Source organism: Ambystoma mexicanum, chromosome 12, assembly GCF_040938575.1.
Source record: "Ambystoma mexicanum isolate Mex_15411 chromosome 12, UKY_AmexF1_1, whole genome shotgun sequence".
In the NCBI taxonomy this organism is placed as follows: Eukaryota; Metazoa; Chordata; class Amphibia; order Caudata; family Ambystomatidae; genus Ambystoma; species Ambystoma mexicanum.
Window position 1 is genome coordinate 703,947,124 of NC_090936.1, and position 72,089 is coordinate 704,019,212.

Consider the following 72,089-nt stretch of genomic DNA (forward strand, 5'->3'; position numbering starts at 1 on the left):
TGCCTTTGCCTGTCCCATAGACCCTTCACATGGTCCCTGTCCTCTCTCCTTGCTCCTCTTCCACCATCAATGGTGGGACCCGTTGGGGTGTACTCCTGGCCTCCTTCCAATCCTCAGAGGCCACAATTGATGTGCATGGTAATGGGAGCATCTCAGTCCAAGGCCCTTAGGCCAACCTCATTCTCCTTGAGAAATGCTAGCCACATCTCATCAACTTCCTTACCTCTCCTGCTGTCCCCCCTCCTCTCTCCTCATCAATCCTGCACTGCCTCCCTGCACCCTCCCATGATCCTTCTCCGCCTCCCACTCCAACTCCTACACATGCTGCACCTCTGATCTCTAGCACTCCCCGTAAGTCCTCCAAGGCTGTCAACCTCCTCCACAATTACACTCCTTTCACTGCGGCTGCATCAGGCATTCCTCCGATATCTGTCACTTACATGAGGTTATGCACCTTGACATCCTTGGTCTCATGGAAACATGTCTGACGGCCAGCTCTGTCTGCATCCTTCACACACTCCTACCTGATGTTCAGGAGACCCTCTCCTTTGCCCGCCACTACTGTGCAGGGGGGGTGTGCCCTTGGCTTCCCTGAGGGTATTCCTGCCACTGTCACTCCTACTTAGACCTACTCCACTCTGGAATGGCTTGTGTGACGTCTCTCTCTACCACACCTTGACATTCACAAACTGTGCGTACTGTGTCTGGGAAAACTGGTCAAATGTACTACTTCCTTTCTGAGTGTCCTCACCTCTCCTCCTCACTCATGTCCCCAGACACAGAAATCCTCTTCCTTGTTGCTGTACGCATCCACCTGCATGCTTGTTGACCCCCCCACGTGACCTTTCTGTGACCTCAGCAACTCCCTCTCACCCTCTAGACTCCCGTCTGTCCCTACTCATTCTGCAGGGCACACTCTTGATGCTCTGATCTCATCTGACTTTCCCCTCTCCGTCCATCTCTGCACTCCTCTCTCCTGGAGTGATCACATTCTCCTCTCCTCCCAGCTCACCCTCACCACACCACAGGCAAAGCCACCCTCACCACTGTCACACACCTTCTTGGTATTCCAACCCATGAAGTGTGTGTCAGTCGAGGCTCATGCTGCCAAAATCTCCCCCCCATCCAGCTCCCCCTTAGGCTCACTCCCATCCTGACAGGGCCCACTCCATGCTCCACTCTATGTCAGGTACACTGGATGTCTTTGCCACGGTCATGACCACCTGTCTGAAGCCCCATGCCAATGCAGAGTCCTGGCATGACTCGGATCATGTGAACCCAGACCACAGGTGCCGGGTGGCAGAGAGCGAATGTCCCGCATCATGCTCATCCTCTGGCAAACTGGCCTGCCACATGCTCCAAAGGCAATAGCGCCTCACCCTTTTCACCAAGATGAGATCCCCAATCCAAGGGCACATATCTGCGGCATTTGACAACTCTGCAGGACAGATAGAAATCTGCAAGGACCTTGCCGAGCCAGATGCAGTGTGTACCTCCCCTGTCCTCTCCGAGCCCACAGCACTGCATGATTGTCTCTGTACCCCTATAGGCCACCCCCCCCAGCACTTGTCTGCGCCTAACACCATCTGCCCTTGACGTTAAGTCCTACTTACCTTGTACAGCACTTCCAGCCGCCACTTCCCCTTGCACATCATTGTGCCACCCACCCCTGCACTTGCGTGACATGAATGACACCAGCACCAGTAGGATTGTTGACTGGCATCCCCTACTGCCCCACCACCCCTCAGTGCTCCGCTGTACCTTCATACATTTCTGGACCGGTGCTTCACGAATGCTATATGATTCCTTTACAGGTGATGGGGAGGTGGAATCTCATTGTTTACTGCATTTTGTTGATGTAGACAAGGCACTGTGCATCGTGGCCAATTTGGACTAGCAGATCCATGTACAACATGTCAACTTATTGATGTGATGATGCAATGTCAGGACCAGAGTGGTAGAAATCCAAAAAAGTTGCCCTCCTCTCCCTCTTCACTTGGTGGCTATGTCACATGCCATGTGTGTGATGGCATGTGCCTTTGACATGGCAATCACTGGCCAATGTGTGATGGCAGTGTTAGGCAGCATGGTGAGCAGGCGTTGCTCTCCAATCTGTACATTGTATGCCCTGAGCCTCCCCTACAGACCCAGTGATGGTGAATGCATAGGAGGTCTCCCAGTCATGTGGGACATGTGTCGTAGAACTACTGCCTCTGTTGTTCATCAGCCCTTGTTGCATGCCATGGTGCTAATGCCTGTTTCCATTTTTCTCTTTCATGTCTTTGCAGGGGACGAAGCACTTGTTGATGCTGGGGATGTGGTGGTTGAGCCGTCCCAGGAGGGCAACCCGGGCCGACCTTCCACAAGTGAGGGACGTGGTGTGTTTGTGGGTGAAAACCCACAAGTGCTGCAGGTCGTGCTGTCGAGGGGTGTCTCTGGGGGTTCCTCCCCCGAGCAGTATTCAGGTGTAGACTCGGAGGATGACACCTATGTGCAGTCGCAGGTGAGTGTTCTTGGGAGAGAATCTCCTCTGTCCGACCCACCTGCAGCCGGGCCATTGCCCTCAATGGGGATGTCAGTGTCGGCAGCTCAGCCTCCGGTGGTTACGGATGCAGGGCCACACCACACAATCTCTGATCCTGTTCCTGGGGCTGCAGATCAGAGAGGGAATGCAGTCCTGCAGCCTGAGGCCTTGCCGGCACAGCAAGGCGCAGTCCGCCTTGCCCCAGGCAGGTGTGGTGCCCGTCAACGTGGTGGCCGTATGCCACCTGGCAATACCACTTGGGAGCAATCCATCTACGGTATGGCCAACCAACAGGCAGCATCATCCGAGATGATTGCACAGGCCATGGATAGGGTGGCCACTTCCATTGTCCCCCCAGAAAGGCTGATGGAGCGACTGGAGCAGGCTACAGAGTCCATCAGCCAGGCACACAGGGAGGATATGTTGGCGTCCAACAAGGACAGGCGGGCGGCACTGGCGACTCTGCGGGAATCACTTTCCATGGAGTCCCAGCGCCACAGGGAAGGCCTGAGGGAAGAATTCCGTCACCTCAGGTCGACCCTGTTAGAGCTTGAGGCTTCATCCCATAGAAGGACAGAGGAGCAGCTGGAGCGTCTGACACGGACGCTCTCGGCCGAGATGCAGGCAACTCGTGCGGAGGTCAGGTCATCCCGGGAGTTACTGCATGGGGACCTCCGCATGATTATAACCCAGAACCAGAACTACCAGACCCGCCTGCTTGCAGCCATGGAGGAGCAAACTCGTGCTTTGCGTGGGCTGCCTCCCATTGTCACACCATCTTCTGAGGCAGCTCCCCCACCTCCTGAGTCAGCTGCAGGGTCTGGCCAGAGCGATAGCGACTCATCTCCCACAACAGAGTAGCCGTGTGGGCCACGAGCCTATGGGGTGTTTTAGTTTCCCATGATCCACACAGGTGGATTGTGGCGTGCATCCTGTCCTCGGACCTCATAGGTGCCCCCCCCCCCCCCGCCGGCCCTTTCATGGCCATTTTTTCTCAATTTTCTTTTTTCTTTTCCAAGAGTGTTGCCTTGTGTGGGTACCTGGGCATACACTGTATTGTGGCTGGGCACATGCAGGCTTGTCCTGAGTTTGGTTTAGATGCTTGGGTAGCAGACATCCACACCCCTCCTGCTTCCGTTTCCATGGGCTTGCAAAGGGTGTGCCCAAGTGACAGCAAATTACACGGTGACATTGGACTCCCATGAGCTGTTGGCCAGTCCATAGTCAATACTGTGTAGACATTCATAGTGTACATTGTTGTTGCACCTAACTATGCATGATGGTTTGATATGTGCCTCTACTTACATATGTTGCTCATGTTTTGCAGGTATTTCACACAGTTCTTCACACGGGCATACTCTCTGGAGTCAGACTACATGTCGGTAGATGTGCACTGACACTTTTGCGTGGCGCCATCACTGTACATCTGGACGGTGAGGACATACCAGCAGAATCAGGTAATGAGACTACCATTGATTACATGCATTGTGTCTTGTTTGGGTGGGCTTCAGGGTGGGTTGGTGTGTAATTTGATTGAAATTACTCTTACACAGGTGTGTACTAGTGGCTCCAGCGCGGTTAGCTGTTCAAGTGCGGCTATGTTCCATTTGGGGCACTGCTATTTGTGACACCGGTGTCATGTTGTGATGGCCAGTTTGTTTGCTCTCACATACCATGACATGGTGTCCTCAGTGGCGGGACTGTGAAGGGAATGGGTGACATGGCAATGTTGTCATGTAGTGAATCGCCTGTGGCAATGCATATTTGATTGATGGAGTTGTGTCTTCTCGTTGTGATGCATTGCTGGTGTATGTGTAGGTAGGGGTGCACACATAGTGACACTTCCATGTTAACAATCTCAGGCTGATGTGTATCTGACAGTTTATTGTCGAGTAATTTTGTGACATTGTCAGGTAGTGTCATCATTGATTGTCAGATGGTATGTGCCAGAGCAGTGTGCACTAGCCAGCACTGTGATTCCTAGGTGAAGAAGTTGGCCACCAGTTGCGTACGGGCTGCCACCCCCCGTGCCCTTTCCCCTCCCATGCGCAGCGGGCGTGCATGTGGTTGTGGATGTGGGGGCACCACCATGTCCACGGGCAGGCCCCGGCGTGTTGCAACGTTGTGCAGGACACATGCTGCCACTATGATCCTGCACACTATTCGGGGAGCATATAACAGCTGCCCGCCAGAACGGTCAAGGGAGCGAAAGCGTGACTTCAGCACTCCGAATGTGCGCTCCACTATGCCCCGTGTTGCAATGTGGGCTGTGTTGTACCTTACCTCGGGTGGCGTGGTGGGGTTCCGGATTGGGGTCATCATGTGGGGGCTGATAGGGTAGGCACTGTCCCCTGCGGAGGTGGTGGTAGTGGTGTTGTGTCATGACCCAGTATCTGACATGCATGCATGTGCAGTGGCATTCATGCTCACCAAGCAGCCATGTATCTCCATGCTGGCCAGCCTCCAGGTCCCGGCATAGTGTAGACATTCTGTAGATGAAGCTGTCGTGGGTGGACCCGGGATAGTTGGCATATACTGATGTGATTATTCCCTTGGCATTGCATACAACTTGCACGTTGATGGAATGCCAGTGCTTGCGGTTTCTATAGATGTGCTCTGTTGCCCTGGGTGGACGTAGAGCCACATGTGTGCAGTCAATTGCACCAAGCACTTTGGGGAATTGAGCCACACCATAGAATTCCTGGATGCACGTCCGCCTTTCTGCATGAGTCCTGGGGAGATATATGTGCCTGCGGACTGATGGCCGTGCAGTGATGATGTTCAAGACCTGGTGTAGGCAGCGTGACTGCGTGGCCTGTGACACACCACCCACTATGGCACTTGTCCGCTGAAAGGATCCAGTGGCCAAGAAGTGCAGTACATTCAGGACCTTCTGCAGGGGGCTGAGTGCTTGGGAGCACAGGGTGGGTGATGTGAGGTCATCCTCCCACTCACTGACCAGGTCCAGTATGATGTGTGCTGGAAACCTGTACCTCCCATACACCTGGTCATCAGGCATCCCGAATAGGCTGGTTCTGGGTGTGAATATTCTGGCCCTGACTCTCCTCCTCCTCCTCCTTTGGTAGCCCACTGCCACTGCTGCTAGGAACGGTATGTTCATCCTGGCATCTGGCTTGTTTATTGATAAGTGCGCAAATTAATGCCTTGCGCGTGTTCTAGGCGAGCGTGTGACCCTCGCACCCCTGGAATCTAGTTCCCACTCCAATAGCGTGTGGAAATTCCCACGCAGCAGGCATACAGGTGCGCTGACGTACTTGCGTGTGTAAGTGCCCGCGCACCCCTGTAATACACGTACATAGGCCAATGGCGTGTACGCGCACTTTTGGCCAATTACACGCGATGTAATACACATACATTGGCCAATCGCGTGTACGCGCACTTTTGGCCAATTACACGCGATGTAATACACGTACATTGGCCAATCGCGTGTACGCGCACTTTTGGCCAATTACACGCGATGACACTCTGACGTGCAGTATTTCCACGTGTGCTCCGTCATCACGTGCTGAGTGGGGAACGCCCGTGCGGATCACGTCAGACGCGCTTACGCGGTGAGGGACTCTGGTCCAATAGAATCGCGTATGCGTGCTGATGCACTTACGCGCTAAGGCCCTTTCCTCGGATTTCACGCTGACGTGCAGGAATTTCACGTGCCAAATCACTCCGTATCAAGCTGGCCACCCGAAAACACACGGAACACCACGCTCCTGCCCAGAAGGCCGAGTTACTGCCCCCCCAGTGCCCTGAGCAGCCTCCCACGTGCTATCTGCTGCTGCCTGCCTGCCTGCCTGCTGCCACCGTGCCCTGCCATTTGGTGCCTGCACATCAGCCATCTGCAGGGGTCCAGTTGCTGTGTCCACCCCTGCTGGAACTGAAGACTCCCAACTGGGATTACATCGCTCCACAGCCCAGCCCCAGGACCCAGTTGCCCACCCACACCTGCCTCTGGGGTTGCCATGTCGGGCACTTCGACATCTGGCACCAGTGGCAACCCCAGGCCAGAGGGGCAGAGGGGCACCAGCTTCACTGCCACCGAAGTTGGTGTCCTGGTGGAGCATGTCCTGGGGCAGTATGATGCCCTCTTTGGATCGTCCCGCGCCAGCAAGGAAGGACGGGAGAGGATCTGGGCCGACTGTGTGGTTGCCATCAACGCGGAGGGGGTGGCAACCCGCAACGTCCAGAAGATCAAGAAGCGCTGGGAGGACTTGAGGTCCAGGACCCTTGTGAAGGCCCGGCGCCTCGTGGAGGGGGGCCGGGGCCGCATGAGTTCCATCCAGAAGAGGGTCCTGGAACGCGTACGCCCAGCGCTCCACGCCCAGGTCCTTGAGAGGGAGGCCCGTCTGGAGTTGAGCGGTAAGTGTGCAAGCATTACTGTGTGAGACAGGGCATGTTGCGGTGTGCTGGTTCTATGATACTTGCCTGTATGTGTGCCATGGGCCATGTATGCATGTATGTGTGCAGGGACATCATGGTAATGCATGTGCGACCAGTGATGTGTGACCCACATGGTTGTTGCATGTGTTGAAATGTGGCATGGGGAGCCCTATGCAGATTTAGGACATGAGAGCATGCCAGTCTCTGTACCTGGACATGGATGGGGGTGAAGGATGGGTGCTGATGCCAGGTACATATATGGTAGCCATGTCTGTGTGCCTGACCTGCGTGTCTGTGACTTGTGCATGCCATGGATGCATGACACATGTGTGTGACAATGCACAGATTCTGTGACGCACCCAACTAACCCTTGTTTCGCCTGTGTTCGTTGTGTTTGGGGCCAGATGGATGTGACTGAGGTGAAGTGTGTGCATGTGATATGCATGAGCCATGATGCATGTGAGTCACATATCATTGAATGTTTCAAGAGTCAATTGGACATGCATGGAAATGTGCATGGCATGCACCATGCCTGTTACTGTGTGTGTTTTGCCTGGACTGACCCATGTGTTGTGGAGGGACATGATGGAAGTGTACTTTGACAGGGGTGCTCATCTGCTATTGCTTCCTGTCTAGGGGACCATTTTACAGTAGCCTGATGCTTGTGTCCTTTGTCTCCCTCTACGCAGCGGCTAGTGAAGAAGAGGGCGGAGACGGCGCTGTGGAGCAAGGCGGCGGGGATGCCCCCACGGCTGCAGCGGAAGGGGTGGGTGAGCCCCCACAGGGGCCTGCTACGGCGGGAGACGGTGAGGAGCCATCCAGGTTGGTGGTTTGCACAGAGGAGGAGGAGGCCGACACTGGTGCACACATGGGGCCTGGTGGGAGCATCCCTGCTGGTGCAAGTGGTGCAGTCCAGGGCCAGGGGCAGGAGGCAGCACAGGTCACCGTGGAGGTGCCTGTGCATGTCGCTGTCCCTGACCCTGTGAGTGCACCACCATGCACCAGCAGGGATGCCCCGTCCCAGGCCCGTCCGCAGGTAGTGGGGATGTCCATGTCAACTGACTCCCCTCCACCTGCGGCCGTGGGAACCCCTGGCCGCGTGGAGCAGGTCCTGATTGGGGTCGCGATGCGCACGGCTGTGATTCGTGATGACGTGCGTGCTTCCCGGGAGGAGCACGCACGTCATCACGAAGTGCACCGTGCCGACGTGGCCCAATTGGGATCGGCCATGTTCGGGGGGTTCCTGCATGTGTTGGCCAATCTGACGGCCCTCTCCTCCTCTGTGCAGGCTATCCAACGGTCGTTCTCCTTGCCGTCTTCCGGCCCAGATGCCACCATGGCCCCCTGTGGACCTGCCCCGACCAATGCAGCCAGCTCGGTGGGGATCCCATCCCTGCCACAGTTGGGAGTCGGAGGTCCAGCAGGGGTGGACGACACAGCAAGTGGACCCCAGCAGATGGAAGATGTGCCGGCATCATCGGGCAGGGCACGTGCACGACGGCGTCGGTGGTTACCATCAGCCTGGATGCCGTCGTGCTGGCAGAGGCAGTGGCGTCGGAGGCAGCAGCGGGCTCGACGTGGGAGCCATCATGGCTCAGGGCCATCAAGATCAGAGGGGCAGGCATCGGCCGGAGGGCAGGGCAACCCTGGCATGGCGGTGTGTTCCGTGTGGGAGGAGTTTGGCCAGCGGATAGGTGCGGAGCGGCAGCGGGCGGAAGAGGAGCGGCTCGCCATGGCCAGGGCGGAGATCTCCATGCATCGGGCATTGGGGCGGGCTGAGTGCCTCGAGGAGGCTCGCAGGGATTTTGGTGAGCACATGGGGTTGTCCCTGCGAGACCTCGGGGCCAGGACAGAGTCCCGCCTCCAGGACATTGACATGGAGTTCGAGGATGCCCTGGCCAGCATCACCAAGTGAGCCGCAGGACTAGCCCGCTGCCTTTGTATATAGTTTTTTAGTTAGTTAGTGCTAGGTTTCCTTTATTTATTTTTATTATTTTGGACCGCTCGGACAATGGCCACTTTTTTGTACATATTTATTTTATTAGTTAGTATTAGGTTTCATTTGTGCTGTTGGGCTCATGGACCCTGGAACATTCCTGTATATATTGATATATTTTGGGAGATACATTTTTTAATTTTTTTATTGTTTACACCATGACGTAATGGTTTTTCTTTGATTTCCTACTACATGGTTTTGCTTTGGACAAATTATATTGATTTTTTAATCCTTTGTTTTTTGGTTTATCATTTTTGTTCTCGGACATGGACCTTTTATTTACTTTGCCACATAGTTGTATGTTTTATTGGTTTACTTGATTTGTGTTTTTAATACATTTTTATATTATCTTACACTTGTGTTATTTTCTCTTTGGTTTCTTACATGTCATGATATGGGTTTTGACATTCACTTGCACCCATTGTGTATGTGTGTGTGACAGACATGTGTTCTTTTGCATACTTGCCTTTGGGGTTGTGTCATGTGATTGCATTCACTATGTGGGTGCATGCAATCCTTGCCTGGGTGTTTGTGCTGGGTATGCTGGCCATTACTGCCATGATTGTGTATCGTCAGGACCTGGGGCCAGGGGGACATGGGTGGGGGCCTGCTGGCAGGTTCCCCACAGTGCTGGGGGTGGTGGGAGACATGGGTGGGGGCCTGGTGGAGGGTGTCCCTGGTGGATGGGGGGTGGGGGTGGTGGGAGACATGGGTTGGACATGGGTGGGGGCCTGCTGGCAGGTTCCCCACAGTGCTGGGGGTGGTGGGAGACATGGGTGGGGGCCTGGTGGAGGGTGTCCCTGGTGGATGGGGGGTGGGGGTGGTGGGAGACATGGGTTGGACATGGGTGGGGGCCTGCTGGCAGGTTCCCCACAGTGCTGGGGGTGGGGGTGGTGGGAGACATGGGTTGGACATGGGTGGGGGCCTGCTGGCAGGTTCCCCACAGTGCTGGGGGTGGTGGGAGACATGGGTGGGGGCCTGGTGGAGGGTGTCCCTGGTGGATGGGGGGTGGGGGTGGGGGTGGTGGGAGACATGGGTGGGGGCCTGGTGGAGGGTGTCCCTGGTGGATGGGGGGTGGGGGTGGTGGGAGACATGAGCAGGTGTGCAGGGTAGTTCCCTGTGGTGTGTGCTGCCTGCAGGGGCCGTGGAGGGTGTACAGGTAATGCCTGGGAGCACACAGCCATATCGCGTGTGGGACTTCCCGCGCACCCCTGAAATCCACGTACCCGGCCATATCGCGTGTGGGACTTCCCGCGCACCCCTGAAATCCACGTACCCTGCCATATCGCGTGTGGTACTTCCCGCGCACCCCTGAAATCCACGTACCCTGCCATATCGCGTGTGGGACTTCCCGCGCACCCCTGAAATCCACGTACCCTGCCATATCGCGTGTGGTACTTCCCGCGCACCCCTGAAATCCACGTACCCTGCCATATCGCGTGTGGAACTTCCCGCGCACCCCTGCAATCCACGTACCCGGCCATATCGCGTGTGGAACTTCCCGCGCACCCCTGAAATCCACGTACACGGCCATATCGCGTGTGGAACTTCCCGCGCACCCCTGAAATCCACGTACCCGGCCATATCGCGTGTGGAACTTCCCGCGCACCCCTGCAATCCACGTACCCTGACTAATCGCGTGTGGAACTTCCCGCGCACCCCTGAAATCCACGTACCCGGCCATATCGCGTGTGGAACTTCCCGCGCACCCCTGCAATCCACGTACCCGGCCATATCGCGTGTGGTACTTCCCGCGCACCCCTGAAATCCACGTACCCTGACTAATCGCGTGTGGAACTTCCCACGCACCCCTGCAATCCACGTACCCGGCCATATCGCGTGTGGAACTTCCCACGCACCCCTGAAATCCACGTACACGGCCATATCGCGTGTGGAACTTCCCGCGCACCCCTGAAATCCACGTACCCGGCCATATCGCGTGTGGAACTTCCCGCGCACCCCTGAAATCCACGTACACGGCCATATCGCGTGTGGAACTTCCCGCGCACCCCTGAAATCCACGTACACGGCCATATCGCGTGTGGAACTTCCCGCGCACCCCTGAAATCCACGTACCCGGCCATATCGCGTGTGGGACTTCCCGCGCACCCCTGAAATCCACGTACACGGCCATATCGCGTGTGGAACTTCCGGCGCACCCCTGAAATCCACGTACCCGGCCATATCGCGTGTGGAACTTCCCGCGCACCCCTGAAATCAACGTACCCGGCCATATCGCGTGTGGGACTTCCCGCGCACCCCTGAAATCCACGTACCCTGCCATATCGCGTGTGGTACTTCCCGCGCACCCCTGAAATCCACGTACCCTGCCATATCGCGTGTGGTACTTCCCGCGCACCCCTGAAATCCACGTACCCTGCCATATCGCGTGTGGAACTTCCCGCGCACCCCTGCAATCCACGTACCCGGCCATATCGCGTGTGGTACTTCCCGCGCACCCCTGAAATCCACGTACCCTGACTAATCGCGTGTGGAACTTCCCGCGCACCCCTGCAATCCACGTACCCGGCCATATCGCGTGTGGAACTTCCCGCGCACCCCTGAAATCCACGTACACGGCCATATCGCGTGTGGAACTTCCCGCGCACCCCTGAAATCCACGTACCCGGCCATATCGCGTGTGGAACTTCCCGCGCACCCCTGCAATCCACGTACCCGGCCATATCGCGTGTGGAACTTCCCGCGCACCCCTGCAATCCACGTACCCGGCCATATCGCGTGTGGAACTTCCCGCGCACCCCTGAAATCCACGTACCCGGCCATATCGCGTGTGGAACTTCCCGCGCACCCCTGAAATCCACGTACCCGGCCATATCGCGTGTGGAACTTCCCGCGCACCCCTGCAATCCACGTACCCTGACTAATCGCGTGTGGTACTTCCCGCGCACCCCTGTAATCCACGTACCCGGCCATATCGCGTGTGCAACTTCCCGCGCACCCCGGTATGCACGCACACGTTTATTTTTTCTCTCAGCGCGTGTCTGTGTTTGTGGGTACCCCTTTGTACGTCATTTGTCCTGGAGGGCCACAGTATTGGACATTGATCATGTCTGTATATAGGTGCTATTTGTTGGCGCACCTTTTAGCGCACATTTCTTGCAGGCGCAGAGACGCTACCGCCTGCTTTCTTGTGGCGGTCGTGTTTGTGCCTGTTTGTGCCTGTGCGCTGCTTTGAGCGTGCGCTTTTTTGCCCTATTCTATTCCATGAATACGTGTTGTATGCGAGCGTGTGGGCGTTCCGCGCACTTGCCTCCTATACTTTCCCCGTGCCGCCCACATTCTTCCCCATTCCGAGTGTTGTGCCCCATTTTATTCCCCATTCCGAGTGTCCCGCCCTGTGTTCCGCCTACTTTAGAGCTGTGCGCTGCGCTCGGAGTGATAGCGCAGTGGCCGTGGCGCACGACGTTGGTTGACCTGTGCGCCGGCCTGCGCCGCGCGCTTTTTCGGCGCACGTCCTCTGCTTTTCTTGCGCACGGACTTCCATGAATCGACGTGCGCTGGTTTCCCTGCGCTTTTCGCTAATTTTCGGCGCAGCGCACGTATTGGCCCCTCTGCGCCGGGATTTTCGGCGCACATTTATTCCATGAATCGGCCTCTGTATGTTTTCCAATATAATAATCACATTAAAAAAAGCAGAAAGAAATGTGAATATATTGCTGTCACTGGAACCTGTTCAACGTGGCTTGCCAGACATGTACGTTGTTACAACGAGTATGGTGAGACTACCCTACATCATACCATTACACAGATAGGATCGGGGACAGTATAGAAAACAGGACAAGGACAATGGTCAAAGTGATTTCAGTCTCCCCTGGGAAGCATGGACAAGTTAAACGAGTGAGGTTAATAGGGTAGGAATTATAAATTATATGCAGACAACTACCATGGTGGATAATCAAGAGGGCCCTTAAAGGAGGGTAACAGGCTCACAATGCACACTGAGGTCAAAATGTGTACCAAAGTCACCACACCTAGGGTAGTTATATCACCACTGAAATAAACAAGCACAGAATCCCTCGTCCTAGGGACTACCTCCCTGACAAATTCACTCTATTCCTTCTTCTGTCCATTGGTTTTTTTCGTGTTGATTGCTGCATCGCAGATGCTGGCATCCAGAATGTTTATGCTTCTAGTTGACATAGGTCAGCTCTTTTCTATGATAAACCACAGTGTACCAAATAGGGGGAGAAGATATCTTGAAATGATCTAGTACAGTGTAATTCAAACTGTGGGACGTGACCTCCTGGGGGGCAATGGCCTCATGTCCAGAAGGTCGCACACCCATAGACTGAAAAATAATTGTCTTCTTCTTTTTGTTCATTCTAGATTCTAGACTCAAAAAAATTATAATAATTGGGGCAGAACTTAGGCCCATCAGGAGACGGGGGAGCAGTAGATTGGAAATGTGATATCACATCAAAAACCTGTCACTGTGATTAGGTATTTTAGCAACTCTTATTAGCTAACTTACAGGGTTACACCTGGAAGACTATGTGCCTGATGCGAGCACAACGTCATTACATTTTTCCCAACGTTTCCCCAGAACTGACAACAGAAGCAATGATACTCCACAGAGACACAGTGTAACTGGAAAGCAGGGGAAACACTAAAGTTCATGCACGCCCCTGGTAGTGGCCCGGTTTCACAGGCATTTGCAGTAGATTTGCATCTTCTCTACTGAGCATGCATGATTATATCTACCAGTGCACCCGTTTTTTTTCTCTGTTCCTCATTTGAGCAGGGACCGAGAGATTAGGGGAATGTTGCTTCACCAAAAACCTCCACATCAGAGGTACGACCATGTTCCACATGAGGCCAATTCTGGCCTTGGGAGTCATTATCATACTGGATCCCCATGGCCTTGACACAGGTCGTGCCAGAGGGACACCTACTTACCCAGAGCCCTCTGCATCCCCAAGCTATGTCCTCGACAAGTCCAGCTGGTGCTGCAGTAGCTGGTGTTCATTCAAGACACACAGCTGATCAGCAGAGAACGAGGTTTGCAGCCTCCTCCCATGGAAGAGATGGCCGTAGGTCAGCGAAACTAACATGAGGATTATGTTTTTCCCCTTATTTTACCAGACTGCAATACTCTGTCAGACTGTATCCTTGTATTGCAATACAAATAAGTGGTCTTTTCATGTTGCAAAAACTAAAAACACAGAGTGGTGTTTGCCCGATTCATCAATGATGACTTTGCTCTGATGGAGTGAATTATCTGTGATTGTCAGGAACTTTGAAATGCCTGGCCTCCAGCCACCATCTCAGCCACTCACAGAAGATGGAAGCACTTGGATACCCAGTGTACATGCACTACACACACTGTAAATTACAAACAGAGATATATTTGCAAACCGATTCTCAATAAGATGTGGCTGAGACTCGGACTGACTCCTGCAGTATTATGGCTAGCATGCATACAGCAACCTGCAATATCCTGATTTTCCAAATCCTACAAAATATTTGTGGCTGTTTAAAAAGTATATTCAATACTGTTTTCTCTGGGTAAAAGGAATATCGTACCCTCTGCACTCGTGACATACTGAAACATTCCATTCAGCCTCTTTAAGTTTTAATAATATTGGGAATTGTTTCTTAGCATACTCTGTGTTAGGGCATTCTCAGTTTTTAGAACATAATTGGACCATAGAGATATGCAGCAGTTGTCACTAATGTCCAGTAAAAAATGCCATGCCTCACCCCTGTGCGCCCCAGTGCCAATTGCAAACTGTTTGCCTTTTTACCCAATCCTTTTTAAAAACTGTGCTCTAAAATGCAGCATTTTCGACCATTATTGAAGAAACGTTCACAGGAGAACCCCCTAGTAAAACCGCCCTTGATTGGTTCGGCCTCCCTCGCTATGTTTGGTCGTTACGATATATCGGGGGGAAATATTTATGCCCCTACACTTACAAAATTCACCAGCTACCACTGTTTCGGGAACTGTGCTGGCAGGCAGGTGGGGGGATATCTCAGATACTGTGGTAGGAGCAGGATCGGGGAACCGTGGAATAGTGGTGGGAGCAGGATAGGGATATCCCCGGGACTTTGGTGGGAGCATGGTGGGGGAGAGCCCAGGGTCTGTGGTGGGGTGGGGAGAGCACAGGGATTGGGCTAGGAGTGGGATGAAGGAGTCCAGAGACTGTGGTAGGAGCAAGTGGGGGAGCCCAGGGAGTATACTGGGAGCAGGGTGCAGTGACAGTGCATGGTAGTTCATAGTTAATTGGATTTACGGTTCATTTGGCATTTTCTGGGGGGCCCGGCATGCCCACATTTTGCGCAGGGGGGCCCAGGCCAAAAAAGTTTGAAGACCACTCATCCAGAAGGAGACAAAATAAATACATAATTCTAATGTTACTTCACATCAGAGGTTCAAGTGGAAGGAAGAGTAAAAAGGTAAGATTGGCACAGCAATTTCTGAGCACTATGATATTCTCATTCCTTGGCTGCCTGCCTCATAGCCTCTGCATCTGAGTAATGTGTGGTTAGGTAGACAGTAATGGAGCAATGAAGTGAGTAGGGCGAAAGATCCCCCTCACTCATTTTACATTAAGATGAATGCCCAGGACTCATGTGCATGTTTGTTAAGGAACAGAAGGGGTAAAGGGTATGAGCCCACGCACAACCTCTTCTTCAGCTCAGTTTTGCAACCATGCTCTACGATATCCCTGTAAACGCGGTTTCTAAGTCCCCACCACTCCTATTCCAAATGCAAAGACATAATACCACATTAAGTACAACAGCAAAATGGGTGGGGATTTCAAAAGCATGCTGGACAGTGGAGCACATAGCAGATACAGTCCGGGTGTGGTGTGTCTCACCACCTTACTGCCAGAGAGATAACATGCTGGCTGTGACGTTTATAAAAGCATCAAGTGTTCATTAGTAAACATTCAGCTCAGCCTATCACCCCCCAAGCCATACATCCTGGGGCAGCTTTTAGAAAACTCAAGAAAATAAGCTGTGCTACTCTAGTGACCACATCCAAACTCCTGTATTCAGTGTTTAGTATTTTAGCTATTCACAACAATGTGACAGCTTACATCAACACTGCCTGAAAATTGATAATTCTTGAGTTTGGTGGGAATAGTAATTAGAAAGTGTGGTGCTGGTGCACAAAATTGCCTGAGTGTGCACAACTTGCTATCCTCCCAGTGAGGACTACGTCTTGGTGAGTAATTGAAAAGCTCATGTCCCCAGCAACTTCTAGGGACCCCCAATGTGCCACAGAATGGGGTTCCTATGGAAGTGTGTTCTAAAAATCCATTGCACGGATACTCATTGAGGCTGCCGTCCATCTCGTCTGAATCGGGTTTCAGTGTTTGGGAATACCATTGTTACTGTGCTGAGACCCTTTACACATGTCACCCGATACACATAGAGGGTCATTACGAGATGGGCGATAGCCATGGTGCTATTAGCACCATGGTTGCCTCCCATACCGTGAACGAGTCTGGTCTTGTTCAATGGGGACTTACCGGTGTAGTCCGACCCTGGTGGGACCGGTAAATCCCCATTGAACAAACCATTCCCCATTCCCATTTGAGCCCCCACAGGGCTTAATGGGAATGCAGAGGGTGCTAATAACGGGCTCGTGACTTGCAAGCCCGTTATTAGAGGCCTGGTCCCTTAGCGGGACCCGTAAGGGACGGGTGGTCAGACCACATGTTCCTTACGGTCCCCGCCAAAGAGACCTTGGAATAGGGCGGTAAGGGATTACCGGCACCGGTCTTGTTACCGGTGCCCAGTATCCCTTACCGCCCACCTCGTAATGAGGCCCATAGTCTGTATCTCACCACAGACAAAAGAGATTATCAAAATAAAAGAAAAATCATGTAAAACAGCAAAATAAGTAAACACTCAGAATAAAATGTTTTCAGGCGGGCAATAAAATATGGGCTTAATTCATTAGAAGAAAAATAAATATGTGGTTTAGGCATAATACAATTAGAAACATTTTATTAAGAGTATTTACAGGGCTGGTGCTCGAGAGTTCAGGGTTGAGCCAGGCATCAAAGTGAATTAACTAGCCAATGGCAGCCATTAGTTCAGGAGAACAAAGTTACCATCCGACCTATCTATACACTGTCATTTCTACAGGAAAACATGTGTGGCCCAGCATTGAAAGAGGGACAGTTATTCTGAAAACAGGCCAAGGTCTGAAGGTGTCTAACGGTGACACTTTGTGGTAACTGCATAAGCCGCGAATGTCAGATGTGGACTGTTGGCGATTTCTCAGTTCTACTCTGCAATGGCTGTTCTACACCATCTACACCATCTACAGTTCTATACTTGAATCTGAATCATAGGTGGATTTGTCTTACCCTGGATCCTAACTCCCACCTTTAACAACATGCATGTGATCCTAACTCCCACCTTTAACAACATGCATGTGTGCTTAAGATACACGGAGACAATTGTCTCATAAAATGTTGTATGGTTTGGAGGAAATATAAAATCATGAAAGCTCCCAGGCCTTCATCCAGATACAACACATGGAAAGATCACAACTTAATACTTTATTCAATCACTCTATTTTGGAATATTGTGCCAGTTCTCACCAACTTCTGATGGTGGACATTGTCGCTAGAGTGATACAATTAAGAACCTAAATTCACTTTCGACAGGTGAGACGCCTGTCTCTCCCCTTGATGCTCTACAATATCTGTAAAGATCAGGATGGTAAGCAGCGTCTAAATGAAAGTGTCATTTTCGATGACCCCTCCAGATCAAGCTCACCTCACAGGGAGGCTGGCACGGAACAAAATTCAATTAACCATTATCAATTTGGAAAATGCTTGATTTAAACCCTCATCAGTGAGAATGTAGTTTTTGCACTGGAATGTTCTGCAAACACAGTTGGTATGCTCCTTTTCATCAACCAAGTGTCCTCAAAGATACTTCCTTGCAGGTGACAATATTGATCCACAATAAATAATCTAAATATGAGGACTATTCTTCATATGGTCTGTTAAGTAAGATACCCCATTCTTATTGTTGTTGTGGCAATTCATTTCTTTTTCATTTGTCCAGTTGTACAAGGGAAAAGGCAGAGACTGTACGGTTTCTAAACAGTGCAGTGTTAAATGCCTGTGACAGTTACTACAATGGCTCTTATTATGAAGAGGCAGAGCCAAGAGATCTGAATTACCAGCGCCAGCGCCTGATTGTGTTTTTCTTCATTGGAGCAACGTGTTTCCTAAAAATATGTGGAAGTGCAGAAAAGGCTCCAGAAGGATGCAACAAGGTTTTAGTGGTGTTCTTCCCGGAAATATATTTCAAAATAAAGGGTTAAATGATGCATTTTACAACACATTTATTGCAAAACGTCATGTAAACAGCCATGCAATTTACAATCGGTTTAAGACAACACAGCACATGAAACGATCCAATAAAGTACACATTTTCCCACAATAAATGCCGATATTTTCAAAAATGTATGTCATTGCTGCATTGCCATATTGTGTGCAATTATTCTGTCGGTGTAACATAACTCTGACATTGTGATATTGCTGTGCCCAATAATGTCAGTTTTGCCACTGTTAAAATCCACTTATTTTCTTTGTCAACATATTCCAGTATTAACATTGTAAGAAGACAAGGCCTTGCTGGTTGTGCCTACATATGGTGGTATTGCCATGTTAAAACACTGTTACATTTCATGTGCCCATATAATGACCAATCTGTTCCTGGGGAGTATAAAAAAAGAACAATGGAACCCTTCTCTGTGCGCTCTGTTTCCTTTTGTATTTTGCTTGGTTGAATTGGTAATCCAGTTGGCCTTTCTTAGTTTAAAGTTATACAAGACACCTTTTGTCGGTTTGCAGTGACTTTATTATCAAACTGTGCTTTTAATTTCAGCCATATCAATAACCCTCTACACGTGTTTCACTGTCATTGTCTTTCTGACAGATCCTCAGGAGGGATAGGCCTGTGTTAGGCTTTGGTTTACAAACAGCTGAAGAAAACTATAAGAAATAATAAGCATGTTTTTTTTTTTAACTTTATTTATTATTGCACACAGGAATAGCACATACATATATATATTCCCAATTTCTATTAGTACATAGTACACAATTACTCTCAATCTGAGTCTGGGTTTTCGATTTCAGCTTTATCTAATAGATACTGTTTGTATCTGGTCCATATATTTCTAGGTCCGGAAGAGGGCAGCATTGAGTCTAATATATAGCGCTTCCGTGTTGTTCGTCCATAGCATATCTCTGTCCCAGTCCGCCTTGGCTGGCAGAGTTGCACTCTTCCACTTCATTAATATTGCTCTTTTGGCTATCAACAGGCCTAAATTCAAGAGTTTTCGCCAGGTCGGGTCCAATTTTTTCCACCACGCCCAACAGGCACAATCGTGGTGTCCACTCCACAGGCTGATCTGCCATTTCATCTAGAGCTTTACAAACCTCTGCCCAGTAGTCTCTCAGCTTTATGCATGCCCAGAGCATATGATATATATTTGCGTCTACAGTGTGACACCTCGGACAGGTTCACGGTGTGGCGGGGTAGATTTGTTTAAGCCTTACAGGGGTATAGTGTGTCCTGTGTACTTTTTTGTAATGTATTAGTTTGTATCTAGCGTTACATGATATTTGTTTGGTCAAAGCACATATCTGGGTCCATTCGTGGTCTTCTATTTGTTGCCCCAGGTCCTGTTCCCACTTGTTTTTGGCCGTGTGGTTTCCTGCTGGGCGCGTCTGAGCTATAATTTTATACAGTGCAGAGGCTGTGATTTTCTGTGTCCCCCCTCCTGTAAACATATACCCAAACCCCATGTTTATCTCCGGTTCTTCTGGAAAGGTGGGACACGCATTTTGTATGGTATCTTTTATACACATATATTGTATATTTTAAAAGATTGTACTTGCTTTCTCTTGTCTAACATTTACTAAACGTTATTTTCAAAGAAACACATTCGTTATGACTTGTTAGATGGATAGAGTCGCCCATTTGGAGCAAGGACTAGCAAATAAGAATAAATTGTGTACTTAACCCATGTGTTTTAGCTGTCTTTGTGGCTTCAAGTGAGGTAGATAGATCTTACTTGAGAGTTTGTTTCCTCTCCCTATCAATAACTGGTCAAAGTAATATCTGCTTCCAGTTTATTTATATGCCTAGATGGAAAGCAGATTGTTTTGTAAAAAATATTTTTGCTTAGACTTTCATGTTTTTTAATTAGGTTTCCATGAAGGAAAATGGATATGTTACTTCAAAGATTACATTCCAAAATTTAGCTTTCCTAGTTTTGGAGTTCCCGAAGTTTTAAGTTCCTGGGGATAGTGGGAACGTCACAGAGGTCTGACGCTGAGACCCTGTCTCCTATGCAACGTTTCCCAGTGATTGAAATGCGATAGCCTGAGGGAAGCCCACAAAGGGGGTGGATACCTGAGTAGACATGATGGATCAAGGGGTGTCTTGGATGGGGACTGCACTTTTTTTTTATTATTTGTGTTTAATCCAGTTTGTATTTTTACAAAAGGAAATTTTTTTTGAGCCGAGTTTTTCTTTCAAACTTTTAAACTTTTTAAAGTCCGGATATCATTTTCATAGACTGTTCGAGGATCTTTACTAGTGCGATTTGCCAGGTTGTTCTGTCTCCGGCGATCATTCTGAACCACCCTTTCTGTCTGCACTTTTGTCTCTGCAATAACAAATAAGAAGAGTGTTTACCCTTGTTCTATGGGTCTCAATATCCTTGTGCTACTTAATGATACCCGAAGTGATGCAGTGGAGCTCCCACGGGTTTGGGTGCTTCTATCATCTTCCAGCTACGAGCTGCAGCAGGTGGAATCTCTCTCGCAGCATCAGAGCTCTTGCCTTGGTTTGAGGCACTGCTCCCCCTGTTCCTGGCACGTGCTAGTTGTAGGCAGTCCACATTCAGCGGCTGCTAAACCCACTCAGGCAATGTGGCAATCATCATTAAACGTGTAGTTTAATCAATGTAAAAGCCTATACACTATCTGTAGCTGTTCCAGCTGACATCCCCAGAAAATGTCCATATTGTATTATCCACTGACTTAAGCATCCAATTGACAGTATTTCAGAAGTCAAGTGCATGCAGTATTCAACCTATCTCTTTTCCTCTCTTAAGGGTAAAGGTGCAGTCCAGGCGATTCCACGGGTCGATGAACTCTGGAGAAAAGTCCAGGTAAGTAGCATTCGAGACAAGGTTCACTTGTTCCAACTTGGGGGCTGTGATGCCCTGAATGATTCTCTCTTCATTTCCAGATGCACTCAGTGAAATTCACCATGAACCTCCCACAGGTAGGCTGATTGGAAAAACTGCTCCGATGGGAATAACTGACCCTCTGCGTGTGAATGTGGTCACTGTTTGCGGGTGAACCTGGAGTGCGTATGTGAGGTGGCAGACTCCCGGTAACGGTCATGACAGCCCATACTGTCATTATGTCATGCCACTGGTAGAAATAATGTTTATGTTGACGGTTGTGGCAATATGTCAAAATAACCGCCTAAGAGCACCCTCATGTTTTATTTGCTGGTAGCTTAATTCCACTGCTATAATAAAGCATACACATGCTGCCATTGAAGACATGTGAGTATTACCAATTTAGTGTTGGATCACTCTGTAAATTGCATTAATGCAGTATACACTCTTCTATAACTTAACTTGTTTACCAGAAGCAGAATTATCAACATTTCAACAGACCCTAGTCCCCCTGAATAGATAGAAAAAACATTATGTAGACAAGGTCGTCTGGTTTGAACTGCACATGCCTGTATATGGTTTTGTTTATTATTGAGGTAGTGACAGAATCCCGAATTAGATGTTGTCAAAAGAGCACTATAAAAGAAGAAACATGGACAGTAACTAAGTCTGCTCTATAAACGCCATGCATTACGCTTTGCCCGAAGGAGTCCTCGTTTTTCACAGTTACAGTGCAGGTATGAGTTGTGTGAATTGTAATATTTATTAACAAGAGAAATCACATGTTGTTTTAGGAAATGAAGCATTGTGATTATTTGTAAGGCAATAAAGAGTACAGAAGCATGGAGGTGGGTACACGTATTTTACAAACCCAATTACACATTTTCCATTGCAGGAAGACTATTCTATTGTCTCATTATTTCTGAAAAAGCACCCACTGTAAAACATAGTTTCCAGTTTCTTCTGGGAAGGCTTTTAGACGTGCAAATGCCAGTTATGCCACTCTTAAAAATAATGTCTTTGTTGGCTGTGGCAGTATGGCAGCATCCAAACTTAAGAACCATTATCTCCTTTTCATTTGTCAATGAATTAGTTGAAAAATTATGTTTTCTGAAGAAAAGAAATCTGCTGCACTTCCCCGACCGCCCCCCAATCATCTTCAGGGCCGCCCACACATTCGTACTCCAATCACCATGCACATGTACACACTCTGGCATGCATACATATTCATAGACACAGACACACACACACACACACATCCTCAAACAACATTTGTTTTACTTAACTGCAACCATTAACCCAGCAACACACCTGCACTCCATTATTCAGCAGAATTGCCCACCCGGTTCGCACACTGCCAGGAAGCAAGACGATGGGGGAGCTGTCCATCAAAGCCCGAGTCCTAGTTCATGCAGCACGGCTGTGAGCATCATCCTTTGAATGCCCCTGGCAGATGAATAGGGACGGATGCGGGGGAATGCTCCCTGTGTCCTAATGGCCTGCATTACCCCAGTCAACATGCTGAATGGATTATACTAGTCTGGGGGCGCAAAACACTCAGGCTTTGTACGGCCCATTGGGGATGTACTTCCGTTGGTACATGCAAATAAGCAAAATGTGTCCTACTTAAAAGTGCTCTCCCAGCTGCTCACTGCAGCTGATGGAGTGTTTGGGTTCATCTTGGCTTGCTACCCTGTCCTCCCTCTGCCTCTCACAGAGCGAACAATTGTGCCTCTCATGTTTCCATCTTACATTCTTCCTTTCCATCCTCCCCATCACTTTCATTCTCCCATCCCCAACACACTAATCCGTTATCTTCTAGTCTTTCCTATTCTGGTACTGCTACTTTTGTAACCTGCACTCATCCTACTCTGATCATTTTTCCATGTTTCCCATCCCTCAAGTCAATCCTTCTCTTTTTCCTTAATCTCTCTATTCAATCTCTCTTTCTAGTCTACATCTTTTTCCATGGCCTCTAGGCTTGCTATTATCCACCTCATTTCAAATAACACCTTTCTCTGACTAATCTTCCACCCTTTCTTCCTTCAAAGACCAGCACTCTCTTTCTCACATTTAGCAGTCTTGCTATCATCATCATCACACTTATGAAACTGGTCTTCTCTTCATTACTAATTTACTGCTTTCTGCCTATCACTCTAGACAATTATCTGTTATGATTTTTCTTGGCTTGTCAGCTGCTTTTGATACTGTAGATAGGCTTGGACTGGTCCATCAGGCAATAAGTTGACAACACAATTGCAGTCCCAATGACCTAGTGTGGGCCAGTTCTTTGTGCAAAGAGAGCCAGTACTTGGGCCAAAGTGGGAATGGAACATTGTATGAGTTACTTCACTATGAAGTGTTGGGAAGGGGACAGCCCTGTCCAAACCCCCTACATGATTTTGAGTAAGGTGAGATGCATTTGAAGCACTATGATGGGACTGGGGACAGGGGGGACGGTGAGAAGAACACCTGCCAGAATATAACCAAATATAGTCTATCCACATAGTACAGCATAGGGCGTGAGCAGCATTGCTATTTTTGCATAGATATTAGTAACCATAGGTAGAAGGGAAGGCCTTCGCGGAAAATGTGGTATTGTGTGCACTAGGCCCAAATTCCGAGACAAGGGAAATCTTCAGCCATGCCCAAGCTCCCAAGAGGATGGCCCACACCCCCAATCGCCACAACCACTATTCATTGTTCTAATAGTGGTGCAAAGATGTTAGAGAGGAATGTGCCCCATCAAGGCCTTCTAGGGCACATTCCCTAGAAGGCCTTGATCGCAGACTGGCATCTCATGTGCACATTATCTCACACTGGCCAAAGCATGACCTGGACCATCCGCAGGCGACCACGAGTTATAGCCCATATAACTGACTAAACCTTAAGATCCCTGAATTCCATGGCACCAGGTGCCCCTTGACCACCTAAGCCCAATGTGACAAGTCTTTAAATGTTCAAAATGGATGGACAGGGCATTGTGTGATTTGGATTGTGAGGTACTGGTAGGGATACATTATAGTTTAAAATAAGGGAGTACGTGAAATGTGTGTGCAAAGGTTAGAGTTCCCCAGAACCTCCTTTGTCCCTGTCTTAAGGCCTGTGAAGTGCACAGTATGAGTGATAAAGTAGTCGTATGGTAGGAGAATAATGAATGTGTTCTTTGACCTTCCATGTGAGAAGAAGACGATCACTGCAGCTCCCACGTGATGGAAGACAGATGGATTGGGCTGGAACCAATGGCCTGGCATCCCTTATGGGACAAGCGGATCCTGCATAGACGCAAACCAATCAGCCACACAGTATTTTACCCTGTGTATTGCGTCATGTGTGACACTGTTTTTCCTTATACGCTTCTGCTTGTACTACTTTTCGGCAGAACTTTCTTAGCAGCAGAGTTCCTCGCTGTTGCTCTCATATGCATGTGAGATTAAAACTTGTTATTCTTACAAGATCGACTTGGCCTTTCTATCATAGCAGGTTGTATTCTCTCTGGTGTGAGAGTTCAGGTACTTGCCTTCAGAAGCTAGCTGTTTTGACCAGTGTTCATGAACACATATTCTTTAAAATGCACAATTTCCAAAACATTATACCAACAAACTCCCTCTTGAGTATTACTCAAACAGTCTTTCACAAAAGTAATGATCTTCCATTTGCAATGGTGGGTCACTTTATCACCGGTTCCCAAGCCAATTGTTTGCCCCAATCCGACCCTAACTGTAGATCATTTCACTCTTCTTTCTTTTCACTTGGGTTTTCTGCCTCTGTCTTGCAGTGGTTCTGCCATCTATCTTCACAACAATATCTAGTCTAGCTCCTCGGATATCAAATGTTCTCCCTCCCTGCCTCTTCACTTTGGCATTTTCCAGGAATCTGTGCTTGTTCCTCTTCCATTTTATATTTACAAAATCTATCTATTGACTCTCATTGATTCTTCCAATCTCTCCTGTCTCTTTTATGATGATGTTCCACAGATTTTATTTCTTCCTTTCTCACTCTCTTCATGCAAATCGGTCACTCTGCATACTTGATTTCACTTTCTGGATGCTTTCCCATGTTCTCTATCTAAGTTCTTCCAAAGTTTAGGTTCTCATTTTCCTTCTATGGGCCTCATTACGAGTATGGAGGTAGCTATGCCACTATAAGCGGCATGGCTACACCCATACCGGGTACCGGATCTGGGTTCCTGGAATGGGTAAATAGCAGGCCATTCCAACCTTGGAGGGCCCAGTATTTCCCCATTCCAGGAACCCGGACCCGGTACATCCCCATTCCCATTTAAGCCCATAGGGCTCAATGGGAATGGGGCGGATGCTAACAACGGGCCTGTTAATGACGGGCCCGTTGTTATCATCCTGGTCTGATCCTGGTCTGATAGCGGTCCCGCTAAGGATGCCTGGTTTTACCAGACGTCCTTAGCGGGACCCACGAGCAGACCTCGTAATGAGGCGGTAGAGGGTTAACGGCACCAGCAGCTCTACCGGGCACAGTTAACCATCTATGGCCTTCCTCATAATGAGGCCCTATGTCTTTCCCCTTCCTCCTTGCCTTTAACCATTTCTGCACACCAACCAGTGTCACTTTTGCTATTGCCCTTTCTTTTTCACTCCATATCTCTGATTCAGCTCACACCTGTCAATTTCATATCAGCAATATTGGTAAAAGGTCCCCTCACTAAGGTTCTTATCTCACCTATAGTTGTCTCCAATTTCCTTTATTCATCTGTCCTCTTAGTTGTACTCCATTCTTCTAATCTTGCACCTCTTGCTGTCTTTAATTCTTCTGTTTGACTTTTTTCTGTTCTCCATTCTCCTTCCTCCACCACTCCCTTACTCCTCTAGATCTCTTGGCTCCTCTTCCACCATTGCCTCTAAATCAATTTCCTATGCATTTTCTTTAGATGCATCAATGTCCTCTCTCCACCCTATCCTTTCCACCTACGTCTACCAACCTTCACACCCACTTCACTTCCAGTATGTCTTTCTTCGCTCTGTTCCTAAGCCCTCTTGTGCCAAACTGTGTTTCCTTTCTTCCTCTCTCCTTACTTATCAACTCTGGAACATTCTGCAGATTACTGTTGGGTGCTCCCATTCCTGTGCAATGTTCTATACATTTCTTAACCCTCACTTTTCTTGGCCTTTTCTGATTGTCGGTCCCCTTTGATCATTTACTACTTCCTCATTTATCAGTGATTTCTTTCCACTATTTTGAATTATTTTATGTATTGTGCAGTACTTTAGCAGACGTACTATACACATTCCAATAAAATAGAAAAATTCAAGCATGTAAAAGTCTCCCTATGAATTGCATCCCAAACATAGCATTGACATATACATTACTATTTACTATGACCGCACCTCCACAGGTAAAAATAATAACCTGCATGTAATCATAATGCAGTATCATACAGGCACTCATGTTTAAAATCATTTACTGAAAATTTTCAAGCACGAGATGACATTTGGTCTCACCGTGCAAAGTACAAATAGACCAACAACCGAAACAGTACTTGCTGCTCGATCTATATCAAAAAGGAAATCCCAAAAATGTGCCTTCAAAACACACCATCAGAGAGTCAACATTCAACACACACCATAGACAATGAAGCCTTATCTGTCAGTATAAAGTCCAGTAGCAATACACCATTCCAAGAAACAATAACAAAACATGTTCCGTTATGGAGTTCTCACTAATTTGATAAAAATAAATCACATTAATATTAAAACACGTAATTTATAGCACATTCAAACTGAAAATAAAACTGTATATTCTAATGTTAAAGAGAAAGAACATATTTTAAAAATTACTTAAAAGAACCTGAACAAATACATTGAATCTTGTGCCATGTGAACGTGGACTATTTCTGGAAATTGTGTGGGGGCAATTGATTTCATACTAGCGAAACAATGTTTCGACCATCAAGAAGTCTACTGCCTGGAACAAAACAAATTCAAATGGAATGTATGTTGACAGCCTGGTTAGGAGGACGTTAGGAGGACGTCAAAGGACACGTTATGAAAAAAGAAACTTCCCTTTCAAAACCTTCTCTAGCAAAAATGTACCTCAATGCTCTTCTCTACCAGACAACTGTCAGGAAAAAGGGCTGGTGCAAGAAAGGAGTGTGCAAAAGGCGATAGAGGTCTGTGGAATTCAAGAGTTCAACTCTAAACTACATTTCCCAGCATGCTTTAGGGAAAATTGTAGTTGCGGTCGTGCGGCCATTGACACAGCTGGTAAGGATTAACAAACGTTTGTAAGGAGTTACAGAGCCACGGCAGGTGTGGCTTATTTTGTGTATTGAAGCAGGAGCAGGCGAAGCTACGACACCGGCAGCAGCATGTGAAAACTCTCTACGGGAACACGGACTACAGGCGGCTGCAGAACCCATTTTAGAAGCTGAAGACTGCTACGTCCAGGAAGGCTTGCAGGTCTCCCGGACTTGAGTTAAGTAAAGGGCGAGTGGCGGCTGGCAGAATCACGCTCTTATGGGTGTTATTGGCTGTGTGTGGAAACGGCCCGCTTACCGCTCGGACATAAAATAGTTTGTCCTTGTTTCTAGTATCCTGCTGCCTTTAAAATCCAGTGCTAGAAGTTTGTTTGCTCGCAAAAGTTCATTGGTCAATGCGGGTGGAACAGCCATTACTGCATTGTATAACAACAAGTCACATTCTAAAATCATAAGGGGCATATGTTATTTGTTATTATGTTGCTGCAAAATATGTTCCATGTTTCATGTTACGTGTTCATATTCATTGTTTTTTTCTGTAAGCCCACGGGCCATGTGTTTTGTTGAATTCCTTGTGGGATTTTCTCCCAAGTATGATATGTGCAGAGTATCATCTATGTCTCTGTGTTTCTGAGGTCGTAGGGACAAGTCTAAGACTATGTTAGATGCACGTATTAAGGTGTTTCAAAGCTCAGGTCTATATTCTGCGTATGGTATGCTGGATACAGGTGTAACGTGTTCAGAGGAAAAGTAGGTAGGGTTTTTTCCCGTTGTTTCCCTTCCTATCCAACATAGGTTTTCCTAATCCTCTTACCGGTGTTCCTAATTTCCCCCACCCTATCCACAACCTCTTCCTAACTCCTCTTCCCCCCATTGGCTGCCAAGTGGTGTCCTGTTTATTCTATCAGGTACCTGGGCCAACCACGGGTGGAGGGTCGACTTCATTCGGCTTCTGTGGTTCGGGAGAGAGTGTTGAATTCTCTTCCCTTGTAAGGAGTATTATTGACATAATAAGCCACCCCCATATTGGGATACTGTAGGGTATTTTGTGGAGATTTGGGGCCTGACGGTATTTTATTACCGCCGAAAAATAACTTAGCAATAATCACTCTTTGTATTCAGATTTGGCCATGTGCAACAATAATACAATGGACATGCATTATTTCAGCACCCAGACCTGCATATTTGGTATATGTGGTTGGTGGTATTTTGGTGAGCATAATTCCCTTGTTTTATTTGTGGCCCCAATGTCCAGAATCCCTTATCTTTGCTTAGATTTTTCGTGTGATCACTAGAGAGACCTCAGACCTGCATTCTAGGAATACCACATTTTCAGTGATAGTGTTGGTGTGCCACCATGGGCGAACTCACTGACTTATTTACGACAGAGAGCTATATGTGGTAGTCTTGTGGTAATTTCCACTACCTTATATACGGTAGGGAGCTATGTTCAGAGAGTCTCTCTTCCCGTTGGCTCATGTACCTCCAACAAGCTATGCTACAGTCACTCACAATTATTCATACTGATTCTGACATGCACACATCTGTCTTAAAATGACCATTGCACTGTTTAAAAATCTCCCCACATCATCGGCATTGTAATGGTAAATAGAAAATAAAACACCCGTCTGTTTTCAAATATTTTCTGTATTATAAAAGCTGCATTTAGACACGATCTCATTCTTTACAGAAATAAATAAAATGGTACAGTCAAAGCATTGTCTATGACACACTGCAAAGAGCGTGGCGGAGAACAGAACTCAAATTGCAACATTGGTATTTGATTAAGACACGCACAGGAATCCTACACTGACTGCATATTACCGTACACACTCAGCTCCCACACTTCTCATTACCTTATCTTTTTAGTTGTTCTCTTTGTGAATGTGGCTCTCTTGGATTAACTCCAGCAAAAAGGAACGCTTGCCTTCTCAAGCCGGGGTCATTGCCTGGAATTCTCAGCTTTTTCAGATAGGAATGCCTCAGCCAGTGGAAAGGTTTTTCTTTCAGCTCTCCCCAATCTCGACTGCAGCAGGACACAGGAATCTGCATTCAGTCAGGACCCCACAGCCAGGTCTTCTCCCCAGTAGTGCAGAAAGATGTCTGCCTGTCTTTTTCCCTGATACTGCCCACTAAAACTTTCCTCTCAGCCCTCTGTATGACGTGTCCCAATGAAATCCATCATCTCTCATCCTCCTACTCTTCAACAATAGCTTCGCTTATACATTTGCAATTGTTGCAAATCTGACTTCCTTCTTCCTGCAGTTACTGTGCACAAAAACACGGAGAATCAGGCAGAGAAGAGAAGAGAAAAAAAATCTGCACACACATTTAAATGGTTTTCAGAGTATGCCTAATTCTGCAGTGGAGAACACATTTTATTAGTGGGTTATATTAAATAAGGTTTTATTAGTCAGGTTAATGGTTAATAGGTTAGCTGTTAATTTTCAAATGTGTCTCTCGCACCATAGGCATTTCAGGTGAAAAATAGTGTGCATTTTTAAATGAGCACGTGTGCTTTTAACTGTAAAAATAGATTTGCATCTTATATGTTAAAATCGTTTTTGACTGAATAGCCTGTCTTTCCTTGTTAATCTGGTAACCCATATAGCAATGCACCGCACCCTTGTGGTGGTGCTGCAAAAAAAATGTGCTACTTGTGCAGTATTACTGTACTCTGTACTGTAACACGCCAAATATCCTTACATATACCCTCCTTTTGTTTTTAGAACTTGGCTATAATCCAAGCCAATTCCTAAAAACAACTTGTTCTATTTTTTTTACAATATAGCAATCCAACAAAATGAATATTCATGTGCATCAATGAAAATTTGCAATCAACATTTCATCTGAGTCTTTCCTATTTTTATGTCAACCTCAGTTACACCTATGATGGGCACCTCCTCCCCATTAAAATTATGCACTGGGCCTTGATTTGCCTTCACTGTGATCTGACTCTGTGGAGGCCTCCCTTCATTGATACTCTTTACCAGCTCCTTGGACATAATTGTGGCCTGTGCGCCAGTGTCAATCATAGCGAAGGTGTGGCATTTTTCTTCTACAGTGATGGGTGCATAATATCTGTCCTCAACTTCCTCTAATACACATAAGAAATGTGAATTCTTACTGATTTCAGGGCTCACCTTTCTCAGGTCTTTTTCACTTTTGGCTAAGCACATTGGTAAATGAAAAGACATTTTTCCCTCCTTTTTACCCATTTCTGTGCGAGATATTTTATTCATTTCTCCATGATCAGAAGTTTTTTGGAGTGTGGCCACTGTTCGCCCATCCATCTGGGTAACATCAGAGACCACATTACAACCTTCCAACTGAACATGTGTAACAACATCATTCAGCAATTTGTCATTTTTTAATTCTGTGCATTTGTGATCATTTAGTGTAATACCAGCCCTTGCAGCCTCTTCAAGAATATGTGGCTCAAAGAATTCTTCAGGTGATTGACTTGTACCCTCCTTGTGAGTATTTCCTTTTTCTGTCTGTGTTTGGTCATTGTTTTGCTTGCCCAGGGAAGGAGCTATGGCATCCCCACTTACTCCCTGTTCACTGGTATTCCCCATGCATGAGTCATTTTTCTTAAATCTGTCCCTTTGTTCTTTTGGAATTCCTAAGTTAAACCGTACCTCTTTTTTAGAAGTATTTGCACTTTCTATCACAATTTCATTTACTGGTACTTTCATTTTTAATCCATTAGTCACCTCAGAGTTGTCATGCAAAATTATATCAGAGCAATCTGTCATTTTGGCACTGCGATTATCATGAGTACTTAGTCACTTTTCGGAAGCCCCCCGGTCATTGCTATGGCCATCAGCCCCCTCTTTGGAAGGTTGTTTTTGCGCTGTATAGAGCTTTCCTATTTGCTCAGCTAACATTTTCACTTGGGCCTCAAGGCACTGGAACCTTTCCATCTCTCTAGGATCCTCTTTCTGTGGCCTAGGTCGATATTGGTTGTTTTCCCCCTGATTGGATCTATTCTGATACCTCTCAGGTGATTGATACCGGTTGGGATGGTTTCTGAACTCTTGATTCATTTGTGGAGGGGAGCGGGTTGCACCCATCCTTTGATTATAGTCCCTTGGTGGGGAATCATCGTACTGGCGTGGACTGTAGTTCACGTTTTGCCTCATGTCCTGTCTCTCAGATTGTGGGTACTGGCCCCTATGTTGATTTCCATTATCAGTAAATCGATCCACATATCGGGGCCTATCCCGATTACCATATATCATGGTGTTGGGATCAAACCTACTCTGTGTCCCCAATGACTGGTAGGGACCATCATTTCTTTGATCTTGATTTTGTCTCTGGTTATTGTTCATACCTGCCATATCAGACCGGTATCTTACCCGGGGTCTATCCCCTAAGTACCTAGGGCTGATGTAGCTCTCTCTATTACTAGGATCATGTGTTTGGAACATTGGTACAGGCAATGGCGATCTTTGTTGATTACCCCTTTGTTCAGGTGTCACATTATTTTTACCTTGACTTTGAGCAGACTCAAGGGACATTTTGGCTGACCTGATTTCCATTACTGTGGCTGAGGGTTCTTTAGATTTAGGCCTAGTATCTTTCATTTTATCACTTTCTCTACCCTGACAATAGAGTACCTCATATAGCTTAGTGCTTTGATGTACAATCCATTCAAGGGACTTGTCACGGTCAAATTCACGGACCAATTGGGATATGATGTCTTTCTGTAGCCCATAGAAGTATGCGGTTTTAAACTCATTGGAATTTGAGTCAAAAGATACATCAAAGCGAGAGAATGCTCTTTTTAAGTCTTGTAAAAATTGGCGAGGGGATGTATTAGGTCCAGCAGTAATAGTGTACGCGACTTTCTTTGCCTCCTGCAATGACTGAAAAGGAGAAAAATGACGCCTAATTTCTTTTTCAAACTCCAGCCATGTCATATTCTGCTGTTCATTTAATCCCCTTATGATGCTGGCCGTCGGGGCATCTAAAGTTAAATGAAAATATTGTCTGTACTGTTCCCTAGGTATCTGGAGTGCTTTAAAAATGTCATGCACCGCTTCTAAGTGATCCTCAATGCAGCATTCACCTCCCTTTTTAAATGGTTTGATCAGGGCTTTAATGGATTTCATTATTTTTATGGGGCTACTTGTTGCAATGCATGGAATTGCACTATTTTGTGAGTCAATCCTGTTTTCAGGTGTATGAGATTGGTGACTGCCCCCAATGGGAGTATCAAATCCCCCAAGGGCGCTGCAACCAAGTTCAGTCACCGGCCCAGTCACTGGGGCACTAGCTCTTTGGGCAGAGCTAGAATTCACCTCCACTCCATTGAATGTGGTACCCTGCCGCCTCTCCTGGGACCTGGGAATGCACATTTGCTGTTCTAAGTCCTTACACTTTTTAAGGAGTCTAGTTGTTTCATTCTGCAAATAATTATTTTCATCGCTCATTTTATTAATCGCCTCCTGCATGTCGCACATTTGCATTTGGCATTCATTGAACTCTTTATTTCTTTTGTCTCTTTCTTGAATCATTTTAATCATTTCTTGTTCTGCACTCTGGAGATCACCTTCTTTTTCACAATGTTCTTTTTGTAAAATCTGCATTTCTGAAACAACCTCATCTTTATCCTGCCTAATGTGATCCACTAAGGCTTTTAAGTGTGTCAATTCTTGCTCACTATCTTCAAATTGTTTCTTGCTTTTGGATAACTGAGTATCAAAGTCTCTGCATTTTAATTGCATGTCTTTTTGGCATACATCCAATTCTGCTCTCAACATTTCCTGATTTTTACTTGCCCCATCTAATTCAGTCTTTAACCTGTTAATTAGCTGAGTATCATTCTCTTGCATTCGCAGGGACTTGTTTAAAATAAACCATATTTTGCCGCATAGCCGTATTAAACAGTCTTTCTCTGCACTTTTATCGGCTGCATTCAATAATCTTGTAAGGCAGACCTGAATTATGCTGCCTTCTGCAAAAATATTGTCTAGTTTTTCTTTCTGCACCTCACCCTGAATGCGGTTACTCCATTCTAACGTGCTATTCGAAGACCAATTCCCATGTGCAAATAACTTTGCCTCTAAATATTGCACTAGATCTGAGAATGTGGTTTCCCTTTGTGACATTCTGAAATTCGTTTTTAGTGGCACACTGCTATTATAAAATGGGTTCCCTTTAATGTGCAAATGGCAGTGTGAGACACGCTTGCCACGCCCAGTAGGTACTCTATGATCACTTTCCCGGCCTGCAACGCACCATAAATATGTAGGGTATTTTGTGGAGATTTGGGGCCTGACGGTATTTTATTACCGCCGAAAAATAACTTAGCAATAATCACTCTTTGTATTCAGATTTGGCCATGTGCAACAATAATACAATGGACATGCATTATTTCAGCACCCAGACCTGCATATTTGGTATACGCGTTGGTGGTATAGTGGTGAGCATAGCTGCCTTCCAAGCAGTTGACCCGGGTTCGATTCCCGGCCAACGCACCATAAATATGTAGGGTATTTTGTGGAGATTTGGGGCCTGTTGGTATTTTATTACCGCCGAAAAATAACTTAGCAATAATCACTCTTTGTATTCAGATTTGGCCATGTGCAACAATAATACAATGGACATGCATTATTTCAGCACCCAGACCTGCATATTTGGTATACGTGGTTGGTGGTATAGTGGTGAGCATAGCTGCCTTCCAAGCAGTTGACCCGGGTTCGATTCCCGGCCAACGCACCATAAATATGTAGGGTGTTTTGTGGAGATTTGGGGCCTGACGGTATTTTATTACCGCCGAAAAATAACTTAGCAATAATCACTCTTTGTATTCAGATTTGGCCATGTGCAACAATAATACAATGGACATGCATTATTTCAGCACCCAGACCTGCATATTTGGTATACGTGGTTGGTGGTATTTTGGTGAGCATAATTCCCTTGTTTTATTTGTGGCCCCAATGTCCAGAATCCCTTATCTTTGCTTAGATTTTTCGTGTGATCACTAGAGAGACCTCAGACCTGCATTCTAGGAATACCACATTTCCAGTGATAGTGTTGGTGTGCCACCATGGGCGAACTCACTGACTTATTTACGACAGAGAGCTATATGTGGTAGTCTTGTGGTAATTTCCACTACCTTATATACGGTAGGGAGCTATGTTCAGAGAGTCTCTCTTCCCGTTGGCTCATGTACCTCCAACAAGCTATGCTACAGTCACTCACAATTATTCATACTGATTCTGACATGCACACATCTGTCTTAAAATGACCATTGCACTGTTTAAAAATCTCCCCACATCATCGGCATTGTAATGGTAAATAGAAAATAAAACACCCGTCTGTTTTCAAATATTTTCTGTATTATAAAAGCTGCATTTAGACACGATCTCATTCTTTACAGAAATAAATAAAATGGTACAGTCAAAGCATTGTCTATGACACACTGCAAAGAGCGTGGCGGAGAACAGAACTCAAATTGCAACATTGGTATTTGATTAAGACACGCACAGGAATCCTACACTGACTGCATATTACCGTACACACTCAGCTCCCACACTTCTCATTACCTTATCTTTTTAGTTGTTCTCTTTGTGAATGTGGCTCTCTTGGATTAACTCCAGCAAAAAGGAACGCTTGCCTTCTCAAGCCGGGGTCATTGCCTGGAATTCTCAGCTTTTTCAGATAGGAATGCCTCAGCCAGTGGAAAGGTTTTTCTTTCAGCTCTCCCCAATCTCGACTGCAGCAGGACACAGGAATCTGCATTCAGTCAGGACCCCACAGCCAGGTCTTCTCCCCAGTAGTGCAGAAAGATGTCTGCCTGTCTTTTTCCCTGATACTGCCCACTAAAACTTTCCTCTCAGCCCTCTGTATGACGTGTCCCAATGAAATCCATCATCTCTCATCCTCCTACTCTTCAACAATAGCTTCGCTTATACATTTGCAATTGTTGCAAATCTGACTTCCTTCTTCCTGCAGTTACTGTGCACAAAAACACGGAGAATCAGGCAGAGAAGAGAAGAGAAAAAAAATCTGCACACACATTTAAATGGTTTTCAGAGTATGCCTAATTCTACAGTGGAGAACACATTTTATTAGTGGGTTATATTAAATAAGGTTTTATTAGTCAGGTTAATGGTTAATAGGTTAGCTGTTAATTTTCAAATGTGTCTCTCGCACCATAGGCATTTCAGGTGAAAAATAGTGTGCATTTTTAAATGAGCACGTGTGCTTTTAACTGTAAAAATAGATTTGCATCTTATATGTTAAAATCGTTTTTGACTGAATAGCCTGTCTTTCCTTGTTAATCTGGTAACCCATATAGCAATGCACCGCACCCTTGTGGTGGTGCTGCAAAAAAAATGTGCTACTTGTGCAGTATTACTGTACTCTGTACTGTAACACGCCAAATATCCTTACAATACTTACAACCACCCAAGCCAAATGGACGCGACACCTCCGCCTTTAGCCGATGTGCTAAAGGCTCTTCAGGATATTCAGTTGGAGTTGGCACATGCCAGACAAGAGTCAGATAATCTAAAAACACAAGTTCCGAGTTAGGTAGGTCAGGCAACAGAACTGAGGGAGCGTCCACAAGTCAAAATCCAACGATCATTGTGAAACCGCCGAGCAGTGTTCCTCTAGCAGCGCCGGAGCGGTTTGCGGGAGATCCTCGCAAATACATGACGTTCCTCACGCAATGCAGATTACATTTTTTGTGTAAACCCACAGCTTTTGAGAGTATACAGGCGAGAACAGCTTTTTTAATCTCCTATTTAACTGGAGATGCAGCGGCTTGGGCCATGCCTTTGGTACAAAAGGATGATCCATTGCTATATAATTGGGATGGTTTTTTGGCAGAATTTGGCAGACTATTTGATAGAAGAGAAGTGTCCTTAGCACAGGACAAAGAGTTGTTGGGATTGAAGCAAGGAACAAGGGATTTGGTCACTTATGTCACACAATTTAATAGGCTGGTAATCGAAACAGAGTGGCCAGTGGCTAAGCAAACAGTGTTATTTTACCAGGGGTTACGCGAGGAACTCAAGGACGCTATTGCTCAAGTAGAGCCGCAACCAAGTACTTGTACAGCAATGATTGACTTGGCATTACGATTGGATCATAGGATGAATGAGCGAAAAGGGGATAAGAAAAGACCGGAAGTATTACCATTTGCGAGGTTGGATAGAGGCAGAGGAGGAAAACTGAGTGAAGCGGAACCTATGCATTATCAGCCTTAGAAAAGGAACAAGGTAAAATGAATAAATTGTGTCGTTATTGTGGGCAGGCGGGACACTTTATACGTACCTGTCCCAAAACCCCGCAAAAGAAAGTGGGTGGAGAAAAGAGTACTAAGGAGTCGGGAAAAGAGTTGGGCCGACCTTAGGGGGAACACAGGTGTCAGGCCCGAACGAAGTCAGGTTCCCAAGATTGGTGGCAAATACGATGAGAAGTAAAACTTCTCATTTATACATTCTGGTAACATTATATTTTGCGTGTACTAAACAAGAAGTGATGGCCATGGTAGATTCTGGGGCTATAGGAAATTTTGTGAATATTTCATTTGCTGAAAGGTTGGGATTACCCTTGGTTGATAAACAAAAGATGGAGGGAGTGCAATCTGTGGATGGTTCACCACTAATATCAGGGCCCTTCCGGAAACAAGAACAAGTCATGGAGATGATTTGTACATCTGGGCATAAGGAGGAAATCACGTTTGATTTAATTGCAGCCCCACAGTTCGGATTGATTTTGGGTATGCCATGGTTGGTGCTACATAACCCACGGATTGATTGGGTAAGACAAGTCTTGTGGTTTGAGGAGGAAAGTTGTCAGGAACATATGGTACCAGAAGTAGGACCTGTCCAATTTATGGTAGAGAAAGGATTGGACAATCAGGTGGTGGGGGCCATGAGTGGAGAGATTCCATCACAGTATCAAGAATTTGTCCAGGTATTTGACAAAAGGGTAGCAGAGCAGTTACCACCTCATAGACCATATGATTGCGTGATTGATCTTGAGGAAGGAGCAAAATTACCTTGCAGCAGGATTTACGCTCTTACTGAAAAAGAAAATAAGTATTTACGTGACTATTTGGATGAGATGTTGGCTAAGGGGTTTATAAGACACTCTACGTCCCCGGTCTCCTCACCATTGTTTTTTGTTCCAAAAAAAGAAGGCACTTTACGAACTTGCATAGATTACCGTGCATTAAATAAGGTGACAATTAAGAACAGGTTCCCATTGCCTCTGATTGCAGTCCTTTTAGATCAAGTAAGGACAGCCAAGATTTATACTAAGTTGGACTTGAGAGGAGCTTATCATCTGATAAGGGTGAAAGAAGGTGATGAGTGGAAAACAGCTTTCCGAACAAAGTTTGGGTTATTTGAATATTTGGTTATGCCTTTTGGTCTATGTAATGCCCCAGCGGCTTTTCAGTTTTTTATGCAAGAGGTATTGCATGACTTTCTTGATGTTTTTGTTATTGTGTACATAGACGACATTTTGATTTATTCTGAGTCTCTAGAACAGCATGTGCAGCATGTGAAAGCTGTGTTGCACAGGTTGCAAGCTTATAAGCTAGAGAAGTGTGCCTTCCATGTGAGACAGGTGGAGTTTTGGGCTTCATTCTGACGGCAACAGGAATTGTGATGGATCCTAAAAAAGTGCAGGCCGTCAGGGATTGGCCATCTCCTCAATGCATAAAAGATATTCAGTCTTTTCTGGGTTTTGCTAATTTTTATAGGAGGTTTATTAGTAATTTCTCAAACATTGTTACCCCTATTACACAATTACTCAAAAAGGCAGTGAAATTTCATTGGAGTACTGAAGCAGAAAAAGCGTTTCACGAATTGAAGATAGCCTTTACCACTGCTCCAGTACTCAGACATCCAAATACGGAGAGGGTCTTTCAGGTGGAGACAGATGCCAGCAATGTGGCCATAGGAGCTATTCTTTCCCAAAAGGATGAGAATGGAGTTTGGCATCCTGTGGCATTTTTCTCTAGGAAATTGTCTGGATGCGAACAAAACTATTCCATCACTGATAAAGAACTATTGGCTATCCGATCAGCATTCCTTGAGTGGAGGCATTACTTATTGGAAGCAAAACATCAGGTGGTGGTAGTAACAGATCATAAAAAATTACAATACTTTAAGACAGCTCAATCTTTGAGTCCACGACAATTAAGATGGTCTCAATATTTCAATGAACTTGATTTTGTGGTGACTTTTAGGCCGGGAAAGAAAAACGGTAAAGCTGATGCTTTGTCCCGGCAGCAGAATTTAGACAATACAATAAGTGAAACAAAGACGGTCATAACACCCGATAGGATTATTGGGACTATTACCACAAAGTTGATTGAACAGGTAACGAAAGCAGTATCATCTAGACAACTGAAGAGTGGCAAAGGAGTCATTACAGACAATACAATAAGTCAAACAAAAACGGTCATTGCACCCGATAGGATTATTGGGACTATTACCACGAAGTTGATTGAACAGGTAACGAAAGCAGTATCATCTAGACAACTGCAAGAGTGGCAAAGAAGTCATTCGACTAGGACAGTACGGAATGGTTTACCATATCATCAGGGTCGGTTGTATTTACCAACCAAGATGTTGCAAGAAAAAGCTTTGTTTTGGTGTCATAACTCTCCCTTGGCGGGGCATGCAGGTCAGAAAAAGCTGAAAGTGATGTTGGAAAAATATTTTTGGTGGCCCACATTAAGACAAGACATTATGACTTATTTGGTACGCTGTGAAAATTGTTTAAGAAATAAGGCAGATCATGTTAAGAAAAGAGGCTTGCTACAGCCATTACCGACGCCTGAGAAACCCTGGACTCATATTTCAATGGATTTCATCACAGATTTGCCCCCTGACAATCACTTTGATACAATATTGGTTGTAGTGGATTTCTTGTCAAAACAGGCACTTTTTGTGCCGTGTGTTGGAATACCGGGAGCAGGCCAATTGGCTGAGTTATTTTTACAACACTTAGTGAGATTACATGGTCTACCTAAAAGCATTGTTTCAGACAGAGGTTCTCCGTTTACTTCCAGGTTTTGGCGTGCTTTTTGTTGACTATTAGGAATCAACTGTGCTCTATCCACCAGCTATCACCCTGAAACAGATGGTCAAACGGAAAGAATGAATCAAACCCTTGAGCAATATTTGCGAGGGTATTTGGGGGATGGAAGAGAATCCTGGGTGCAAGCTCTTTGGTTAGCAGAATTCACATACAATAACACCTTTCACAGTTCTTTGGGAATGGCTCCTAATGAGTGCCTGTATGGTCAGGAGCAGAATATGTTACCTGAACATTTGCCCGAAATAGAAAGTATACCAGCATTGCAGGAGCGCAAACAGTTGCTTTTGGAAGTCAGACAAAAAGCACGAACCAATTTGGAACATGCCAAAAGAATGTATAAAACACAAGCTGATAAGCATAGACAGGAAAGTCCTAAATATCAAGTGGGAAATAGAGTGTGGCTCTCAACTCGAAACCTCTCCATGATAGGATCACGAAAATGTATGCCTAGGTTCATTGGGCCTTATACCATTATTCAATGTATTTCTGAAACTGCTATGAAATTACGTTTGCCTAAGAATCTAGCGATACACCCAGTATTCCATGTATCTCTTCTTAAACCTGCAGCTCCTGGGATGACAACTAAACGACCCCCAGCAATCATGAAAGAAGGACAGGTGGAATATGAAGTGAAACAAATTTTGGATGTCAAGAAACGGGGTCAGAAGATGTGGTATTTAATTCAATGGAAAGGCTGTGGACCGGAGGATTGTTCTTGGGAGCCAGCAGAAGCAGTGCACGCTCCTATGTTGGTGAAACAATTTCACTTGCGCCACATGTCCAAGGCTGGTTTGAGGAAGGGCTGTGAGAGGGGAGGTAATGTCAGGAAAAAGGGCTGGTGCAAGAAAGGAGTGTGCAAAAGGCGATAGAGGTCAGTGGAATTCACGAGTTCAACTCTAAACTACATTTCCCAGCATGCTTTAGGGAGAATTGTAGTTGCGGTCGTGCGGCCGTTGACACAGCTGGTAAGGATTAACAAACGTTTATAAGGAGTTACAGAGCCACGGCAGGTGTGGCTTATTTTGTGTATGGAAGCAGGAGCAGGCAAAGCTACGACACCGGCAGCAGCATGTGAAAACTCTCTACGGGAACACGGACTACAGGCGGCTGCAGAACCCATTTTAGAAGCTGAAGACTGCTACGTCCGGGAAGGCTTGCGGGTCTCCCAGACTTGAGTTAAGTACAGGGCGAGTGGCGTCTGGCAGAATCACGCTCTTATGGGTGTTATTGGCTGTGTGTGGAAACGGCGCGCTTACCGCTCGGACATAAAATAGTTTGTCCTTGTTTCTACTATCCTGCCGCCTTTAAAATCCAGTGCTAGAAGTTTGTTTGCTCGCAAAAGTTCATTGGTCAATGCGGGTGGAACAGCCATTACTGCATTGTATAACAACAAGTCACATTCTAAAATCATAAGGGGCATATGTTATTTGTTATTATATTGCTGCAAAATATGTTCCATGTTTCATGTTACGTGTTCATATTCATTGTTTTTTTCTCTAAGCCCACGGGCCATATGTTTTGTTGAAATCATTGTGGGATTTTCTCCCAAGTATGATATGTGCAGAGTATCATCTATGTCTCTGTGTTTCTGAGGTCATAGGGACAAGTCTAAGACTATGTTAGATGCACGTATTAAGGTGTTTCAAAGCTCAGGTCTATATTCTGCGTATGGTATGCTGGATACAGGTGTAACGTGTTCAGAGGAAAAGTAGGTAGGGTTTTTTCCCGTTGTTTCCCTTCCTATCCAACATAAGTTTTTCTAATCCTCTTACTGGTGTTCCTAATTTCCCCCACCCTATCCACAACCTCTTCCTAACTCCTCTTCCCCCCATTGGCTGCCACGTGGTGTCCTGTTTATTCTATCAGGTGCCTGTGCCAACCACGGGTGGAGGGTCGACTTCATTCGGCTTCTGTGGTTCGGGAGAGAGTGTCGAATTCTCTTCCCTTGTACGGAGTATTATTGACAACAACACAGCTAATATACATAGGACCATGCAGCTAGATTGATATGCAATTCGTGACCACAGTCTTTTAAATTATTTTCACAATTTTTTGATACAAAACATAAAGCAAAACCACACATGCTCAGAACATGAACTCCTGTTCTATTTCTATCCACTCTGGATTATGTGGACATTGTGTGGGCTGCATTTCTAAATCATCTTGTAAAATCACTTTTCCTCACACAGAAATGCTGGCAACACACAACTCTAAAAGGGGCAATTGTGTGCAGGAACTGTCTAGCTCTAGAATTACTAAAACTAAACCAGTCTTTGCTATCGGGCACAGCAAAATAATTCAGTAGGTCAATAAATGGTATTCACAATAAATTCATTGGTAGTGAGGAGGAGAAAGAAAAAATAACACACTCTACCACACAAGTGTGTAAGCAATAAGATAATTTCTACTACATATCAAAAAGAAATGCTGATGTTTCACAACAGACCTGCTGCATTTTTAAAATAAACTTTGTGCTGCTGTCCTGACATATTTAGTAAAGTATGCTAACAGTAGACCTAACAGTAGACATCAGTCTGGAAATAGAGTACAATGATCAATCGGAATGATTAAATGTGTCCTTGAACAGCATAACAGAACATAAGTATGATATATCATATAGTGTTTTTTTTTTACTTTTTGCATTAATAAGCTCAACGACAACCATATGCCCTGTCAAGACATCAGTATCCACTTAGCAGAATTCCCACTTCAACAGGCCTGTCAACAGCTGAACCTGTAAGAGCTTTTGAATTCAAATACGCTACACTTTCTAAGCAATTATAGGATTAATACTCAGAAGTGCCAAATTGTCTCCATCACAAAACCTTAGAGGCATTGGTGGCAAGGTTATATATTTTCCACTGGATCTCTTAGAAAATATTTAAACTCTATGAGTTGGATGTCACTAACTAAATCATTCTTTGATAGTGTGGTGCTCAATGGAATACCAATGGAAGACAACTAGTAAGGACTAGTTGACTTAAGTAAATAAAAGAATGTCTACCCAATCCTCGGAGAGAACAATGAATACTGCAAAGACATTAACATTGGCAACAGCATAAACAAAGGTGTCAAACTAAGGGCCTGATTCACAGAAGCCATTTATAATGGTGCAATCCCATTAAACAATGCTCTGTGAATCACGCCCTAAATATAGACATACCAAAACCTGGTCAATTTGAATATGTTTATCCTATCACTATGTATAAACACTATAAAAAAAAAATACTACATTTAACAGACATAATGGGAATCACCAAATGTGTCAATCAAAAGGGGTCCTCGTGAGTGCATAGGGAAAGATTTTAGAAGCACAGTGTTTTCCACTATACTTCCCTAGAGAAAGAGGGAAACTTGACAGACCTTTGCAAATCCGTGCATGAGAGTATCATTCCCTCAGAACATGCTATGCAGATCTAAGGTTCCTTCAAAACATTGAATTCGCTGTTCATCATTTGCTTAACAATGGGGAGCGCGGGAAGTTCCACACGCGATTTCAGCAGGGTACGTGTATTTCAGGGGTGCGCGGGAAGTTCCACACGCGATTTCATCAGGTTACGTGTATTTCAGGGGTGCGCGGGAAGTTCCACACGCGATTGGCCCAGTGCGAGCAGGGTACGTGTATTTCAGGGGTGCGCGGGAATTTCCACACGCGATTTCAGCAGGGTATGTGTATTTCAGGGGTGCGCGGGAAGTTCCACACGCGATTTCATCAGGGTACGTGTATTTCAGGGGTGCGCGGGAAGTTCCACACGCGATTGGCCCGGTGCGAGCAGGGTACGTGTATTTCAGGGGTGCGCGGGAAGTTCCACACGCAATTTCAGCAGGGTACGTGTATTTCAGGGGTGCGCGGGAAGTTCCACACGCGATTGGCCCAGTGCGAGCAGGGTACGTGTACTTCAGGGGTGCGCAGGAATTTCCACAGGCAATTTCAGCAGGGTATGTGTATTTCAGGGGTGCGCGGGAAGTTCCACACGCGATTGGCCCAGTGCGAGCAGGGTACGTGTATTTCAGGGGTGCGCGGGAATTTCCACACGCGATTTCAGCAAGGTATGTGTATTTCAGGGGTGCGCGGGAGGTTCCACACGTGATTTCATCAGGGTACGTGTATTGCAGGGGTGCGCGGGAAGTTCCACACGCGATTGGCCCAGTGCGAGCAGGGTACGTGTATTTCAGGGGTGCGCGGGAAGTTCCACACACGATTTCAGCAGGGTATGTGTATTTCAGGGGTTCTGGGGAGTACCACACGTGAATTGGCCGTGTGGGTCCTCTCAGGTGTACGCTCCACAACCTCCACGGACCCTGCAGGCAGCCCACACCACGGGGGACTACCCTGCACCCCTGCTCATGTCCCGCAGGCAGCCCATCCACCATGGGCATGCCCCCCAGCCAACCCACATGTCACCTTGCACTACTGATCAACAATGCATGTCTCCCACCACCCCCACCCCCCAGCCACCAGGGGCACCCACCACCAGGCCCCCACTCATGTCTCCCACCACCCCCACCACCCTGCCACCATGGGCAGCCCCCACCAGGCCCCCACCCATGTCTCCCACCACCCCCACCCCCCAGCCACCAGGAGCAGCCTCCACCAGGCCCCCACTCATGTCTACCACCACCCCCACCCCCCTGCCACCATGGCCACCCTCCACCAGGCCCCCACTCATGTCTCCCACCACCCCCACCCCCCTGCCACCATGGGCAGCCTCCACCAGGCCCCCACCCATGTCTCCCACCACCCCACCCCCCAGCAGTGCAGGGGCACCCTCCACCAGGCCCCCACTCATGTCTCCCACCACCCCCACCCCCCAGCAGTGAAGGGGCAGCCTCCACCAGGCCCCCACTCATGTCTCCCACCACCCTCATCCCCCAGCCACCAGGGGCAGCCCCCACCAGGCCCCCAACCATGTCTCCCACCACCCCCACCCCCCAGCCACCAGGAGCAGCCTCCACCAGGCCCCCACTCATGTCTACCACCACCCCCACCCCCCTGCCACCATGGCCACCCTCCACCAGGCCCCCACTCATGTCTCCCACCACCCCCACCCCCCTGCCACCATGGGCAGCCTCCACCAGGCCCCCACCCATGTCTCCCACCACCCCCACCCCCCTGCCACCATGGGCAGCCTCCACCAGGCCCCCACTCATGTCTCCCACCACCCCCACCCCCCAGCAGTGCAGGGGCAGCCTCCACCAGGCCCCCACTCATGTCTCCCACCACCCCCATCCCCCAGCCACCAGGGGCAGCCTCCACCAGGCCCCCACTCATGTCTCCCACCACCCCCACCCCCCTGCCACCATGGGCAGCCCCCACCAGGCCCCCACCCATGTCTCCCACCACCCCCACCCCCAGCCACCAGGGGCAGCCTCCACCAGGCCCCCACTCATGTCTCCCACCACCCCCACCCCCCTGCCACCATGGGCAGGCCCCACCAGGCCCCCACTCATGTCTCCCACCACCCCCAACCGCCAGCAGTGCAGGGGCAGCCTCCACCAGGCCCCCACTCATGTCTCCCACCACCCCCACCCCCCAGCAGTGCAGGGGCACCCTCCACCAGGCCCCCACTCATGTCTCCCACCACCTCCACCCCCCAGCCACCAGGGGCAGCCTCCACCAGGCCCCCACTCATGTCTCCCACCACCCCACCCCCCTGCCACCATGGGCAGCCTCCACCAGGCCCCAACTCATGTCTCCCACCACCCCCACCCCACAGCCACCAGGGGCAGCCTCCACCAGGCCCCCACTCATGTCTCCCACCACCCCCACCCCCCTGCCACCATGGGCAGCCCCCACCAGGCCCCCACTCATGTCTCCCACCACCCCCACCCCCCAGCAGTGCAGGAGCATCCTCCACCAGGCCCCCACTCATGTCTCCCACCACCCCCACCCCCCTGCCACCATGGCCACCCTCCACCAGTTCCCCCCTCATGTCTCCCACCACCCCCAACCCCCTGCCACCATGGGCAGCCCCCACCAGGCCCCCACCCATGTCTCCCACCACCCCCACCCCCCAGCCACCAGGGGCAGCCTCCACCAGGCCCCCACTCATGTCTCCCACCACCCCCACCCCCTGCCACCATGGGCAGCCCACACCAGGCCCCCACTCATGTCTCCCACCACCCCCACCCCCCAGCAGTGCAGGGGCATCCTCCACCAGGCCCCCACTCATGTCTCCCACCACCCCACTCCCCAGCAGTGCAGGGGCAGCCTCCACCAGGCCCCCACTCATGTCTCCCACCACCCCACCCCCCTGCCACCATGGGCAGCCTCCACCAGGCCCCCACTCATGTCTCCCACCACCCCCACCCCCCAGCAGTGCAGGGGCATCCTCCACCAGGCCCCCACTCATGTCTCCCACCACCCCACCCCCCAGCAGTGCAGGGGCAGCCTCCACCAGGCCCCCACTCATGTCTCCCACCCCCAGCAGTGCAGGGGCAGCCCCCACCAGGCCCCCACTCATGTCTCCCACCACCCCCACCCCCAGCAGTGCAGGGGCATCCTCCACCAGGCCCCCACTCATGTCTCCCACCACCCCACCCCCCAGCAGTGCAGGGGCAGCCTCCACCAGGCCCCCACTCATGTCTCCCACCACCCCACCCCCCTGCCACCATGGGCAGCCTCCACCAGGCCCCCACTCATGTCTCCCGCCACCCCCACCCCCCAGCAGTGCAGGGGCATCCTCCACCAGGCCCCCACTCATGTCTCCCACCACCCCACCCCCCAGCAGTGCAGGGGAAGCCTCCACCAGGCCCCCACTCATGTCTCCCACCACCCCACCCCCCTGCCACCATGGGCAGCCTCCACCAGGCCCCCACTCATGTCTCCCACCACCCCCACCCCCCAGCAGTGCAGGGGCAGCCTCCACCAGGCCCCCACCCATGTCTCCCACCACCCTCACCCCCCAGCAGTGCAGGGGCAGCCTCCACCAAGCCCCCACTCATGTCTCCCACCACCCCACCCCCCAGCAGTGCAGGGGCAGCCCCCACCAGGCCCCCACTCATGTCTCCCACCACCCCCACCCTCCAGCAGTGCAGGGGCATCCTCCACCAGGCCCCCACTCATGTCTCCCACCACCCCACCCCCCAGCAGTGCAGGGGCAGCCTCCACCATGCCCCCACTCATGTCTCCCACCACCCCACCCCCCTGACACCATGGGCAGCCTCCACCAGGCCCCCACCCATGTCTCCCACCACCCCACCCCCCAGCAGTGCAGGGGCACCCTCCACCAGGCCCCCACTCATGTCTCCCACCACCCCCACCCCCCAGCCACCAGGGGCAGCCTCCACCAGGCCCCCACTCATGTCTCCCACCACCCCACCCCCCTGCCACCATGGGCAGCCTCCACCAGGACCCCACTCATGTCTCCCACCACCCCCACCCCCCTGCCACCATGGGCAGCCTCCACCAGGCCCACACCCATGTCTCCCACCACCCCCACCCCCCTGCCACCATGGGCAGCCTCCACCAGACCCCCACCCATGTCTCCCACCACCCCCACCCCCCTGCCACCATGGGCAGCCCCCACCAGGCCCCCACCCATGTCTCCCACCACCCCCACCCCCCAGCCACCAGGGGCACCCTCCACCAGGCCCCCACTCATGTCTCCCACCACCCCCACCCCCCAGCAGTGCAGGGGCAGCCTCCACCAGGCCCCCACTCATGTCTCCCACCACCCCCACCCCCCAGCAGTGCAGGGGCACCCTCCACCAGGCCCCCACTCATGTCTCCCACCACCCCCACCCCCCAGCAGTGCAGGGGCAGCCTCCACCAGGCCCCCACTCATGTCTCCCACCACCCCCACCCCCCCTGCCACCATGGGCAGCCCCCACCAGGTCCTCACAATCCCCAATCATGTGCGTAATGGTCAGCCTCCACAACCAAAAAGCCCTACCAAGTAACCCATTCACCCACATGGAATTGGAAATCACATGTTACACCCCCAATGTTCATGAAGCTAATGAACCCATGTCCGTCACACACAATGGTTGCAATTGAATGGGAAAACACCCAACATGACATGCATGAAACCAATGAGATGATACCACACAGTGAAGTATGGAAACCAAAATTGTATTGAAAAAAATAAAGAATGCTAAAGAAAGGAAACAAACTACAATGGGAATGAGAAGAAATAAGCTGCATGTCCGTATTAAAAAAAAAAAATGCAAATCAGAATCCAAAAAAATGTCGTCCAAAGTCAAATGTAAAAAAATCTCTATGCAACAAAGAACTATGTAAAAAACTACCAAGGGTCCATGAGCCCAACTGAACAAAGGAAACCTACTAAAAAACCTACCTAAAAATCAACTATATACAAAAAGTGGAGCAGTGTCCGTCGACTCCAAATCATAATAAGAAACAAAGGAAACCTAAAACTAAAGAACTATATACAAAGGCGGCGGGCAAGTCCAGCGGCTCACTCCGTGGTATCCCGGGCCAGGGCATCATCAAACTCCTGTTCGATGTCCCGGAGGCGGTCCAGTTCCATGGCCCGAGGGTCCGCAGGGACGATGCCGTGTCCTCCTCCAACCCCCTGCGGATTGCCTCGAGGCACTCGGCCCGCCTCAGGGCCCTCCGCATGGAGTTCTCCGCCCTGACCATTGTGAGCCGCGCCTCTTCCGCCCGCCGCCGCTCCGCACCTATGGCGTGGCCCAACCGCTGCCACACAGGACCACACAGGACCCACACAGGTGGGTTTTGGTGTGCACCCTGTCCTCGGACCTCCTGGGCGGCCTCCCAAACCCCCCTGGGCCCATCAATGGCCATTTTTGATTTTTATTTTTATTTTTGTTTTTCATTTTTATTTTTGATTTTTATTTTTATTTTTGATTTTTATTTTTATTTTTATTTTTATTTTTAATTTCTAAATATTTTTCCCCAATTTTTTGGGGACAATTTGTTGGCTTCCGTGGTTCCTGTGGGCATACGCAGCATTGTGGCTGGGCACATGCAGGCTTGTCATGTATTTGGTTCAGATGCTTGGGTTTGAGTCACACACACCCCTCCTGCTTCCGGTTTCCATGGGCTTGCAAAGGGTGTGCCCAAGTGACATTGACGTACATGGTGACATTGGACTCCCACTACATGTGTGGGTAGTCTAGTCAATACTGTGTATACATTCCTAGTGCATATTGCTGTTGTGTTGTACACTGCATGTTGCATTGATGTGTAACTCATCATCTGTGTCTACCTCCCAATTTGCAGGTCCCTTCCTCATGTCTACACAAGGCCCTCTAGTCTGGAGATGGGGTCCATGTTGGCAGCAGTGCACCTACAACTCTACATGGCGCCAACACTGCACAGTTGGTAGTGGTGGGAGTGCAGGCATTTGCAGGTGGTGAGACTACTAATATATAACATTTGTGATGTCATGTTAATGGTAGTACCTGCTCAAGTTTGTTGTTGGTCCTGCATTACTGTGAGCATTTCAGGTGTTGCAAGTTTCAATCAGGGACACTCTACATTGTGACACTAGTGTCATGTTGTGGGGATTACTTTGTTTACCTGCAAATAGCATGACATGGCACGGTGTGTCGTGTGGCGGTGCTGGGGATGGGTTGGCTGACATGGCACTGTCCTCTTGTTGCATTTTACAAGTGGGTATTCATTTTAGCTGCATGAATGTGTTTCTTCACAAAACTGCATTGGTGGTGTCTGTGTGGGTAGGGATGCACACATTGTGACACTTCCAGGTGAACAATCTCAGGCTGATATGGTTTTCACGGTTCATTCTCCAGACATTCAGGATCATTGTCAGGTTGAGTCATCATTGATTGTCAGATGGAATGTGCCAGGGCAGTGTGCACTCCAGAGGGGTGTGATTCCTATGTGAAGTAATTAGCCACTAGCTGTGTACGGGCTGCCTCCCCCCTTGCCCTTTCCCCTCCCATGCGCATCGGCTGTGCATGTGGTTGGGGATGTGGGGCCACCACCATGTCCACGGCCAGGCCCCGGCGTGTTGCAACGTTGTGCAGGACACATGCTGCCACTATGATCCTGCACACTACTGGGGGAGCGTACAACAGCTGCCCGCCAGAACGGTCAAGGGAGCGAAAGCGTGACTTCAGCACTCCGAATGTGCGCTCCACTATGCCCCGGGTTGTAATGTGGGCTGTGTTATATCTTACCTGGGGTGGCGTGGTGGGGTTCCGAATTGGCGTCATCATGTGGGGGCTGAGAGGGTAGGCACTGTCCCCTGTGGAGGTGGTGATTGGTATCATTGGTGGGGTTGTGACCTTGCGCAGTATCTGACACGCATGCATGTGCAGTGGCATTCAAACTCACCAAGCAGCCATGTATCGCCATGCCGCCCAGCTTCTAGGTCCCGGCTTAGGCATTCGGTAAATGAAGCTGTCGCGGGTTGACCCGGGATAGTTGGCATATACTGAGGTGATGATTCCCTTGGCATTACATACTACCTGCACGTTGATGGAATGCCAGTGCTTGCGGTTCCTATAGATGTGCTCAGATGCCCTGGGGGGACGTAGAGCCACATGGGTGCAGTCGATGGCACCTAGCACTTTGGGGAATCGTGCCACAGCGTAAAAATCCAGGGCGGTAGCATGCCTTTCTGCAGGGGTTCTGGGCAGGTATATGTGCCTGCGGACTGATGGGCGTGCAGTGATGATGTTCAGGACCTGGTGTAGGCAGCGTGACTGGGTGGCCTGTGATACACCACCCACAATGGCACTTGTCCGCTGAAATGATCCAGTGGCTAAGAAGTGCAGTACATTGAGGACCTTCTCCAGGGGGCTGAGTGCTTGGGAGCCCAGGGTGGGTGATGTGAGGTCATCCTCCAACTCACTCACCAGGTCCAGTATAATGTGTGGTGGAAACCTTTACCTCCCATGCACCTGGTCATCAGGCATCCCGAAAAGGCTGGTTCTGGGTGTGAATATTCTGGCCCTGACTATCCTCCTCCTCCTCCTTTGGTAGGCCACGCCCACTGCTGCTAGGAACGATATGTTCATCCTGGGTCTGAGCTTGTTATTTTGTTAGTGCGCAAATTAATGCGTTGCGCGTGTTGTAGGCGAGCGTGTGACCCGCGCACCCCTGAAATCCAGTACCCAGTCCAATAGCGTGTGGAAATTCCCGCGCACCCCGGGATACAGGTGCGCTGACGTACTTGCGTGTGTAAGTGTCCAGCGCACCCCTGATATACACGTACATAGGCCAATCGCGTGTACGCGCACTTTTGTCCAATTACACGCGATGACACCCTGACGTGCTGTCCAATTACACGCGATGAGACTCTGACGTGCTGTCCAATTACACGCAATGACACTCTGACGTGCAGTCTTTCCACGTGTGCTCTGTCATCACGTGCTGTGTGGGAAACACCCGTGCGGGTCACGTCACAGACGCGCTTACGCGCTGAGGGCCTTTGGTCCAATAGAATCGCGTATGCGTGCTGACGCGCTTACGCGCTAAGGGCCTTTCCTCGATTTTCACGCTGACGTGCAGGATTTTCACGTGCCAAATCACTCCGTACCAAGCTGGCCACGCGTAAGCACACGGAAGACCACGCTCCTGCCCAGAAGGCCGAACTACTGCCCCCCAGAGCCCCGAGCACGCTCCCACATCAGCCAGGGGTGCTGTTGCTGTGACCACCCCTGCTGGAACCAAAGACTCCCGACTGGAATTCCATCGCTCCACAGCCCAGCCCCAGGACCCAGTTGCCCACCCACTCCTGCCTCTGGGGTTGTCATGTCGGGGAAAACACCATCTGTGACCACTGACAACCCCCGGCCAGAGAGGCAGAGGGGCACCAGCTTCAGTGCCACCGAAGTTGGTGTCCTGGTGGAGCAAGTCCTGGGGCAGTATGATGCCCTCTTCGGAAGTTCCCGCGCCAACAAGGAAGGACGGACTCGGATCTGGACTGACATCGTGACTGCCATCAACGCGGAGGGGGTGGCAGTCCGGGACTTACAACATGTCAGGAAGCGCTGGGAGGACTTCAGGTCCAGGACCCTGAACAAGGCCCGGCGCCTCTTGAAGGCAGCGGATGCCAAGGGGCGCCGGGGCCACTTGTCGGAAGAACAGATGGGGGTCCTGGAACGCATATCCCCAGCGCTCCACGTCCAGGTCCTAGAGAAGCAGACCCGTCTGGAGTCGAGCGGTGAGTGTACATGAATCCTGATTGTGAGCAGTGCGTGTGGTGATTATTCGGTATTGTGCAGGTTGCACATCTGTTTGTATGGGGTCGAGTATGGGTGGGGGTGTACAGGGCCGTGGGGCTGACACATGCGAGGGCTGTAATGTGTGAGACATGGATGGTGCTTGTGTGTGTAGGCTTGCATGGCAAATGCAGTTGTGCGTGCACACATGTTTGGATGAATGTGTATGTAAGTAGACATGTCCGTGATGTCAGGCATGTATGTTGTTTTCGGCTGCATGTATGAGCACTGTGTACATGTGCATATGTGTGTATTTGACAAGGGTGCAACAGTGATGCAACATGGATGCATGTGACAGCGGTATGTGGAAGCCTGATTGGCAGATGTGACATGGATGCCCGTCTGAACAGTGCGACACTTGGCAGAGGTGTAGACATGCATGCAAATGTGGTGGTGTGTGTACATGTGTGGTGCACTTCCTGTGTTGCATGTGATGTCTGGCTCCCCTTTGGCTGCTGATGCTGTTGTATGTGTAGGGATGGTGGTGGCAGTTGCGATATGGCTGTGGTATGGCTCATGTGTGCGAGTTGCAATGACATGTGTGTTGGGGATTGTGATGACATGTCTGAGGTTTGCCAATGCCACTCATGTGCAACTGTCATGTGTGTATGTGTCCATTGTACAGTGCCCTGATGCCTGTGTTTTGTTTCTCCCTGTCTGCAGCGTCAACTGATGAAGAGGGCGGAGAAGATGCTGTGGAGCACAGCGGCGGGGATCCGACCGCCAGCCGGAGAAGCAAGGCCCAGCTCCCCTCCCGTGTTGTCATCTCGTTGGGGAGTGAGGAGTCTGGTGCCGCGTCCCAGGCCGCAGCTGCCGGGGGGAGGTCCAAGAGGCAGAGGTTGCAGTTGGACTCCTCGGCAGCAGAAGGGGCAGCTGGGACCCCACAGGGCCCAACAGGAGAAGATGGCACGGAGTCATCCAGGTTGGTGGGGGGTTTGGTGGAGGAGGAGGCCGTGCAAGCACCAGAGACGGGGTCTGGAGGTGGGGATCCCACTGGTGCTAGTGGTGCAGTGCAGGACCAGGGACAGGAGGCAGCACAGGCGGCCGCGGAGGTGCCTGTGTGCAATCCTGTCCCCGATCCTGTCCCTGCATCATCTTGCACCAGCAGGGATGCCTATGTCCAGACCCGTTTTCAGGCAGGGGATGAGCTGACGTCAACTGGCCTTCCTCTGCCTGCGGACGTGGCCATCCAGGTCCGGGTTGAGCCTGTCCTGGCTGGTGTGGCGTTGCGTCAACGGGCCATGCGAGGTGACCTGCAGTCTTTTCATGGAGAGACTGCACGTCATCTCGAATGGCTCGTTGACCACGTCAGCCTGCTGGGACAGGTCACCCAGGCCGGATTCCGCCGTCTGATGGGGCTTGCTCCGACCCCCTCCTCAACTGGACCCCCTACGCGCCAGTCGTCCTCTGTGCCATCTTCCCACCCATCAGTCACCTGGGTGCCCTGTGGAGCTGCCTCTGACGGTGCGGCCAGGCTGGTGAAGGAGGCATCCCTGCCACAGTCGGGAGTCGGAGGTCCAGCAGGGGTGGCCACATCAACAACTGCACCCCAACCGGCGGAGGATGTGCAGGCAGCAGGAGGCACTGCACGGGCAGAGGCAGAGCAGCAGCAGCAGCAACATGGTGGCTCGGGGCTTTCGACATCGGAGGGGCAGGCATCGGCCGGAGGGCAGGGGGACCCAGGACAGAGAGTGTCTTCCGTGTGGCAGCGGTTGGGCCACGCCATAGGTGCGGAGCGGCGGCGGGCGGAAGAGGCGCGGCTCACAATGGTCAGGGCGGAGAACTCCATGCGGAGGGCCCTGAGGCGGGCCGAGTGCCTCGAGGCAATCCGCATGCGGTTGGAGGAGGACACGGCGTCGTCCCTGCGGACCCTCGGGCCATGGAACTGGACTGCCTCCGGGACATCGAACAGGAGTTCGATGATGCCCTGGCCCGGGACACCACGGAGTGAGCCGCTGGACTTGCCCGCCGCCTTTGTATATAGTTCTTTAGTTTTAGGTTTCCTTTGTTGCTTATTATGATTTGGAGTCGACGGACACTGCTCCACTTTTTGTATATAGTTGATTTTTAGGTAGGTTTTTTAGTAGGTTTCCTTTGTTCAGTTGGGCTCATGGACCCTTGGTAGTTTTTTACATAGTTCTTTATTGCATGGAGATTTTTTTACATTTGACTTTGGACAAAATTTTTTTGGATTCTGATTTGCAGTTTTTTGTTTTTATACGGACAGCAAGCTCATTTTTTCTCATTCCCATTGTAGTTTGTTTCCTTTCTTTAGCATTCTTTATTTTTTTCAATACAATTTTGTTTCCATACTTCACTGTGTGGTATCATCTCATTGGTTTCATGCATGTCATTTTGGGTGTTTTCCCATTCAATTGCAACCATTGTGTGTGACGGACATGGGTTCATTAGCTTCATGAACATTGGGGGTGTAACATGTGATTTCCATTTCCATGTGGGTGAATGGGTTACTTGGTAGGGCTTTTTGGCTGTGGAGGCTGACCATTACGCACATGATTGGGGATTGTGAGGACCTGGGGGGGGCTGCCCATGGTGGCAGGGGGGTGGGGGTGGTGGGAGACATGAGTGGGGGCCTGGTGGAGGCTGCCCCTGCACTGCTGGGGGGTGGCGGTGGTGGGAGACATGAGTGGGGGCCTGGTGGAGGCTGCCCCTGCACTGCTGGGGGGTGGGGGTGGTGGGAGACATGGGTGGGGGCCTGGTGGAGGCTGCCCCTGCACTGCTGGGGGGTGGGGGTGGTGGGAGACATGAGTGGGGGCCTGGTGGAGGCTGCCCCTGGTGGCTGGGGGTGGTGGTAGACATGAGTGGGGGCCTGGTGGAGGCTGCCCCTGCACTGCTGGGGGGTGGGGGTGGTGGGAGACATGAGTGGGGGCCTGGTGGAGGGTGCCCCTGCACTGCTGGGGGGTGGGGGTGGTGGGAGACATGAGTGGGGGCCTGGTGGAGGCTGCCCATGGTGGCAGGGGGGTGGGGGTGGTGGGAGACATGGGTGGGGGCCTGGTGGAGGCTGCCCCTGGTGGCTGGGGGGTGGGGGTGGTGGTAGACATGAATGGGGGCCTGGTGGAGGCTGCCCCTGCACTGCTGGGGGGTGGGGGTGGTGGGAGACATGAGTGGGGGCCTGGTGGAGGGAGCCCCTGCACTGCTGGGGGGTGGGGGTGGTGGGAGACATGAGTGGGGTCCTGGTGGAGGCTGCCCATGGTGGCTGGGGGGTGGGGGTGGTGGGAGACATGGGTGGGGGCCTGGTGGAGGCTGCCCATGGTGGCAGGGGGGTGGGGGTGGTGGGAGACATGAGTGGGGGCCTGGTGGAGGCTGCCCCTGGTGGCAGGGGGGTGGGGGTGGTGGGAGACATGAGTGGGGGCCTGGTGGAGGCTGCCCCTGCACTGCTGGGGGGTGGGGGTGGTGGGAGACATGGGTGGGGGCCTGGTGGAGGCTGCCCCTGCACTGCTGGGGGGTGGGGGTGGTGGGAGACATGAGTGGGGGCCTGGTGGAGGCTGCCCATGGTAGCAGGGGGGTGGGGGTGGTGGGAGACATGAGTGGGGGCCTGGTGGAGGCTGCCCCTGGTGGCAGGGGGGTGGGGGTGGTGGTAGACATGAGTGGGGGCCTGGTGGAGGGTGCCCCTGCACTGCTGGGGGGTGGGGGTGGTGGGAGACATGAGTGGGGCCTGGTGGAGGCTGCCCATGGTGGCAGGGGGGTGGGGGTGGTGGGAGACATGGGTGGGGGCCTGGTGGAGGCTGCCCATGGTGGCAGGGGGGTGGGGGTGGTGGGAGACATGAGTGGGGGCCTGGTGGAGGCTTCCCCTGGTGGCAGGGGGGTGGGGGTGGTGGGAGACATGGGTGGGGGCCTGGTGGAGGCTGCCCCTGGTGGCTGGGGGGTGGGGGTGGTGGGAGACATGGGTGGGGGCCTGGTGGAGGCTGCCCCTGGTGGCTGGGGGGTGGGGGTGGTGGGAGACATGAGTGGGGGCCTGGTGGAGGCTGCCCATGGTGGCAGGGGGGTGGGGGTGGTGGGAGACATGAGTGGGGGCCTGGTGGAGGCTGCCCCTGGTGGCTGGGGGGTGGGGGTGGTGGGAGACATGAGTGGGGGCCTGGTGGAGGGTGCCCCTGCACTGCTGGGGGGTGGGGGTGGTGGGAGGCATGAGTGGGGGCCTGGTGGAGGCTGCCCCTGCACTGATGGGGGGTGGGGTGGTGGGAGACATGGGTGGGGGCCTGGTGGAGGCTGCCACTGCACTGCTGGGGGGTGGGGGTGGTGGGAGACATGGGTGGGGGCCTGGTGGAGGCTGCCCATGGTGGCAGGGGGATGGGGGTGGTGGGAGACATGAGTGGGGGCCTGGTGGAGGGTGACCCTGGATGCTGGGGGGTGGGGGAGCAGGGGGACATGAGTGGGGGCCTGGTGGAGGGTGGCCATGGTGGCAGGGGGGTGGGGGTGGTGGGAGACATGAGTGGGGGCCTGGTGGAGGGTGGCCATGGTGGCAGGGGGGTGGGGGTGGTGGGAGACATGAGTGGGGGCCTGGTGGAGGGTTACCCTGGATGCAGGGGGTTGGGGGTGCAGGGGGACATAAGTGGGGGCCTGGTGGAGGGTGCCCCACAGTGCAGGGGCGTGGGGGTGGTGGGAAACATGAGTTGGACATGAGTGGGGGCCTGGTGGAGGCTGCCCCTGGTGGCTGGGGGGTGGGGGTGGTGGTAGACATGAGTGGGGGCCTGGTGGAGGCTGCCCCTGCACTGCTGGGGGGTGGGGGTGGTGGGAGACATGAGTGGGGGCCTGGTGGAGGGTGCCCCTGCACTGCTGGGGAGTGGGGGTGGTGGGAGACATGAGTGGGGGCCTGGTGGAGGATGCCCCTGCACTGCTGGGGGGTGGGGGTGGTGGGAGACATGAGTGGGGGCCTGGTGGAGGCTGCCCCTGCACTGCTGGGGGGTGGGGGTGGTGGGAGACATGAGTGGGGGCCTGGTGGAGGGTGACCCTGGATGCTGGGGGGTGGGGGTGCAGGGGGACATGAGTGGGGGCCTGGTGGAGGATGGCCATGGTGGCAGGGGGGTGGGGGTGGTGGGAGACATGAGTGGGGGCCTGGTGGAGGGTGGCCATGGTGGCAGGGGGGTGGGGGTGGTGGGAGACATGAGTGGGGGCCTGGTGGAGGGTGTCCCTGGATGCAGGGGGTGGGGGTGCAGGGGGACATGAGTGGGGGCCTGGTGGAGGGTGCCCCACAGTGCAGGGGGGTGGGGGGGGTGGGAAACATGAGTTGGACATGAGTGGGGGCATGGTGGAGGCTGCCCCTGGTGGCTGGGGGGGTGGGGGTGGTGGTAGACATGAGTGGGGGCCTGGTGGAGGCTGCCCCTGCACTGCTGGGGGTGGGGGTGGTGGGAGACATGAGTGGGGGCCTGGTGGAGGGTGCCCCTGCACTGCTGGGGGGTGGGGGTGGTGGGAGACATGAGTGGGGGCCTGGTGGAGGCTGCCCCTGCACTGCTGGGGGGTGGGGGTGGTGGGAGACATGAGTGGGGGCCTGGTGGAGGCTGCCCCTGCACTGCTGGGGGGTGGGGGTGGTGGGAGACATGAGTGGGGGCCTGGTGGAGGCTGCCCATGGTGGCAGGGGGGTGGGGGTGGTGGGAGACATGGGTGGGGGCCTGGTGGAGGCTGCCCATGGTGGCAGGGGGGTGGGGTGGTGGGAGACATGAGTGGGGGCCTGGTGGAGGCTGCCCCTGGTGGCTAGGGGGTGGGGCTGGTGGTAGACATGAGTGGGGGCCTGGTGGAGGGTGCCCCTGCACTGCTAGGGGGTGGGGTGGTGGGAGACATGGGTGGGGGCCTGGTGGAGGCTGCCCCTGCACTGCTGGGGGTTGGGGGTGGTGGGAGACATGAGTGGGGGCCTGGTGGAGGCTGCCCCTGGTGGCTGGGGGGTGGGGGTGGTGGTAGACATGAGTGGGGGCCTGGTGGAGGCTGCCCCTGCACTGCTGGGGGGTGGGGGTGGTGGGAGACATGAGTGGGGGCCTGGTGGAGGGTGCCCCTGCACTGCTGGGGGGTGGGGGTGGTGGGAGACATGAGTGGGGGCCTGGTGGAGGCTGCCCCTGCACTGCTGGGGGGTGGGGGTGGTGGGAGACATGAGTGGGGGCCTGGTGGAGGCTGCCCATGGTGGCAGGGGGGTGGGGGTGGTGGGAGACATGGGTGGGGGCCTGGTGGAGGCTGCCCATGGTGGCAGGGGGGTGGGGGTGGTGGGAGACATGAGTGGGGGCCTGGTGGAGGGTGACCGTGGATGCTGGGGGGTGGGGGTGCAGGGGGACATGAGTGGGGGCCGGGTGGAGGGTGCCCCAAAGTGCAGGGGTGTGGGGTGGTGGGAAACATGAGTTGGACATGAGTGGGGGCCTGGTGGAGGCTGCCCCTGGTGGCTGGGGGGTGGGGGTGGTGGGAGACATGGGTGGGGGCCTGGTGGAGGCTGCCCATGGTGGCAGGGGGGTGGGGGTGGTGGGAGACATGAGTGGGGGCCTGGTGGAGGGTGACCCTGGATGCTGGGGGGTGGGGGTGCAGGGGGACATGAGTGGGGGCCTGGTGGAGGGTGCCCCAAAGTGCAGGGGGGTGGGGTGGTGGGAAACATGAGTTGGACATGAGTGGGGGCCTGGTGGAGGCTGCCCCTGGTGGCTGGGGGGTGGGGGTGGTGGTAGACATGAGTGGGGGCCTGGTGGAGGCTGCCCCTGGTGGCAGGGGGGTGGGGGTGGTGGGAGACATGGGTGGTGGCCTGGTGGAGGCTGCCCCTGGTGGCTGGGGGGTGGGGGTGGTGGGAGACATGGGTGGTGGCCTGGTGGAAGCTGCCCCTGGTGGCTGGGGGGTGGGGGTGGTGGGAGACATGGGTGGGGGCCTGGTGGAGGCTGCCCCTGGTGGCTGGGGGGTGGGGGTGGTGGGAGACATGAGTGGGGGCCTGGTGGAGGCTGCCCATGGTGGCAGGGGGGTGGGGGTGGTGGGAGACATGGGAGGGGCCTGGTGGAGGCTGCCCATGGTGGCAGGGGGGTGGGGGTGGTGGGAGACATGAGTGGGGGCCTGGTGGAGGGTGCCCCTGCACTGCTGGGGGGTGGGGTGGTGGGAGACATGGGTGGGGGCCTGGTGGAGGCTGCCCCTGCACTGCTGGGGGGTGGGGGTGGTGGGAGACATGATTGGGGGCCTGGTGGAGGCTGCCCATGGTGGCAGGGGGGTGGGGGTGGTGGGAGACATGAGTGGGGGCCTGGTGGAGGGTGACCCTGGATGCTGGGGGGTGGGGGTGGTGGGAGACATGGGTGGGGGCCTGGTGGGGGCTGCCCATGGTGGCAGGGGGTGGGGGTGGTGGGAGACATGAGTGGGGGCCTGGTGGAGGCTGCCCCTGGTGGCTGGGGGGTGGGGGTGGTGGGAGACATGGGTGGGGGCCTGGTGGAGGCTGCCCATGGTGGCAGGGGGGTGGGGTGATGGGAGACATGAGTGGGGGCCTGGTGGAAGGTGACCCTGGATGCTGGGGGGTGGGGGTGCAGGGGGACATGAGTGGGGGCCTGGTGGAGGGTGGCCATGGTGGCAGGGCTTGGGGGTGGTGGGAGACATGAGTGGGGGCCTGGTGGAGGGTGACCCTGGATGCAGGGGGGTGGGGGTGCAGGGGGACATGAGTGGGGGCCTGGTGGAGGGTGCCCCACAGTGCAGGGGGGTGGGGGTGGTGGGAAACATGAGTTGGACATGAGTGGGGGCCTGCTGGCAGGTGCCCCTGGTGGCTGGGGGGTGGGGGTGGTGGGAGACATGCATTGTTGATCAGTAGTGCAAGGTGACATGTGGGTTGGCTGGGGAACATGCCCATGGTGGATGGGCTGCCTGCGGACATGAGCATGGGTGCAGGGTAGTCCCCTGTGGTGTGGGCTGCCTGCAGGGGCCGTGGAGGTTGTGGAGCGTACACCTGGGAGGACCCACACGGCCAATTCACGTGTAGTACTCCCCAGAACCCATGAAATACACATTCCCTGCTGAAATCGCGTGTGCAACTTCCCGCGCACCCCTGAAATACACGTACCCTGCTCGCACTGGGACAATTGCGTGTGGAACTTCCCGCGCACCCCTGAAATACACATACCCTGCTCGCACTGGGACAATCGCGTGTGGAACTTCCCGCGCACCCCTGAAATACACGTACCCTGATGAAATCGCGTGTGGAACTTCCCGTGCACCCATGGAATACACGTACCCTGCTCGCACTGGCCCATTCGCGTGTGGAACTTCCCGCGCACCCCTGAAATGCACGTACCATGCTGAAATTGCGTGTGGAACTTCCCGCGCACCCCTGAAATACACGTACCCTGCTGAAATCACGTGTGGAACTTCCCGCGCACCCCTGCAATACACGTTCCCCGCTTGGCGTTTGCTGTTTGCCAGCCCGGTGAACTGGTCCAGGGTTAGCGCAGCCCTTTGTGATGATTTAGCAATTTTGATGGCTTTTCCTTGCGCGAGGGCGTTCTTGGGGGCGTTACTGGCGCTGCTGCAGGGTCGCTGCGATTCTCTGCGCCACGGCTGGTTTGGAAGCCTAAAATCCATGAATACGTTGTGCGCGGAAATCGGTTTTAGCGCACGTGCCTGGCGCAGTCAATCGCACGCGGACACTCTGCGCCAGCCGTTTGCGACACTTTTCTGCGAAATTCTATGAATTACCCTGTAAATGTTGGAGTCAAGTATTACCAATATCTGGGCAAAGACAATACCAGTCATGTGAGCTCCATGTAGTCAAATGTGGCAATACTATTAATGAGAGTACCTAAGATTATAATGGGCAATACATTGCATATGTTATCCCATGGGAGGTCGTAAATAAAGACATATGAGCCAAAGTCTTATTTTTCCAAAGACATAAGTGTGGAATTGGTCCCATCCATAAGAAGAGCGATCATTCCAATCCGTTAAACTACCGTCCGATCACCCTGTTAGATACTGACAGCAAAATATTTGCAGCCATAGTCCTGGAGAAATTAAATGATTGGGTAAAGGAGAAAGGTATTTGGCCGAAAGCGGAAACAGGATTCCGTAAAGGAATGGGAAAAACTTTAAATGGTCTGATCTTTTCAATCCTAAATGATAAAATCACTAAGGATGAAAGAGGAAGTCAGACAAAGGTCTTTGCTGCCCTAATTAATTTTTCCAGAGCTTTTGATTGTGTCGATAGGGAACATCTATGGAGGAATCATAAGGCATGGGGTATTCCTCCGTTGCTATTGCCAATATTAGAAAATATCCACCAAGAGACATGGATTAGAATCGCTGATTAGGACAGATAGAGGGTTATGCCAAGGTTGCATATTTGCGCCCTGTCTATTCAATCTCTTTGTGCACAAAACTGCGATTGTCTGTGGACAAATGCAAGCCCTCCAACCATTTTTAATACAATTCACGCTTTTAGAGCACCACTCAAGCCGTTCCAAGAAACTTGTTTAAAAAAATCTGATTTCTAGACAAAGCACATTTTATTTGTTAAATTTCTTTTTATTTTATTCCTAACTTGATTATCATAAAAAATACATCTAAAAATATGCAATAAGAATAAGTGACTACCCATGATTAAAAACCAATTGTAAAAAACATACACATATCACACCAACCAGTGAACACATATTCATCCCACCTACTTTCATCCCCATTCATACCCAGAACCTTTCGTACTTGTGCATTGAACACAATGTAATCTATTCTGAAACCAGCATATCCATCTATATTGTAGACATTTCACTGCTGGATATGTGTTCGTTTTTCAGCTAAAGTGCATCAACATCAATCTTGAGAGTGGAATATGTTATCAACCTTGCTTGCAACTTATATTAATTACCACACCTTACTTTGTAAGTGAATCTATGTCAGAGCCAACTCCCAGTAGAGTTAGATCTAAGGTTATGTCTACTTGGGTTTCAGGCAGCTAGACAGTGATATAATTTCCATCTAGTGCACCTCATCAGGACATATACTCTTGAAAAACAACAATTTGTTAGCAACAATTCAAGTTAGTGTGTGGTGATTGTAGTCCAATAGTTGACATATAGATTATTCCAGCTTGTAGTTTCAAAACCTTCTATAGGCCAGATGTATTACTAAGAAAAATCGATTGGAGAAAAGAGGGAGGGAAAAAGAACATAGTAAAATGCTGTGCTCCAATCATTATTTCCACCATTCTCTAATTTGTAGACAATTGTCATTCTTTAAAAGCGTAACACTGTGCTTCGTCTTATCAATGCACCCAACCATCTGGGAGCATCATCTACACTGACTCAGATTTTATATGCTAACATAGAAGAAAGCCCATATCCTTTCTTGATAATTTATGGAAGGATAGTGTGGCTGACCATTGCTGACACCCAGTGGACTCAGGCACCTCCAACCCAAACCAAGCGCGCCTTTGTTATAGGGCCCAGCTTGCTGCATCTGTCATTAATCACAGACCCCAAATTGTGTCCGTAGCGTTAACAAATCCAACAATTCAAAAGATTCAAGACAGCCCCAAGTAGACCAGGTGCAGAGTCTTCAAGTTCAAAAGTCTTATCCAATGGCTTGTGGATGAGACAACGATGGATGTGCCACAGCGTGCATGCCCATTTATTGGGAAATAATTCTGTGCCATATCCCTGCAGATTGCTAAACCTTTAGTGTTTCATCAGTTCGGTGCTATACTCCATCTATAATTTAAACATACATATATATGACGGTGTAAAGGTATTCTAGGCACCCCTCACAGTTAGTGCATAATTGCCTGCAACTGTCTAATTGGATAGTTTGCAGGATGACATTTAAGAGTGAAAAGTGTTACCTTGCGCAGGTGTCGTGTCTACTTCAAAGTACAACTGCCTTGCCCCAGCACACAAACAACAGGTGAAAGGGGCCCAAGGAAAACACGGTTTCTCATCCCGTTGTGAGTGCTAAGTAGTGCCACTTCCTTGTTTGCTGCGTTACTCCATCCACTATAAGCTGTTTTAAAGGTCACACATGTGTGGAAAAACAACAGGAGAGTGGTGGGGAGGGGGGTGGGATAGAGAAAAGAAAAAGGAGATGCTTCAAAAATGTTAAATTTTTGTCCCTCCATGCATCTCAACATAGCGTGAGATGTGGCTCAGATCAATGAGCCTGCCCCGACCGGCCATGAACCGCCACAAACTGCGAGCGTCCCAGGTTGCTGGCCCCCGGGGATGCCCACCCATGTGGCCGCCATGGCACACGGTCGGAGACTCGGCCAGCGACCAACGGGGATCAGATGGAGTCCCTTCATTAACTAGAGCCCAAGACTTGGGATCGTTTACTCACAATCGGGGACGCAAGTTCCCTCGGTCTTGGAGGGTTCCAACACCTGCCCTGAATCAGTGCAAAAAAGGCACCTACCTCTGAAAACCCTGTTATCCGGACAGCATTCTGTCAATGATTTCCCACTCGCACTCCGCCCGCACTGGTGTAAGCAGAGTGCGAGTGTTCACAATTTTACCCTCTTGCTGGTCCACGTTTTCCCACGTGCCCGCGTTGCACGTTCGAGGGGAGGAGCCACTGCTACCATCCCCGACCGCGTTTATTATCACATATCTTCCTGAAGATGTTTATTAAAGGGCAAGTGAAATAGAGAGGGGATCGAATTCCAACACCCGTGTGGCCTCCACAGTTGCCAAACTGGGCCAGGAGCCACATTTCCATAATCTACTTCCAACTTGGGGCAACCATAACAATATATATAGCCGTGTTTAATTAAACAGTGAAAAACGACCACTATGCCAATTCTTGGAATTAATTGCATACTTGTTGTCCCAAAAGGAGACAATTATCACGGAATACCCAGGTGGGAAATTAGAGGCATAGAGTGCCGATCCCACTAACAGTCCAGCAAGAAAGGCCATTGTATGTCCTCATTTAAACCAGTTTCATGTGTTTTCAAGTCTATAGATCGATTTTTGCTCTAGTTTGGTCAATCTGTGTTGCATCGAATATTGACTGCTGTTCGGTGTCAATTGATCTATTATCACCTAGTACAGATCTTCCTCTGTGTGATTTTCCATCACATAGTGTTGAACCATAGGGGCAGCTGTGCATTTTGTGCGGATACGTGACCTGTGTTCACTAATCTGAACTGAAGCTTTCCTTGTGGTCATACCTACATAAAGCAGGCCACAAGAACATCATATGACAGAAATGGCGTTTCTAGATTGACAATTTGTGAATTGTCAAAGTTGCCAGTTAAATCTGCTGTGCCTAAACCTGGTGTTTTTTTAGCTCAAGTGACAGACACTACACTTACCACATGGGTAATGCCCCATGATACGTTCTTTATCATGGCTCCAAGCAGCTCCCAGGCTATTCTGTGAGAAATTAGTCCACACCATCTTGATTGAACCAAATTATCACAGAGATTGTTTGAGCCCAAATAAGGGAAGACTGATGGCACATCCTGTACTAGTAACGAAGTTCCAGTGTTTCTTAATTAACTTTTTTATCTGCACAGTCTGTGATGAGAATTCGGTAACACAAACCAATCAATCTGTGTCAGTTTTTTTTCTCCCTAGGCTTCAGGAGATGTTCTCTCAGTGTCCAGTGAGACCTTTTTGCCAATCTCTTAATAGGTTTGCGAGGGTAGCCCCTCTCCAAAAGTCTGGTTGCCAAGGTATCAGCATGTTGTTCGTTGTCGGTCAGGTTTGTACAATTATGGCAGAGCTGAAGAAATTGCCCCTAGGGTAAATTATCCTTTTGGGAATGTGAGTGTTGACTGGAATACTCAAGCAAACGATTACGGTCAGTCTCTTTTCTGTATAAAGATGTAAATATACAGCCTTGTTTCTGTGCAATAATCAGATCCACAAATGGTAACTGCGTGGTGTCCCAATGACCCGTGTAGGTAAGATTGAGTTTGCACTCATTCAATCACAGAAGGAAGGTCTTCAATTGTTCTTCCGAGCCTTTCCAAATAAAGAACATATCATTGATATATTGTTTCAAATGCGTGACATAGTCACCGAATGGGTTGTTGTTATACACAAACTGATCTTCAAATAGCGCCATATAGATGATAGATGTTTGCAAGACTAGGGGCAGACGCTGACCCATGGCGGTACCATGTTTTTGAATGTAGATATCCTCTAGAAATTGAAAAAAGTTGTTACATAAAGCAATCTCTAGTATATTTAATACAAATTGTGTGGGTATTCCATGCAGTATTGGGCGATTGTTCAGCTTCTGTTTGATGCTGGCCAGTGCTTCGTTTTGGGGAATATTTGTATAGAGGGCATTGATGTCTAATGTGACCAGAAGGTTACAGTTGCCCTCTATTATCAATCCCTCATAGTGGTTGATGGTAGCCATGGTATCTTTTAAGAATGATGGAGAGTCCTCAGCTAGTGTATGAATAACTTTCTTGATGTATTTCCCAACTGGCTTCAAAATCGAGCCACACAATTAAATAATGGGTGTCCTGGGGGATTTTCACTGTCTTTATGCACTTTGGGCAGTGCATATATTGTGGGTATACAGCACTCTCTACAGCACTCTCTAGGAGTTAAGAAACATGCCTCTTCAGATGTTAAGAACATATCCTCTGTACCCTGAGTACATAACTCTTGCAAGGATTCTCATAAGATTGTCCGTTGGATCAATGCATATCTTTTCATAGTGGTTCATGTTGTTAATTAAGGAATATACAATTTTTTCGTATCCTTGTCTGTCCATCACCACTATTCCTCACCCCTGATGACTATGTTTTTATTACCCTCCAAAGTTCTTAAGGCTTGATTTTCTTCCTCCGATACGTTTTGTTTGTATTGAGATGTTCAGGATTGACTCAAAATTCCCGGTAGAGCTTTCAGGACCACCCTTTTAAAGGTCACAATCTCTGGTGGTACTTCATTGATTCCTGGTGTAAAGGAAGACTTTTTAAACCTGCTACGGATTGATTGAGTTTGTCTGGTTTTTCCATAAAGAAGGCCCTGAGTTTGACAGTTGTGAAGAAACTCCTAAATTCAATCTCTAGATTGTTAATGGGGTTGTCTGCTGATGGCACAAAATTTAACCTTTTCCTTGAAACAGATTCTTCTGTGGGGGTGAGGGCATATTTGGAACTAGATAGAAATGTGACTGTTAGCATATGCCAAAACTTAGATGGAATTCTCAAGTTTAGTATGTGCCGCATCTAGACAGAAATGTGATTGTTAGCATATGCCACACCTAGATGAATTCTCAAGTTTAGTCTGTGCCAAATCTAGACAGAAGTGTGATTGTTAGCATGTGCCACACTTAGATTACCGAAGCTTAGCCCGCGTCACATCTAGATAGAAATGTGATTGTTAGCATATGCCACACTTAGATGGAATTTCTCAAGTTTAGTCTGCGCCAAATCTAGACAGAAATTTGATTGTTAGCATATGCCACACATAGATGGAATTCTCAAGCTTAGCCCATGTTGCATCTATATAGAAATATGATTGTTAGCATATGCCACACTTAGAATTATGAACCTAGCTTGCGTTGAATCTAGATAGAAATGTGACTGTTACCATGCACCACACTCAGGATTCTGAACCCTAGCTCGCGTTGCATCTAGACAGAAATGTGACTGTTAGCATGTACCACACTAGTATGGAATTCTGAACTTTAGCTTGCGTCGCATCTAGATAGAAATGTGATTCTTAGCATGCACCACACTTAGAATTATGAACCTAGCTTGCGTCGAATCTAGATAGAAATGTGACTGTTAGCATGCACCACACTCAGGATTCTGAACCCTAGCTTGCGTCGCATCTAGACAGAAATGTGACTGTTAGCATGTACCCCACCCAGATGGAATCTCACAATTGCAAGGACAGCAATGGCAACTAACCAACCAACTAACAATTCCATCCCTCGGCATACACCTCTCAAACTATAACCAAACACAACCACAAGCCTAAAACGCAGTAATCCGCACAAACTTCACAACAATGCAACAACAAAACAAACCACACATAGAGTTGCACAACAGCACACAACAACTACGGACCATAAAACACCCCAAACCCAGCCAACGGACCCACCGGGCTTAGGCTGCCAACAGCACATCACTGCTCTCTTGCACTTTTCCAGCTTATTCCCACTAACCCATTCCCTCTCCTCCCCTTTTTCAGAGCCGCCAGACCCCCAGGGGACCACTTCGGTGGTGATAGTGTGCAGTACAAATGTCCTTTAACATTAACATTAACATTAACATTAACATTAACATAAATTAAACACTGCTGTTGCACTGTATGTTCAATCTCTTTATGGCAGACTTCAAGAGGGCAATGTAGGGTGTTGGCTTGGTTTCACCTAAATTGCGGTAAGAAACAATACATTGGTTGGCCTATGCAGACGACCTGGCACAAATAGACATTAACCCGTTAGGGCTACAATGTCTGCTTGTAAAAACTAGTGAATATGCTAAAACTAATGGATCAATAATCAACCAGAAAAAGTGCAAGGTGATACAGTTATCTCACCACAAGACCTCAGGAGCAAAATATACCTGGCAAGTAGATAATATCAAGATAGTACATGAAAGGGAAATAATCTACTTAAGCATTCAGGTCATTGATAAAACATTATGTGAGGATAGTGTAAACTGTATGTTGCATAAACGTGTTCAGATGATCTAACAAATGAAGAATATCCTCTCTAAATATTGTACATTTACAATAAAACCACTGCTGATAGACTATGTGGGGAAAGTAATACCTAAAATAACATATAGAGTGGAAGTGAATCCAATAGGTTTGACATTACCGTGGGTAAAAATAAAGGGCTTCATTTGGACAAAGGTACTGAATCTGCCAAGTGGGACACCTATGCCATCAATCCGCTATTAACTGGGTTTGCTATCATTCGAATATTGGGTCCAATGAAAATTCCTCACTCTAGTAACAAAAATCCTCAATCCAATTACAAGCATACTCTTCGTAAATCTGGTTGAAGAACTGTGATCAAACAAATCATCCTTTTTACTGCAATGGCCAATAGAGCGGAGGCCATTTTGTGGGAATGTAACAAAGATCAGAGAGAGTTGTTTGAACATCCGAACTCAGTAAAAAAAAGATTAAAGGAGATGGAATGGATTAGGACAATTGCTACAGTCAGAAATTATCAAACCCATTCAACTTTTGCCAGTATCGAAAAGCCATTGGGAATGCTACCAAATTATTTGAAGCAATTCCCATGTAAAAGAATACAAAGTCAATTTTTGCAATTCCGTTTGAATCACTTTCTCATGGGGGAAATCTTTGCTAATAGTAGAACGGGTGTAAAGACAGATATGTGTTGCCACTATAAAATGATTAAATATACCTCATTCCACTTGATGGTGGCATGTGTATCACTAAGAGATATTAGAAAGAGATTCATGAGTAGATTTTTCACACCAAGTAATGAAGATCTGGCACAAGTTGTTTGGGAGAGGCTAATTGCAGGTAATTATGTTTTTTTGACCACTGAGTTGGTTAGAATGATGGATGAGTTGGGTTTAACCAGAAAGTATTGAAAAAGCCTCTGTAGATGCTGTGATGAATTGTATGATGCATTGGTTAATAACAGTTTAAATTCCTGTTTGTGTGGCATTTTGCCTGGTAACTAGAATGGATTTCTGATTTATTTTATTATTATAATTGTATATTATGTTATATCATAAGGTGAATGAATGTTGAATGTTTGAATGTATGACTCAATTATGTATATATTGACAGGATTGTGATGAAAGAGGACATTAATTAAGAGTTTGATTATTAGAATTGGAACATAATACAATAAAAAATAATAATAATAAAATAAGAGTGGAAAACACTGCTGACCAAGATACAGAAACAAAAGTCAATACAGCACTAAATGTTGTTTCAGAAACTCAAAACTTGTATGCACCAAAGGTCAGGTAAATAGTTGAATGTCTTCTGTTAGACACAACAACACATCCAATTCTCCCAAAGCACATATAACATCAAAAAGGATTAAACCTCAAGCATATTAATGATTATACCCCCAACATTGCCCCAACATTGCATTTCTGTGGAATGCTAATACAGACAATCAATTCATTGCAGAACATTCAACTGTGGTTGCAGCCTGTTACACACATGTTGAGAACATTTAATCAAAATATTCCAGGGATGACATTTCATCTGAGACATCCCAAGAACACACCAGCTCCCAAAGATGGTTCCTGGTTTCAATATGAATTTAAAGAGGTTCCAACTAATGGATGTCCCTCTCTTTATCATCTTCTTTGTGTCTCCCTCCACTCTAGCCCAGACGTCCCTCATCCTCAAGATTCTTACTAAAAATCATTTACCCTTATCATCAAGGATATTGCTGTATAGGCGTGACAAATTAAAGACTCCTTCTCCCCCTATACTCTCTACCAGTTTCTACTGTCTCCCATTCCTACTCTGCATTCCCATCTTCACTCTTATCCATCTTCTACTTTTCACTCCCACTATTCCCACAACTCTTGACTACTCTCCACTCCCACTATTGTGCAAACCAGCCTCTCTCACAATCACCCTAACTCCACTCTCCCAGTCACCCTTATCACACAGAATCACGTATTCCCACGTACTCACGTTACTCACTCTCACAGCCAAGTACCACTTTCTATCACCAACCAATATTCACCTTGAACACGCTCTCTGAAAGTGTCTTCCAAGCTCCAATCCACCGTTCTTCCTCCACCTGGTCTCTTGGTTCACCTTCTCTTACCTTGACCTTAGCCAGACCACCCACACTATCCCATTCTGTTTGTAACATTTTGTACTCCTCCTCCCACTTCCATTGGCTTTTTTCCTCACTGGCTCCCCAATGTCAATATCAGCCTTTCTCTCCCCGGAGACTGGGTTACACAGGTGGGAAACCATATACCACCTTTTAAGCCTTCTCCCCTTTTCAAACACGGGTACACCAGTGTTTTGGGGTGGTGGCTCGCTGTAGTAATTGTCAGTTTCAAAGTTTGTTTTCACATTACAAGAGCATCTTAATTGCCAGTCTGCCAAGGGAAATGCTTCACCAGCTTTGTGTTCTTTGCTGTGACACTCGCTAATGAGTACTAGACTCCTTCTCTCACTACAATGACTTGTGGGAATCGTAGTTTTGAAAGGGGTGTTCAAACACTGCTCAGCCTAGGGAAAGGTTGCTATCGGGTTTTAACAAGTTGTACTCTTCAATTGTAAGCTGCCACGTGTGGAGGAGCAGAGACTGGGGTCCGCCCAACCCTTTCATCCCACCTCTGGGGCAGGACTGGTCTCACAAACAACCAGCTTGACATCCTGCCCTAGGCTGAGATGGCTGCCCATCTTCTCTTGACAAGGTCAGCTCTCGTACCTTGTCAAAGAAAATGCTTTCTCAAAAAGGAAACAGCTTTCACATAAAAAATGTTCTACCATAGAGAGTGTGGTTCATAATGAGCATCATACCAATTACCAGGTGCATCTTTATACAGAAAATCCAAAAACATTATTTGGCTAAGCATTGACCCAGCTTTATCTTGAGAAAGAATTCTAAAAGCATTCCAAGGAACTAAATATCCAGCCGATGAACATTTTAACACTCAAGAAAGCCTCAAAACTAATCGTATCAACACATTCTAGTCAGCTTCCTTTAAATTAAAACTTTAAATGAAACAAATGGTAAATATAGAAAAATACATTTGAAAGTGTGACATTCTAAGCCCAGCTAATTAACTATGTACAACTTTATTTCCAATCTGCAGATCAGAAAGAATTCCATTATATTACTTTGCTACAGTTATTTAAACTTTGGTGAACAAAAGAATATATTGGGCAGAATAAGCCTTTTCAGGATGCTTGTGAGGCATCTGAAAGTACCTTTACAAAAGCCACATTAAAACACTATGAAGAGATACTAGAAGTTTAGTTTGACCAAGAAGAAAAATAAAATAGGTATAGAAAAACTGGTAAAGAAATTCCTGAATGGAATCATTCACCCTTTGTAAATAGTTTGTTTGTTTTGTTTGTTTTATTCACTTTTTATGCGCACCAGACCCGTGGGTAGCAGGGCGCAGCAATAAAAAAATGCAAGGTTTACATGGTTATAACATAGATTAATATGCAATGTACAATAAACATCTCTAGATCACAGATAATTACAAAATGTACAATATTCATGGTATGGTATATCAGAATTACAGATATATAAGTATAGTTTGCCAGATATGCCGCAAATGATTACAGTAGGAGGTGGGCGACACAGGTCAACTAAGGGTCAGTGGAGGTAAGGAGTTGAATGACATTTTTTCTGAAGCAAAGGTAAGGCAGATCCACTCTCAGGTCTTGTGGCAGTAAGTTCCAAATTTTAGCAGCCTTTACAGGGAAGCTATTTCCACCGATCGTGGTGAGTCTGAAGTTAGGTATTATCAAGCAGTTAGAATTGACAGCTATGGTCGGTCTGAGAGAGGTTCTACTGTGAAATGTGTCTATCAAGTATCTGGGGGCAGAGTTATTGAGGGCTTTATGGGTCAGAGATAGCATCTTTAGTTGTATTTTGTTATCAGTGGACAGCCATTTATGTTGGCGTCTGATGGAGGAGATATGGGTTCTTTTATTAATGCCCAGTGCTGCTCTCAAAGCATTATTTTGTAATGTTTGTAGTATTTGAATTATTGTTTTATTGGCTCCGGAATATAGTGCATTGCAGTAGTCAATTCTGGAGAGTATTAGAGGTCTGGCCAGGATTAAACAACTGTTATTAGAAAGGAAGGGCTTACCGGCTCTTATCAGCTTGCAGGTGTACGCCATAGAGGACGCTGGGGATTTTAAGTGTTTATCAAGTGATAAGGTGAAATCAAGGTAGAATCCAAGGGTTTTTACTTCCTTGGACACTTGGATGATATTCCTATCTATATTGAAGGAGGAGAATTCCTGGCCTAGTTTTTTAATATCGGCGTGGGTGCCCAAGATTATCAACTCAGTCTTATCATCGTTCAGGCAGAGGCCATGAGTGGCCATCCATGCCTGGATGATAAGATATACCTTGTTCACCAATTCTGTGTCCTTCATATGATCCCCAGAAAGCGGGAGGAGGATCTGTGTATCATTTGCATAGTTAGTGTAGGTGATGCCTAGATGGTCCAGATCATCAAACAAGGGCTTGGTGAAGATGTTATGTAGAGTTGGGGAGACACAAGAACCCTGGGGGACACCACACAAGATAGGGGTGGGATCTGCAGCTGCTGAGGGAGACGAGACTCTCATAGTTCTTTCGCTCAGGAATGACTCAATCCATATGATGGCCTCCGGGGAGAAATGGGCAGCAGAGTCCAGGTGACTACAGAGGACTTTATGATCCACTAACTCAAAGGCTGCTGAAAGGTCCAGAAATAGCAGTAGTACTGTCCTCCATTTGTCTCTCAGCTCGTCAATTTGGGATTTCAAATCAATTAGGGCAGTTTCCATTCCATGTAGAGGACGGAAGTCCAATTGTCTCTCTCCTAAGACGTTATGTAGTTCTAGCTGATTTTGAATCTGGTTATATGCAGCTTTGG